Consider the following 72089-nt stretch of genomic DNA (forward strand, 5'->3'; position numbering starts at 1 on the left):
ATGTTGTCCATATGCAAGCTTGTTCCATTTTGTTAGGTCGCCCATGGGAATTTGATAATGATGCTTTACACCATGGTAGAACTAATATATACACTATCATACATAAGGACAAGAAAATTACATTGCTGCCTTTGTCTCCTACGGATATTATTAAACATGCTAATGAGATCAAAAATAAACCTCCAACAGACATTGCTAAAAATAATGGGATTAAGTTAAAAGGAGGTGCTTTTCTTGCTACAACTCCTGCTACTGCTGAGTTATGTGATAATCCTGATGCACCATGTTATACTATGTTTTGTCAACCTTTTATGTCTGGTGCATTGCCTGCTGTCACTAACCTTTTGCAGGAGTTCGCTGATGATGGGATGGAGTCGAGGACGACTCCAATTCTACAAGGAGGGGATGATGAGGACATCGCCAAGATGGAGTCGAGGACGACTCCAATTCGAGAATGGGAGGATGATAAGGACATCGCCACGCTGGACACACCGACGCCATGGTCGTCCCCAAGTTCCAATTCATTCCCAACTCAGCTGCCATGTCGCCCTCGGATTCAGCAGACACGTCGTCACTGTTTCGGTCATAACTTCCTCATACGACATCAAAACGGGCCATTCTTGGATGTGTTGGAAAGGGGACGACGACGCCGTCGTTTTGGATCTAGTCCCAGCTCCAGAAGGTCCGTGGATCATTCTGTGTGACCACGGCAAGGTGCTGCGTCACCTATTTGCGCCAACTTGGCCATGTATCGTGTCGGGCCTTAAGCCCAAGTTGTGGGCGCCCAACCCCTGGCTGTCCCCAACCCTAGGTCAAGTCTTAGACTATAAACACTGCCACCACTGCTGCTACACAATTGGGTTTTGTTTAGAGTTTAGTTTTCCATCGAGAAACTGAATCGTTCATTGTAACTATGGTGACAAATCCTTTTATAGTGATCCAGGGCCCCCGTTGTTGATCTCCTCCACTGTGTCGATTAGTCCTTTGGAACCGAGTTCTTGAATCCTCTATTGATATCCGCGTCATTCATATTTGCAATTTTAGATTGCGTGTTTTACCTTCTTGCTTGTGCTCTTCGATTCGCTTGCAGGAAAAGCCTTCTTGGCGAGGTCAATCAAGTTGTGCTTGGTTGATAACCAACGGAGCAGTAGTGTAATGGTTGTAGGGTTTGAATCGTGTCTGATTTGCAGCCGGATCGCCAACGTCGAGATCTCCACAAATCGAACTTACCGGCTACCTCTCGGAAGATCGGGCCTGTACTCATCAGTTGGGCTAGGTTAATTCATCAGCGTCGGTGTCACCGTGACCAAACCACGCCATGGTGCGTGGCCACGCCTCTATGCGGCACCAATAGTGGTGTTTATTACCTCTATCAAATGTGCTTGTGATGAGGAATGTCGCGGTGGTGAGTATTGCTGCCGAGGGGGTTCGTGCTCGCCGGCGTTTGGCCAGAGATGCCACGGCCTCTGTTAAGTTCTGGCTAGGGACCTTGTAATGAGAATTCATAGTGAGCCAGGGGGTTAAGTGCGAGCATCAGAGAGAGAGTGAAATAGTGGAAAGGACTGTGGGTTCATTTAGTTGAAATCTGGGGTCTCTTTTGCATAATCATCGGCGCGCGCGTGGGTCTCCCGACGTTGGGCCACTATCGCGCGTGGGCCATGTCGGTGTGCTACGCATGCACGCGCGGGGCGCTGGAGTGGGCTGAGCCGCTCGCTCGTGGGCCACGCTGAGGAAATTGGTTTTCCATTTTCCAGTGACTTAACAAATATTTATTCAATTTAGTTTATGCTGAACTTTGAAAAATGATAGTAAATGTTGTAGGTATCCAAAAATAGTGAAACAAAATTTGTTAGGTTCAAAAAAATGCTATCTATCTGTTGGTGTAGTTAGTTTATAGTTAGCTATGGTAATGATAGATTCACAGATTCAATTTAGAAAGCTTAGTATTATCTAGCTTAATATTTGTTGGAATTTTTGTGGCAAATTGATGATAGCTTTAGCCATGAAATTCTTATAGTAGGTTCATTAGATTATGATGTACTCACTGTATATTTTGTAGCCCTAGAATAGGTTGATAAATGGAGTAGCTAGTATTCCTCGTTTTATCATATATAGAGTAAATCGGTATTAAGAGTAAGAATACCTTTAGTTGCTAAGAGTTGTTGTTGACGTATTACTAAGTATTGTATCATCAGTTCATGCATGTAGACCATGAGTTGGTAGAGTTTGTGCCTACGAACAAACAGGACTATGAGGAGGTCATTGAGGAGTACAAGGAGGAGATCCTCGTGTAGGAGGGAGCCCCGGAGCCTTTTGGTGCTGACTTTGTTGACCCACCGCCTACCCAAGGCAAGCCTCGGTGCATAACCCGTATTTTAAATGATTACTAAATATATATGATGTGCATTTATGTTACAGGCATTTTATGAAAACTATATGCATAAATATATCTACCTATGAGTCCTACTAGTATAGGTCGAGTAGCTGCTATGCTTAGGATTTCGGTAACATGAGTAACCTGTCATTACTCACACTAGGTGATAATTATGATCACTCATGATAAAATGGTGGAAAGGAAAAGTGGTGACCGGGTAGGGATATGGTTTGGGTACTGGTGGGTGTAAGAGGTTGTGTCCTATAGCCAACAGGGCAAAACTTGGTTACACTTTTCCCTATCTATATCGGTTAAGGACCGAGCATTGCATTGGGCACTAGGCAAGTCACAGACTTATTATCCCAAGCACATACTTGGGTATGGGTGCAGGGAAGACTTGTTGCTCTCTTGTCATGGGTTCCGGCTCTTTCCAGACTGACTGATTGGAGGTGGGGATGGTGGAGGTCCTTGCACCGCACTGAGTCTAGGACTTAGGAGCAGGGGCTTGGAGTCCAAGTTTGGATGGAGACCTAGACCCTAGGATAGGAGGGTGATGGGTTGGTCCTGCTTGTGCCTAGGGTATAAGTGGAGCGTGTATTTTCGGGGTACCCAACTGGGGGCATTGATTCGTGAATCGCCAGGAAATCCGGTACGGCTTGTCTAAACTCTAGCACCGTAGTAAGAACTGAAAGATAAAAGGTGATGAAATGGAATTGATTGCTCAACTCTTGCTTGAAAGTAGAATAAGTACTTACATAGAATGGCTAGATAATAAATTAATCATGACTATTAATAATAACATAAAAAATAACTCACTATTAGTATTGCTTTCTGCAAAAAGGAAACCAGCAAACCATAAAGCTTGTCATATTCCTTGGAGTCGGAAAATTATTCCCACTAGTCGGATAAGTCTTGCGAGTACATTGTGTACTCAGGGTTTATTTACCACTATTGCGGGTAACGCTTGAGGAGTACCATTGTGTGAATGATTCTTCTAGTGGGCACAAATGGATCTTTGTAATAATGAATTTCTAAGAAGTCTGGATGTATGAAATGTACTAAGTATTGTAACTCGTTCTCAATATTGGATCCTTAGGAAAAAAATGTGGATCTTTCGGGCTCTCCCTTGGGGTGTGCCCGATAGAACCGCCCTTTGTAGCTTGCTTACAGGGTGCTTAGTGTCGGTGGAAAACAAGCGCCTCTGTAAGTGCCTTATTTTGGGCGGTTCTACCACAAGGGGGTGGGCTCAAAACAGCCCCGCCCTAACAAGGCAAAGCAGGGGTCTAGGGGTTCGCCCCCAAATGTATCCGCCGCCCAACAACGCCGATGTAAGTCATCAATTCCTCTATTTTCATTGTGACTCACGCGTTTCTTTCTCGTAGTGTCTTGAGGCGGTGCAATCTTTTGGGGCTGGCGCCAAAAAAGAGTGTTGCCCTTCAAGTGAGGCGGCAGCCATCGGCTGAAGTCATACCTATTTTGGGTAGGAGCGACGCTGGTGCGACTATGTCGCTGGCCGGTGAGGCGCCGCTCATGGTGGCACCCGTGCCCTCGACATGACAAGCAGGATCTAGGGCTCAAGGGATGCCCTCAGGAGTCGTTGAGTAGCCGGCGATGGAGGTGATACCGCTGTCGACGATGGGGCGAATGAAGCTATCGACCGTGCTTGTGGTGCTGACTGCGGTGGGCGTGACACCACCGGTCGAGGCCCCTCCGATGCACACGGAGGTGGCAGCGGCTATGACAGGCGTGACACAGTTGGATGTAATCATGGTGGTGCATGAGGCAGCGGCATGATCCACACCATCGGCAGTCCAAGTGAGGGCACTCAATATGGGCTAGACATAGGGGGACGCGGCCGAGGGGTCCCCAAACATCATGGCGGTGGCAGAGAGGACCGGCGGGGGATCGTCCCTGGCCCTGACATCAGGGGGGCAATCATTCACCCATGCAGGACATGCCCCTACTCCGATGCACGAATTTGCAAGACCTGACGTCGACACTCTTCACCCTCAACAAAGCCACTGAGAGCAAGGAGTGGGAGAGTCTCAACAAGGGGGTTGTGGCCGTGCTAAAAGCCTTGGATCATGCTAGGGGCGCCCTATGTGAAGTCATTGTTCCCACTGGCTGGGTATTCACTTGACCTTGCCTCTCACCTTCTTCTTTCTTCATGTATTTTTGTGTTCTGACATTTATCTTTTTTCAGTCCCTTATCGCTCGCAGCCAGGAGAAATCTCAATTCCTTCGTGAGCAGAAGGAGAACTAGGACTACCTCATCGAAGAGGCATGGCTGCATGGGGATGTGATCGCCCAGCTTGTTGCCGCCCAATAGAGGGTGGCCGAGCTGACTCCCCTTGCCGAGGAGGCGAACAGTCTTCGACTGTGGGAGGACAAGGCCCATCGGAAGAGGAGGAGACCAAAAGGGCATTTGAGGCCCTATCGGCGAGGGTGCGACAAGATAAGGAGGAGGCCGCTAGAGTCAGGAGGGAGTGAGATGAGCTACTGCAGAGGGATGCTGAAGCCTACCAGTGGATCCTTGACCTTATGGCTGAGGCTGAGAAGGAGCGGGAGCTTAAGCTAGTCACCGAGGAGAAGCTTGTAGCCCTAGAGTGGAGGGGGAGTTAGGATGCTGAGGCAGTCACCCGGCTATGCAAGGAGCAAGATTAGCCACTCCAAACCATGGGGAGGCTCTACTAGAGAGTGGCATGGCCCATAGGGAGTGTGACTAGGCCATCCGAGAGTGTGGCAAGACGCAGCAGAGGATCGGCTCCCTCTAGGCCGAGCTCGAAACCACAACAACCTAGAGGCTAGAGGCCAAGGGCATCTCCGCCGGGCTAGCTATGGAGCTTGTCGAGGTGACGAGGAACCTGTAGGCGGAGAGCGATGAGCTCGGTACCTTGAGCGCTACCCTTAGAGTGGTCTATGATGACCTGAAGGTGGTGTGGTCAGAGGGGGCCAGTTCACTTGAGGCCCGTGTCGTAGAGATCACGGTGTGGGTGCACCAACTTGAAAGGAATGCCCTTCGCGTTGGGATCAACCAAGTCTTTGCAATTGCCCGCTCTTGTTACATGGACAGCATTGACTTGGAGACGATGAGCCTTGGCTTTGCTCCAGGCTACGAAGCCCATGAGCTGGATGAGATAGAGATGGTGGTGGCTTCTCTCTCGTAGGACCTGGCAGGCAGAATTGAAGACATAGCTCTCCCCCGGAGGGGCTAGTTAGTCGAATAGGTTGGATGATCATTTATTGTAATCAAAGGACAAGTGCCGACCCTTATGTGTCGTAAAAACAATTTCATCATTTCGTTTTGTTTGATTGAACTTGTTTTCCTTCCTTTTTGTATGTGAAAAATGGGGTCTCGTATTTTGACCCTTCTATTTGTTAAGATCATAGGGCCTGAGGTGTAAGAGAGAAACTTTGATCATGCTGGTGAGCAAAGACACCATAGCCACCGAGGCATAGGTTTTTTGTTGTCCAGCCAGGGATGCTTAGTTGTTCGTTTCCACAAACCTTGCCACTAGGCTTAACGCGAGGAAGAGGTCTGACACGGTGACTATTTTAGAAAAGGCGTATTTATACCTTTATTAGCGCCCGAGTGAGATCCGGCCCCTTGCCGTTGCTGGGGTTAGATGTCACTAAAGATCGAGGAGAGGATAGCGACGCTTGTGGGAGAAAGCATCTTTTGTATTCGCGTGTACCCCCTCCTAGGATCTCAGCTAGTGTTCTATGATTGCGTGTTCAGTCTCCTTGTGAGTCCAACCTTCCTCAAGCCCCGATGTGTAGCAAGCGTTTAGTCAAGGGTCAGCTTGTCTTCATGATTGTCGCCCCATCTGTGGTTTCCACAATCAGAGGGGTTGAGCAAATGGTCCCTTACTTCGATGGCTCTAGTGATCCATTCGGTGAGCTCATTAACGGGCATGTTCGAGTAGAATCTGGTTTCGTTGTTCATGACAGGGTCAACAAAGCCCTCATGTGGTATTCCGCTGCTTCTTAACCCGCCTTCCAACAGATGCTGCCTCAATGGGGATTCTATGGGCTCGGCTAGAGGCTAGGATTGAACAAGAAGGTCAAGATGAGGCCATAGGGGCTCATCTGTGTTTTCTCCCTTGGCTCTTTGCTCATCGCAAGGTGGCCTCGAGCCCTCTGTGGGCTGGCCTTTGAACCCCATTCTCCTGATTTAGGGTCGAGCGGCCCTAGCCCTCAAGCCCCATGGGGTTCAGTAGGGGTCGGCCAAGTTTTATGCATCACCCCATCCTCGGTTTCTATAACTAGAGGGGTTGAGCTAACGATACTTGCCACAATGGCTCAAGTACCATGCTTGGTGAGCTCGCTAATGGGTACGTTCGAGTAGAATCTGGGTCCATCATCCGCTGACGGGGTCGGTAGAGCCCTCATGTGGCATTCCACTACTTCTTAACCCACCTCCCGGCAGATGCCCGAGCCATTTGATAGGCTCGGGTGACCCATTGGCCTCTCCTCGATGGAGATTCTATGGGCTTGACTCAAGGTTAAAATTGAACAAGTAAGGTCGAGATGTCCCTATCCATTTCTAAGCAGGGTCGGGCAAGGCTGCTGTGGCTCATCTCGGTTTTTCTTCCCTGGCTCTATTTGACACGAGGTGGCCTCTAGCCCTTCACGGGCTAGCCTTTGAACCTTGGTCGATCACCGCTCATATCAATGAGACGACTACCACTTTAGGATGTGACATGAAGCATTGTGATGCTGCAATTGCATATGCAATGCTTGTGTGTATAGGATGAATGAATGAATGAGAACGGATGAATGGATAAATGAATGAATGATCATATAATGGAAAAGAAAAAGCGAGGGTCAGTAAAGTTACCTCGATGGCTCTAGAGATGAATTCGGAGAGCTCTTTCCGAATATGTCTGTTCAAAGTCTGGATCCAACGTTCATGATGGAGCCAGCGTAACCTGCATGGTGTATCCCACTACCCCCTATCTGTCTCTCATTAGCGACCTGAGCTATTCGATCGACTTTGGGCGACCTAATGGCCTCTCCTCGATGGAGATTCCGTAGGTAGGCTCCTCCAAACCCTTCCCAGGAAGGTGGAGGCTAGAGCTTGAGGTACGGAGACAAAGACTCTGATGACGCTGGTGAGCAAAAACACCGTAGCCGCTGGGGCGTAGGGTCCTGGTGGCCCGACTAGGTTAACTCAAAGTTTGTGTCTGCACACCTTGACTCCACTTTTAAATGTAAGGAGGGGTCGGTCATAGAGAATGTCTACTAGGTAGACACTCTCGCTAGCCCATGAGCGATGTTTGACACCTTGACGTTGCTGGGGATGGTGGCTTGGTAGCGAAATTATTGCGTAAAGTAAAGGTGCTTGTCTCTCGGCAGCGGCTTTGAGCCATTCGATCGAGCTGGGCACCAATTTTACCTTGATGGTAAGAGTGATGGGTCTAGGAAGCCTCCACCAGATATAAGCGGATCCTGTCTACTCCCTACCCATTTCTCAGTGGTGGCTAAGTCATCGAGGTGACTTGTGCTACCTACTGAGACAAGATTTTCCTACGGAGGTAAAGGATCAGAACATCCCACGCGAGAATTTTGTTAGGTAGATAAGCCAAGCGGAGAAACTTGTAACACATAGACAGGCTTTCTAATTTCATTATAGCAAATAGTCTTTTAGCTCTTCTCGCCTTTTTGTATAAAAAGATTAACGCACTCCAACCCTTTTCATCGTTAAGGTCGTAAAAGCTTAGAGTGCGGGTGAGCCAATTCTGATCACACTAGTGGGCAAAGACACTACAGCCGCTGGGGCGTAGGTCTCCCATAATCCGACCAGTTATACTCAGAGCTTGTTCCCTCAAACCTAGCTTTTAGGTCTTAACATAAAAAGGGGGGCAGGTACAAAGACTGCTTGCTGGTTAAATGTGCTCATATTAGCCCTCGAGTGAGGCCTGACCCTTTATCATTGCTGGGGTTGGATGTCCCAAAAGATCGAGGAGTTCGATAATAAAACTGATAAGAGAAAGTGTGTGTTTATTAAGGGTAAAAGCGACGTAACAGCTCGATGTTCCAGGCATTGGTGAAGACCTCGCCGTCGATGGTCTTCTCCAACCTTGAAGGCCAGACCCCCACACTCGATGGTTGTGGTATCGTTGTAATGCCTATTGGTACTTGGCCGAGCAGATGAGGGTAACGTCATGTGCTTCATCTAGCTGGTCTATGGCATCCTCGAGGGATGCCTCGGCTCCTTGTTCATCATACGCCTTGACCCTTGGTGCTGCATAGTCGATGTCGGTTGAGAAGATGGCTTTGGAACCATAGACCATGAAGAATGGTGTGTAGCCAGTGGCCAGGCTAGGAGTCATCCTCAGACTCCAAAGCACCATGGGAAGCTTAGAGACCCATCTTGCGCCAAACTTGATCAACCAGTTGAAGATCCTAGGGTTGAGGCCCTGTAGGACCATGCCATTTGCATGTTCTACCTGCCCATTCGTTTAGGGGTGCGCGATGGAAGCCTAGTCGATGCGGATGTGATATTCACCGCAAAATCAGAGGAACTTCTTCCCAGTGAACTATGTGTCGTTGTCCGTGATGATGGAGTTTGGGACTCCGAAGTGATGGACGATGTCGAGGAAGAACAGCATGCCCTGCTCAGACCGGCCGAGCTTTTAGCCACTTTTTAAACTTGTCTACGGTGACAAGCAAGTGAGTGTAGCCCCTAGGCGCTTTTTGAGAGGTCCAACTAGATCGTGTCCCCAGACCGCAAATAGCTAGGTAATGGGGATTGTTTGGAGCTCTTGGGCTGGTAGGTGAGTCTGTCGAGCATAGTACTGGCACCCTTCGTAGGTGCGTACGATCTGCTCGACGTTGACCACCACGGTAGGCCAGTAGAAGCCCTATCGAAACACATTTTTGACCAAGGTTCTAGGCACGGCATGGTGACCATAGACCCCATCGTGGATATCGCTCAAGAAATGCTTCCCCCATTCGATAGGGATGCAACGCTACAGGATTCCGATGTGACTTCGCTTGTAGAGTTCACTCTCCATAAGAACAAAGGACTTAGCGCGACGTGCAAGCCATCATGCCTCTGTCTTGTCCATCGACAGCGTATCATGGAGGAGGTAGTTAAGGTAGGGCGTCCTCTAGTCGACCAGAGGGTCAAGCTCTGTCACTGGGTCCTCTTGAAGCTCCATGACTTCGAGGCCGGATGGAGCCGACAGTTGGTCAGCCCCTGAGCCTAGAATGGGTGGACCATAACCGGCTTGTTCTGACCCTTATAGTGAACCAAGGACTTGTGTTAGTCGCAGGCAAAGACACCCATTGGCACTAGCTCTTGGCCAAATGCCGCCTTTGCCAGCATGTCGGTCGCCTCATTAAGGAGCCTCGGGATGTGGTTGAGCTCAACGCCGTTGAACATGTCCTCCAACTGGTGGACTTCTCGGCAGTATGTAGCCATCTTGGCATCATGGCAGCTTGATTCCTTCATGACTTGGTTGACGACCAGCTGGGAGTCCCTCGAACATTGAGGTGTCGGATGCCTAACTCGATGGCGATGCGTAGGCCATTGATGAGCACTTCAAATTCAGCCACATTGTAGGAGGAGGGAAAATGGAGGCAAACTATGTACCTCATGCGTACCCCAAGGGGTGACACAAAGACTAGCCCCACGTCGGTGCCTTTCTTCATCAATGATTCATCAAAGTTCATCGTCTAGTACTCTTGGTCAATGACCGCTGGTGGCATTTGGTCCTTGGTCCACTCTACCATGAAATCAGCCAATAACTAGGATTTAATGGCCGTCCGGGAGGCATACGAAATGCCCTAACCACTTCATGATTCTTCTCATGGCATCCTGGTTTTGGACGACCTCTCTAAGGGGGAAGGATGTCACGACTGTCACCCGATGTGACTCGAAGTCATGACATAGCTTCCTCTTGGTGATGAGGACGGCATATAGGAGCTTCTGGATTTGGTGATAGCGGTCTTAGAGTTGGATAGGACCTCGCTAATGAAGTACACTAGGTGCTATACTTTGAGGGTGTGCTCCTCTTCCTCTCGGTCCACTACTAGGGCGGCACTGACCACCTACGTGGTGGCCATGGCGTAGAGGAGAAGGGGTTCTCTATCGGTAGGAGGAACCAAGATCAGAGCCTTCATCAGAAGCTGCTTGAGCGTGTCAAGTGCCTCCTAGGCCTCAGACGTTCATTTGAAGTGGTTGGCCTTCTTTAGAAGTCGATAAAGGGGAAGACCTCATTTGCCAAGGCATGAGATGAAGCGGTTGAGTGTGGCAAGGCACCCTATAACTCGCTGTACCCCCTTCATATTCTGAATTGGGCCCATCCTTATAAAGGCTGAGATCTTCTCTGAGTTGGCTTTGATGCCACGCTCGAAGATAATGAAACGAAGTAGCATGTCCCTTGGGACCCCAAAAACATACTTCTCGAGATTGAGTTTGATGTCGTTTGCTCGAAGTTTTGCAAAGGTCTGCTCAAGATTGGCTATGAGGTGGTTTATAACACCCTAGGTGTTTGGCTCCCATAAAATTGCATTTCATTTCATAAACATGTGCATCATCTATCTCATCATGCCATTGTTACTGAAATATGTATATGCAACATTCTCAATTATGTTTGTTTCATACTTGATTGCCTATGAATGGTAGTTAGTGCAACATGTGAATGCAACATGAGTTTCTCATACCTTAAAACATGGCAACATGGTAGTGTAATATGACAAGTTTAAAATTACAACAAAGTCATGAAACATGTGAAATATGGATTTGCAACATTAGGGTAATTTGAGTGTTTTGTTGTTTTATCACATGTGATACTTAGAAGTTGGTGTAGCACTTGTGTAGAGTGGTTAATTATGGTCTAATACACCTTAACTATACTTAGGGTAATTGATGGGACATTGTTCACGTGGACCAAAATGACTAAATTGCCCTCTAGGTGGAGGTTTGACTTTAGGATGACCTATAGAGTGACTCTGTTTGACTGATTCAAAAGTCCAACCTAGAGACCTTGCATGGATGTGCACCCTTTACCAAAGTTGTAGCCAATTTACCAAGGAACAAAAGTCTCAATATGACCATCTCATGTAAATGGTTAGAACATGCTCAAATAGGGCCCACAAGTCAAGTTTCCCTACTAATTTCAGACTTAGAAAAAAATTTCAGTCAAGTCCTGACTTACAGTTTCATGAGCCCCTCTTTGAGACCTTGTATCTCCCAATCCAGACTGAATTAGTCCAAGCCCCAATTGATAATGTTGTAGTACTACTGTAGCTATACAAATTTGTTGTTACTACCTACCACTGACTCAGGCTAGATTACGAGCTATGAGGCGATGAAATGGCACTGTCAGTCATGCCACTGAACCCTGATTCAGTTCATTTTAGAAAACATTCAGTGAACATCATGGCCAACCAGTTTAGAGACTAGCCACCACGTGGTGTGCATGCCTAGCTAGCACCTCCACATCATGCACCTGTGCTCCCAGGTGAAAGCCAAGCCAACACCTTGCTCACTCCCTCTTCCTCTCGCCATTTCCCTCTCTGTCGTCCTCCTCCACACGAGCGCGGTGACCGGGAAGACCGTGACCATCGCCAAGCCAAATCACCCTAACTAAGCACCATTGTCTGATTCCCCTGAACCACAACACCACTGTGAGCCTCTCCATGTCCTCGACCTCACCAAAACCTCGTCCTCGCCTCAGGTAGGGCTCACCGTGAAGGCGGCTCCACCGGGTCACCATGTCCGTTATCGGCCGAGCTCGCACGTGGCTGTGCCGCTTGAGCCTCTTACTGCCCCCTCTTTCCCTTGCTTTAGGTCTAGTTAGTGATGCTAATGCTCGTAGGATAGACCATTAGGGTCGTGATGTCGTCGGCTCACCGGAGCTGGCCAACTCACGGCCGTGTGCCGCCATGGCCGCTGCCATTCCCCCTAGCCACCGCAATTGCTACAATTAATGGTACCCCTAGGTGCACATGAGTGAGGTGAACATGCTAATACCCATGGCCTCACCAGAGCTGCCACTGGCGATGAGCTACCGTCGTCGCTCTTCTTCCCTCCCCTGTTTTCTCTCTGACTAGCGGGGCCCGCTTGTCAGCAGCCGCGCACGGGCGGGAGCCGACCACGGGCCGCGCGCATGAGTGGGCCGTGCCATGTTTCTAGGCCGTGCTGGCATGTGCGGGCGCGTGCGTCGTGGGCCGCAGTGGCTTTCCGGGCCAGCCCAGTAGTTGGTTAGGGTTTCCAAATTTGTTTTGTTTTATTCTTTTGCACAGATTTGGGTACAGATTCAAAAATGCATATCTCTTGGTTGGTAGATCCAAATGATGTGGTTCCAATTTTGTTGAGTTCTTGGTAATGTCTAGTTTATATTAAAAATATAATTTCTGCCATGTTCTGTTATGAAAAATGGAGTTGCTAATTACTCTTTTAATCATGTGGGAAATAGGGGTAATTATATCTTTTTCTGTGTAGCTCCAAATGGCATGGAATTTTTATGGTGTACTGCTCATATCATGAATAGCTTGTCATTAAATTTTCATACACTTTGGACACTGTATGTAGGAGTTATGTAATTCTCTTTTTTGCATGGATGGATCTTTTGTGTTTTTTTATAATTTTTCTATAGATCCAGTAAAGGTAAAATTTAGTGAGTGCTATTCTTATACTAGAATGATACTAGGAAAAATGTGAAATTTATTGTTTGATACTTTTCAATAGGGTTTCATAATTATGCTAGAAATAGATCTGCCATCTGTTATTTTTGATACAGCAAGTTCTGCTTGTCCAATTGCTTTGAAATTTTTATGGTAGTCTATGTGAAGCATGAGGTAGCTACTATAATTTTTGTAGATTCTTCTATATAGTTTTACTATATGTTGGTTTAATCACCTAATTAACTAAATAAATTAGAAAAGGACATTAAATAATTTATTTAGAAGTTGGCACTATACTTTCTGATGTTCCTTTGGTATGCACAACAAGTTGGTAAACTTGGTTTGGTACAATTATGCTTTTGCATCATCACTAAATATTTAATTTAGTAAACCTGCCATTTCTGGATAGATTCTATGTTTACTTGAATTCGATTTGGTTAACGTAAGAATCATGCTTTGATGTTTATAAATGATTTGTAGAGAATTTCATAAGCTTTCTAAAATGTCTTCTTGCAAGTCATTTGAATTTGTAGAACTCTTGTTGTGATTGAATTAAGGAACTGCTCGTTTGCATATGAAACCTTAACTATTGATTTAAGTATGCCTTTACTATTCCTAAGCTTGTGGTAATGTTTCTAGGTGTTAGGCCTTCAACTGAAGATGAGCATCTTTATCTTAGGTTATGCAAGTTAGGTAAGTTGATCTTGTTCTTCGAGTTAAGTTAAATACATGTTTTAAAGTGATTTGAATAGAGCTATTCTTAATCGGTAAACGAGTGTCCAGTGATGTTTTCGTTAAATACTTAATGTTATCCATTCATCATGAGCATCATGTCATTCCTTATGCATCTATGGTATTTATCTTATGCATCTGCATGCAATAGGTGTACCAGAAGGAGTGACACTGCTGGAATTCGAGGAACCGAGAGGGGAGCAGCAGCAGCCAACACCGGAGGTTCAGGAGGTGCAGCCCTCACGAGAAGTGCCAGACAAGGTCGCCTTTGAGTGTCCGGATCACCGTTCGTGCAACTTTGTGAAAGGCAAGCCCCGAAGCATATTAAGCCTCTTAATTTCTGAAATGCAATTAAAGTATTATTGTTACATATATATTATTGCATTAAGTTTAGGTATTGGATGTAAACACTTGCTGCATTTGTTATCCAATCCTTGTCTAGATATTGATACCCTGAATCCTATGTAGCTCAGGCTCGTGTAGTGCTTAGCCCTGCTTAAATGCGGTAGAAGTCAGGTGATTTCTTGTCACCTGCGAGCTATAGGGATATACATATGGCACGGTTGGCTATATTTGCTATCATGGAAAAGAACATGTCTTAATTTGAATTGAAGACCGGGCAGAGGCTTGCCGGTTTGCAGTGACTCCGTCTGTGTCGCTTAAGGACCGAATCTTAGAGCCTTTCCTGTTCATGTTGAACGCATGCCTCTCTCTTAGTTGGCCGGGTCTAGAGACCGACCACGAAGCTAAGTAGCTCAACTCAGGCCGGGAGTCGATAAGTATAAAGTACACCTTGGAAGGGAGCCGTAGGCGTGAGTCTAAGGGCAGGTGATTTAAAAGTCCTGATCATCCTAGCAGAAGGGTAATCCCTGAGAGTGCTGGCACTGATCAAACCCGTGCATTTGGTTCCTGAGTTGTACCAAAGGTGACCCACAGCTACCCTTGCAAAGTATGCCAGGGCGAGAGTTAGGAATACCCCCTCAGCTGAGTTGTAATTTGATTCGAGTCGCCATCTCTCACCGGTTAGTGAGAACTTGACGGGCTTATCTCCAAAGTAGATACACTAAATAACATAATGGTTCAGGAATGATGGTATGATGATGACAGCCTTATTATACCTGCTATGGTTAATATTGGTTGCTCCTAATAAGTGAGTGCTCTAGTACAAGTGCTAATCTAGTGGACAGGTAAATGATGATAAACTTGATGCTAAGTTTAAATTGGTCACTATATTCATAAGCTCTTTTATGCAACTGTGTAAAGCTAGCCCACCTCATAAGCCTTGTATGACCCTTGGTGTCCTTTATTTCTAGTTTTGACAGGTAAGTCTAGCTGAGTACCTTCTCGTACTCAGGGTTTATTTCCCACCTATTGCAGATGACTAGTTCTACTTTGGTTGCTGCAAATATTGCCTTCTCCTGGCTGGGGATGAAGAGTAGACCGTTGGGCGTGGTCTCTCCTAGTTCTCGTACCTGAAGATGCTTTTAGTGGGACATGACTAAGATCTGGCAATGTATTTGAAACTATGAAGTTATGTACTAAACTATGTTGCTTCCGCGAATTTGAACTTGGTTTGTAATATTTTATTTGAACTCCGATGGATGTAATTCGGATGCCACTTGTGAAATATTGTAATGAATGATGTGTTGTGTTGAATCACTACGGTCTTGGTTTGTATGTCGGGAGTTGTTTGAAATCCTTCGTGATTTTTGGACTACCAGGATTATGGGAGCTTAAGTACAGGAATTTGATCACTTCGGTGATTGTTTTTGTACTTACGTTCTTATAATTTGGTCGATTCTGTTACAGCTGGCATCAGAGCAAGATTCGACACTAAACATGTCATTTGTGTATTTAAAACAAAAGTATTTGTGAAAATTCTAAATTAAATACTAAGTGTTGCCAGTGGTCATATCTTTTATGCCCAAATAAGGACTCTTAGGTGGCTTATTAAAGTACTAACTTGGGGGGTTTCTACTTGTTTCTATTTTGTTGTCCATACGATGTGCTATTGTATGGATGCCATCCGCTTGGGTGGTAATGTATGGATCAAAATACCTTTACACTCTGGTAAGTGGGAGTTGTGAGAGCATGACCGTCCAACCGTCGGTCTAGGGGAGAGTAGTTGTGGTTGCTCGCATACTTACAGGTTCGATCATGTATCTATGAGAGTACTTAAGTGTGGGTATCTCTGTCGGGTAGCTGTGATACTAGAGTATATACATTGGGGGATGTATGTATGAAAGTATTTAGTTTACTGCTTACTTTACATGCCTTTTTGGGAAATTATTGGGCTAAAATGGAATTTGCTGCAGGTACACTAGCACTGTATCGTTGTAGATCGACTAGCTACCGTATACGAGAGAACGTATGTATGCCACCATATATTTCGCTAGCCTTTAAATTTTTCTAGGTTTGTGAGAACATACGGATCGTGCATGCATCAGGTTCAAGCATACATGGCATTTCTTGCATTACTCCCTCCTTTAAAATTTGATGATCTCGACTAATTAAATTTTGTATCCCTTAAATGATTCTCCCCTTAAGTTGCAACTTTTTGCTACAGATGGCGCGCACAAAATGCACTACTCGCAAGTCCACTGAAGGCAGGGCGCCTTGTCACCAGTTAGCTCCTCGTGAACCCCGTCCTGAGCCTACTAAGGAGGAAAGGCTAAGGGCGGAGCTGGCCTGGGTGACTACTGAGAGGAGTGCGGCTCAGCAGCGTTTAGAGCAAGTAATGCAGGAACAGGATCAAGAGACCCTGGAGGTTCAGAAGTTGATAGTTGCTAACCACAACTGTGAACGTATATTGATTCACGTGCTGAACCAGCGGAATGAAGCCTAGAACAAAGAGAATGCGTTGAGAGCACGATAGGTTGAGCTGGAGCAGCAGTTGGCAGCTGCAGAAGAGTACAATGACCATCTCCATGAGGAGGTTCACCTGTTACACAATTAGCTTCACCCTCTTTTGCCCCCTGATGATGAGAATGACAATGAGGATGAGATGGGCTCTGGTGTCATCATGGCTGAAGATGATGATGACATTGAGGTTAATGGACCTGAGGACGTTCCACCTGAAGAGGAGGAAGATGGGGAGCTAGAACCTGCTAGTGATGAAGATGGAGGAGAGATCTTTAACACTGACTCTGAGGACAATGCATAGTTTAGCTTACTACTTAGCTAATGCGCTAGAGCTAGTCTTTTGTTGATACTCATGCATGAATGACTAGCTTTGTAATAAGTTAATCTTTGGGATGTAATATCAAACCCTATGTTATCTTTGATGTAAGTTTGGAACCTCTATGGCTTGGATGTAACCTATCAAACGTGTTATGCTGCATGTATGTGAGCCTTTGATAAATTCTGTCTATGCGGTCTATAGATCTCGTTGTTGGTTAAGTTCATCACATTAATATGTCAATTGATCCGCTTGATGAGTTGTGTGATTGTGATGGATGATTGTGCCTCTATTGATTGTATAAATTCATTCTCTCCAATGGAATCAGTTTGGCATAATTATATAATTCATCTACAAAATTTTCCACATCATTAGTGCTCATTAGCTATACATTTTGCAGATGGCTTATAATCTTCATCATGGTCGTAGCCTTGGAGATGAGGAACAACCACCTCCTCCACTGCGCACACTAGCTGAGCTAATGCAGACAGTCGTCGAAAGTCAACGCATGCTAGCTAAGGCTATGCGCCAACTGGCTAAACGCGATGATCGACATGTCCGCTAGGGACCTGAGCCAAACCAGTATAGCAGCTTTAAGGACTTCATAGACACCAAGCCTCCTATCTTTAGAGAGGTAGAAGAACCATTACAAGCTGATAAATGGTTGAGTACGATAGAGCAAAGGTTTCGATTGCTCAGATTGACAGAAGGTAAGAAGGCCTTGTATGTAGGACACCAGCTCCAAGGCCCTGCAGGCATCTGGTGGAACCATCACACGACCACCTTCCTTGCAAACGTCGAGGTGGTTTGGGACTAGTTCCAGGAAGCTTTCAGGGGACATTTTATCCCTTCTGGTCTCATGGCAATCAAGCACACCAAGTTCATAAAGCTAACTCAAGGCACCAAGAGTCTTAATTAATACCTCCGGGCATTTAACAACCTGGCGAGGTATGCTCCTGAGTTTGTTGATACTGATGCCAAAAAGATAGCTAGTTTCAAGAGGGGACTTTCCCCTAAACTGATGAGGTCTATGGGCAACTGTAAGTGTGTCACCTTCAATGAGTTTATCAGTGACGCCCTGACTCAGGAGAATAACGATAAGGTATATGCTGCTTCTAAGACCCGTAAAAGAAACTTTGAGGTAGGTGCTTCTCAGTCTAAGGCACCAGTGGTATCCAAAACCCAATATCATCCACCTAATGCTAATGTCCGGTACCACCCACCTCAGAAGAAGAATCAAGCTAAAACTGGTTTCCGCAAGGGGTACATAGTTTCCTTACCAAAGAATACCTCTGGGCAGGGCAGCTCCAATGTCCCACCATCTAACAGGCCATGCTGGAACTGTAACAAGCCTGGTCACTAGGCTAATAATTGTCCCTATCCTCCCAAGTAGAATGCTCAGGGAAACATCCATTGGGGGCATGTTCACTACACTACTGTGGAGGAAATTTCTGCTGGTGAAGTGGTCACCGCTGGTAAGTTTCTTGTTAATGATCACCCTGCAGTTGTGCTCTTTGATTCGGGTGCTTCACATTCCTTTGTGAGTTCTACTTTTGCATCTGAGCATAAGATGAATGTGATTACAATTGTCAAGGGTGGTTATTGTATTAGTGCTACTAGAAATAATATCATGACTAACCAAATAGTTAAAGATGTAAAGATTGAGATTGGGGATCGAGAGTTCCTTGCGGATCTTGTAGTTCTGCCGAGGGTAGGAATCGATGTAATCCTAGGGATGAAGTGGATGAGCGGGAATGGAGTGTTGATCGATACATCAACCTGTGTGGTAATGTTGAGAGATCCTGTGGATAAGAAGGGTTTTCTAGTGCAGTTGCCTCGTGATATCACTATCCACAATACAGCCAATGCTACCCTTGCCAAAGCCATTGAGGATATACCGGTTGTCTGTGAGTTTCCAGATGTCTTCCCTGATGACTTGCCTGGATTACCTCCGGACCGTGAAGTAGAATTCAAGATAGAACTCATTTCGGGTATGGCTCCTATTTCTCGAAGGCCCTATAGAATGCCGCCCAATGAGTTAGCTGAGCTGAAGATTTGGTTGAATGAGCTATTAAAGAAAGGTTTGATTTGGCCTAGTTCTTCTCCTTGGGGTTGTCCAGCTATCTTTATGAAGAAGAAGAACGAGTCTCTGTGCATGTGCATGGATTATCGCCCCCTTAATGCTGTTACTATCAAGAACAAATACCCTCTTCCTCACATCAATATTCTGTTTGATCAACTCTCTAAAGCTAAGGTATTCTCTAAGATTTATTTGAGGTCTGGCTACCATCAGATCAAAATTTGTCATGAAGATATACCTAAGATAGCTTTCTCTACTCGTTATGCCTTGTTCGAATATCTTGTCATGTCCTTTGGGTTTACAAATGCTCTGGCACACTTTATGTACCTGATGAATTTGGTATTCATGTTGAAATTGGACAAGTTCATCGTCGTGTTCATTGATGATATCCTTGTATATTCTTAGAATGAAGAAGAGCATGCTGAACATCTGAGAATTATTTTAACTCGAGTACGTGACAACTAGCTTTATGCTAAGTTCAGCAAGTGCGAATTCTGGTTGAACAAGGTACCTTTTCTAGGTCATGTGTTATCTGGAGATGGAATTTTGGTTGACCCTACTAAGGTGCAAGAAGTCCTAGATTGGAAGGCACCTACTACGGTCACAGAAGTCCGAAGTTTCCTAGGTTTGGTTGGCTATTATCGTCGCTTCATCCTGGATTTCTCTAAAATCGCCAAGCCCATGACTCGACTACTTCAAAAGGATGAGAAGTTTGTGTGGAATCCGAAGTATGAGGAGGCTTTCCACACTTTGCGGACCTTACTAACTTCTGCTCCTGTATTAGCACAACCTGACATCGAGAAGCCTTTTGTTGTCTATTGTGATGCATATGGCACCGGTTTGGGGTGTGTTCTTATGCAGGAGGGCCGAGTCATTGCTTATGCTTCATGCCAGCTTCAAAAGCATGAAGTCAATTATCCTACCCATGACTTAGAGCTAGCCGCGATTGTTCATGCCCTGAAGATTTGGAGACATTACTTGCTAGGTAATATGTGCAACATCTATACTGACCATAAAAGTCTCAAGTACATCTTTACTCAACCCGAGTTGAACATGCGTCAACGACGATGGTTAGAATTAATCAAAGACTATAACCTTCAAGTGCACTACCATCCTAGCAAGGCAAATGTGGTTGCTGATGGCTTAAGTAGAAAGGCCCATTGCAATTCCTTAGTTAGTGAAGACTTTCATCTGGCACACCTCCTTCATCCTATAGTACTCAACAATATCACTGTGGATTGCTCTCTTAGAAGTCGAATTATCGAACTCCAGAAGACTGATGTGGGTGTGTTTCACATTAAGCGGAAGATGAAAGAGCAGGAGACCAAGCACTTTAGGGTCGATGACAAAGGAATTCTCTGGTTTAATGATAGGCTTGTAGTACCCAAAGACAAAAAACTTAGAAATCAAATTATGGCTGAAGCCCATTCTTCTAGATTGTCCATCCATCCTGGTAGCAGTAAAATGTATCAAGATCTCAAGCCGTATTATTGGTGGACCAAGATGAAGAAAGAAATCGTAGCCTATGTGGCAAGGTGTGATAACTGTTGCAGAGTCAAGGCTATTCACATGAAGCTCGGGTTATTGCAGCCACTCTCTATTCCTGGCTGAAAGTGGGAAGAAATTGTTATGGATTTCATTGTTGGGTTACCCACGACCAAAAAGGGTTTTGATTCCATCTGGGTTATCATAGATCGTCTAACCAAATCCGCTCACTTTATTCCGGTCAAGTCTACCTATCACCCTCACAATTATGCTGATATTTATTTTCAACAAGTGGTATGTCTCCATGGTGTACCCAAATCCATTGTTTCAGATAGAGGACCACAATTCACGGCTTGCTTTTGGGAATGCTTACATCAGAATCTTGGCACTCATCTAATCCATAGTTCTGCCTATCATTCGCAAACATCGAGACAGACTGAGCATGTTAATCAAATTCTTGAAGACATGCTTAGAGCTTGTCTTATCTCTTGCAAGGGCTCTTGGGAGAAATGGTTGCCTCTCGCTGAATTCTCTTATAATAATAGTTATCAAGAGAGTATCAAGATGGCTTCTTTTGAAGCTCTATATGGCCGCAAGTGTAGGACTCCTTTAAACTAGGTGGAACCCAGAGAAAGAAGATTCTATGGTATTAATTTTGTAAAAGAAGCCGAAGAGCAAGTCCAACCTATACAGAAGAATATGACTGCCGCTCAGGCTAGACAAAAGAGCTATGCTGATAAGAGAAGAAAACCTATTGAGTTTGAAGTAGGTGACCATGTTTATCTGAAGGTATCCCCTATGAGAGGAGTAAAATGTTTTGGAATCAAAAGGAAGCTTGAGCCTCGATATGTTGGACCTTACCAAATTATTGAGAAAAGTGGAAGAGTAGCCTATAAACTCAATCTACCACGTGAAATGGGAGCTATATTTCTGGTATTCCATGTGTCTCAGCTGAAGAAGTGTCTCTGTATTCCCGAGGAAAGAGTAGCAACGAGGAGAATCAAATTGAAATCTGATCTTTCTTATGAGGAGAAGCCCGTGCAGGTTTTGGATACTCAAGAAAGGGTGACTCGTAGGCGAGTAGTTAAGTTATACAAGGTAGTTTGGAGTAATCAAAGTGATCGGGATGCAACATGGGAGCGGGAAGATTATCTAAAGGAAAATCATCCGACTTTCTATACTAAATGGTACGCTTTCCAAATCTTGGGATGAGATTTTTCTAAGGGGGGAGGGCTGTAACACCCTAGGTGTTTAGCTCCCACAAAATTGCATTTCATTTCATAAACATGTGCATCATCTATCTCATCATGCCATTGTTACTAAAACATGTATATGCAACATTCTCAATTATGTTTGTTTCATACTTGATTGCTTGTGAATGGTAGTTAGTGCAATATGTGAATGCAACAAGAGTTTCTCATACCTTGAAACATGGAAACATGGTAGTGTAATATGACAAGTTTAAAATTACAACAAAGTCATGAAACATGTGAAACATGGATTTGCAACATTAGGGTAATTTGAGTGTTTTGTTGTTTTATCACATGTGATACTTAGAAGTTGGTGTAGCACTTGTGTAGAGTGGTTAATTATGGTCTAATACACCTTAACTACACTTAGGGTAATTGATGGGACATTGTTCATGTGGACCAAAATGACTAAATTGCCCTCTAGGTGGAGGTTTGACTTTAGGATGACCTATAGAGTGACTCTGTTTGACTAATTAAAAAGTATAACCTAGAGACCTTGCATGGATGTGCACCCTTGACCAAAGTTGTACCCAATTTATCAAGGAACAAAAGTCTCAATATGACCATCTCATGTAAATGGCTAGAACATGCTCAAACAGGGTCCACAAGTTAGGTTTCCCTGCTGATTTCAAACTTAGAAAAAATTTTCAGTCAAGTCCTGACTTATAGTTTCATGAGCCCCTCTTTGAGACCTTGTATCTCCCAATCCATATCGAATTAGTCCAATCCCCAATTAACAATGTTGTAGTACTACTGTAGCTATACAAATTTGCTGTTACTACCTACCGCTAACTCGGGCTAGATTACGAGCTATGAGGAGATGAAATGGCGCTGTCAGTCATGCCACCGAACCCCGATTCAGTTCGTTTCAGAAAACGTTCAGTGAACGTCATGGCTGACCAGTTTAGAGACTGGCCACCACATGGCGTGCATGCCCAGTTAGCACCTCCACGTCGCACGCCCATGCTCCCAGGTGAAAGCCAAGACAATGCCTCGCTCACTCCCTCTTCCTCTAGCCATTTCCCTCTCTGTCGTCCTCCTCCAAGCGAGCGCGGTGATCGGGAAGACCGTGACCGCCGCTGAGCCAAATCACCCTAACCGAGCGCCATTGTCCGATTCCCCTAAACCACAGCACCACCGTGAGCCTCTCCATGTCCTTGACCTCACCGAAACCTCGTCCTCGCCTCAGGTAGGGCTCACCGTGAAGGCAGCTCCACCGTGTCGCCATGTCCGCCGCCGACCGAGCTCGCACGTGGCTGTGCCGCTCGAGCCTCTTACTACCCCCTCTTTCCCTTGCTTTAGGTCCAGTTAGTGATGCTGATGCTCGTAGGATAGACCATTAGGGCCGTGATGTCGTCGGCTCACCGGAGCTGGCCAACTCGCGGCCGTGTGCCGCCATGGCCGCCGCCATTCCCCCTAGCCACCGCAATTGCTGCAATTAATGGTACCCCTAGATGCGCACGGGTGAGGTGAACACGCCGATACCCGTGGCCTCGCTGGAGCTGCCACTAGCGGTGAGCTACCGCCATCGCTCTTCTTCCCTACCCTATTTTCTCTCTGACTAGCGGGGCCCGCTTGTCAGCAGCCGCGTGCGGGCCGGAGCCGACCACGGGCTGCGCGCATGAGTGGGCCGCACTGGCGTGTGCGGGCGCGCGCGTCGTGGGCCACAGTGGCTTTCCAGGCCAACCCAGGAGTTGGTTAGGGTTTCCAAATTTATTTTGTTTTATTCTTTTTCACAGATTTGGGTACAGATTCAAAAATGCATATCTCTTGGTTGGTAGATCCAAATGATATGGTTCTAATTTTGTTGAGTTCCTAGTAATGTCTAGTTTATATTAAAAATATAATTTATGCCATGTTCTTTTATGAAAAATGGAGTTGCTAATTATCTCTTTTAATCATGTGGGAAATAGGGGTAATTATATCTTTTTCTGTGTAGCTCCAAATGGCATGAAATGTTTATGGTGTACTGATCATATCATGAATAGCTTATAGTTAAATTTTCATATACTTTGGACATTGTATGTAGGAGTTATGTAATTCTCTTGTTTGCATGGATGGATCTTGTGTGAATTTTCATAATTTTTCTATAGATCCAGTAAAGGTAAAATTTGGTGAGTGCTATTCTTATGCTAGAATGATACTAGGAAAAATGTGAAATCTGTTGTTTCATACTTTTCAATAGGGTTTTCTAATTATGCTAGAAATAGACCTGCCATCTGTTATTTTTGATACATCAAGTTCTGCTTGTCCAATTGCTTTGAAATTTTTATGGTAGTCTATGTGAAGCATAAGGTAGCTAATGTAATTTTTGTTGATTCTTCTGTATAGTTTTACTATATGTTGCTTTAATCACCTAATTAACTAAATAAATTAGAAAAGAACATTAAATAATTTATTTAGAAGTTGGCACTATACTTTCTGATGTTTCTCTGGTATGCACAACAAGTTGGTAAACTTGATTTGGTCTAATTATGCTTTTGCATCATCACTAAATATATAATTTAGTAAACCTACCATTTCTAGATAGATTCTATGTTTACTTGAATTCAATTTGGTTAACGTAAGAATCATGCTTTGATGTTTATAAATGATTTGTAGAGAATTTCATAAGCTTTCTAGAATGTCTTCTTGCAAGTCATTTGAATTTGTAGAACTCTTGTTGTGATTGAATTAAGGAACTGCTCATTTGCATATGAAATCTTAACTTTTGATTTAAGTATGCCTTTACTATTCCTAAGCTTGTGGTAATGTTTCTAGGTGTTAGGCCTTCAACTGAAGATGAGCATCTTTATCTTAGGTTATGCAAGTTAGGTAAGTTGATCTTGTTCTTCGAGTTAAGTTAGATACATGTTTTAAAGTGATTTGAATAGAGCTATTCTTAATTGGTAAACGAGTGTCCAATGATGTTTTCATTAAATACTTATTGTTATCCATTCATCATGAGCATCATGTCATTCCTTACGCATCTATGATATTTATCTTGTGCATCTGCATGCAATAGGTGTACCGGAAGGAGTGACACTGCTAGAATTTGAGGAACCGAGCGAGGAGCAGCAGCAGCCAACACCAGAGGTTTAGGAGGTGCAGCCCTCAGGAGAAGTGCCAGATGAGGTCGTCGTTGAGTGCCCGGATCACCGTCCGTGCAACTTTATGAAAGGCAAGCCCTAGAGCATATTAAGCCTCTTAATTTCTGAAATGCAATTAAAGTATTATTGTTACATATATATTGTTGCAATAAGTTTAGGTGTTGGATGCAAACACTTGCTGCATTTGTTATCTAATCCTTGTCTAGATATTGATACCCTGAATCCTATGTAGCTCAGGCTCGTATAGTGCTTAGCCCTGCTTAAATGTGGTAGAAGTCAGGTGATTTCCTGTCACCTGCGAGCTATAGGGATATACATATGGCACGGTTGGCTATATTTGCTATCGTGGAAAAGAACCTGTCTTAATTTGAATTGAAGACTGGGCGGATGCTTGCCAATTTACAGTGACTCCGTCTGTGTCGCTTAAGGACCAAATCTTGGAGCCTTTCCTGTTCATGTTGAACGCATGCCTCTCTGTTAGTTGGCCGGGTCTGGAGACTGACCATGAAGCTGAGTAGCTCAACTCAGGCCAGGAGTCGATAAGTATAAAGTATGCCTCAGAAGGGAGCCATAGGCATGAGTCCAAAGGCAGGTGATTTAAAAGTCCTGATCATCCTGGTAGAAGGGTAATCCCTGAGAGTGCTGGCGCTGATCGAACCCATGGATTTTGTTCTTAAGTTGTATCAAAGGTGACCCACGGCTACCCTTGCAAAGTATGCCAGGGCGAGAGTTAGGAATACCCCCTCAGCTGAGTTGTAATTCGATTCGAGTCGCCGTCTCTCACCGGTTAGCGAGAACTTGACGGGCTTATCTCCAAAGTGGATACACTAAATAACATAATGGTTCAGGAATGATGATATGATGATGACAGCCTTATTATACATGCTATGGTTAATATTGGTTGCTCCTAATAAGTGAGTGTTCTAGTACAGGTGCTAATCTAGTGGACAGGTAAATGATGATAAACTTGATGCTAAGTTTAAATTGGTCACTATATTCATAAGCTCTTTTATGCAACTGTGTCAAGCTAGCCCACCTTATAAGCCTTGCATGACCCTTGGTGTCCTTTATTTCTAGTTTTGACAGGTAAGTCTAGCTGAGTACCTTCCTGTACTCAGGGTTTATTTCCCACCTGTTGCAGATGACTAGTTCTACTTTGGTTGCTGCAAGTATTGCCTTCTCCTGGCTAGGGATGAAGACTAGATCATTAGGCGCGGTCTCTCCTAGTTCTCATACCTGAAGATGCTTTTGGTGGGACATGACTAAGATCTGGCAATGTATTTAAAACTATGAAGTTATGTACTAAATTATGTTGCTTCCACGAATTTGAACTTGGTTTGTAATATTTTATTTGAACTTCAATGGATGTAATTCGGATGCCACTTGTGAAATGTTATAACGAATGATGTGTTGGGTTGAATTGCTATGGTCTTGGTTTGTATGTCGGGAGTTGTTTGAAATCCTTCGTGATTTCCAGACTACCAGGATTATGGGAGCTTAAGTACAGGAATTTGATCACTTCGATGATTGTTTTTGTACTTACGTTCTTATAATTTGGTTGGTTCTATTACATGGTTAGCTCATTTGGACTTGACAATGATGTCGTCAATGTAGGCCTCAATGGTTCGCCCAATGAGGTCCCAGAAACACTTGAGCATACAAAGCTAGTATGTAGCCCTAGCGTTCTATAGACCGAACGGCATTATGATGTAGCAAAATTATCTAGAGGGGGTGATTAAAGATGTTGCGAGCTGGTCGGACTCTTTCATTGTGATTTGATGGTACCCGGAGTACGCATCAAGGAAGCAGAGGGTTTCACACCTTGAGGTAGAGTCGACTATTTGGTCTATGCGTGGCAAAGGAAATAGATCCTTTGAGCACGCCTTGTTGAGACCCTTGCAGTCAACACACATCCTCTGTTTCTCACTTTTCTTTCATACAAGAACGGGATTGGCCAACAACTCTGGGTGGTATACTTCCTTGATGAATCCAGCTCTCAAAAGCTTTGAGATCTCCTCACCGATGGTCCTGCATTTCCCCTCGTCGGAGCGACACAGGCGCTGTTTCACCGGCTTGGAGCCTAGACAGATCTTCAAGGCATGCTCGGTGACTTCCCTTGGAATGCCTGGCATGTCTAAGGGTTTCCATACAAAGATGTCTTTGTTGGCATGGAGGAAGTCGAGGAGCGTGCTTTCCTATTTAGGGGAAAGTGTGGTGCCAATGTGCACCACCTTGCCCTCAGGGCTGCCAAGATATATGAGGACCTCCTTAGAGCCCTGCGTTGGCTCAAAAGACCTGGTCGACTTCTTGGGGTCGGGCGCTTCTTTGGTGACCTCTTTCCTGATAGTTGTGAGCTCTCTAGAGGCGATGATTGCTGTGACGTGATCGCAACACTCGACCTCACACTCGTATGCGTGCTGGAAGGAGGTGGCGATGGTGATGACCCCGCTGGGGCCTAGTATCTTAAGCTTGAGGTAGGTGTAGTTGGGAACGGCCATGAACTTCACATAGAATGGTCATCCTAGGATGGCGTGGTAAGTTCCATGGAACCCCACCACTTCGAAGGTGAGGGTCTCCGTCTTGTAGTTGGATGGACCCTCAAAGGTCGGTGTGGCAAGTTCGACCGTATAGACCTTGCAGCGCGCAATCTTTTGGCAGCGCTTGGAGTCATAGGCCACCGATCCTCTAAAGATCATGAGGCAGCCATACAACATTGGAAATCCATCATCCTTCTCCTTGGCATCATTCGTGGTAGGGTCGGGGTTCTTCTCATGCTCCACTTCATTGGAGCATCTGGACAAGAACCACCTTATGAGGCCACAATCCTTGTACAGATGCTTGACGGGGAGGGCATGGTTCAGGCATGGCCTCTCGAGTAGTTTTTTGAAGTGGTTCTAAGTGCCCTCCGCAGGCTTCCAACTACCCCTGCGGTCAGCGGTGGCCATGAGCAAGCCTTCGCACCATTGCTTATTCTTCTTTTTGGCAGGACGATTGGAGGCGCCTTCGCTGGCGTCCTCGTCCCGTCTTGCCTTGCCCTTGAGGTGGTTAAAGAATGCTCCGAATACTTCTTCACCCGAGGTGTGGCTAGTGGCGATGTCGAAGAGTTCCTTGATGGTTCGCGGGCCCTTGCATCCAAGCAGGTGGTCCTAGATAGGAAAACTTCTATAACGTCGGCGTCGATGACATTAGGTAGCTCATTACATTGCCGGGAGAAGCGCCAGATGTACCCATGGAGGGTTTCTCTGACCTTCTATTGGTAGTCCTTGAGGTCCTACGGGTTCCTAGGGCGCTTGTATGTGCCATGGAAGTTTCCTATAAAGACCTCCTTTAGGTTCGTCCAACTTTGGATTCTACCGGACGGGAGGTGTTCCAGCCATGTTCTTGCCGAATCAAGCAAGAATAATGGAAGGTTGCGGATAATGAAGTCGTTATTATCTGCACCACTGGCTTGGCAGGCAAGCCAATAGTCCTCGAGCAATAGTTCAGGGTTTGTTTCCCCAGGGTACTTCGAGATATTGGTTGGTGGTCGGCACCTTGGCGAGAAGGCAGTGCTGAGGATGTGTCGGCCGAAGGCCTATGGCCCTGGGAGGCTGATGCTCAGGCTTCGATCCTTGCCGCTGAAGTAGTATCCACCACAATGAGGGTGATAGCTGTGGCTAGCTCCCTCTCTTGGTCATCGTAGGCATGTCTACGAGTGTCAAGGATGTTGCGTGTGTCATGGTTGCGGCCGAGACGCTGACGTAGAATGTCCCTACGTCCAGTTCATGGCTGCTGCTGGTGTTATTAGCACTGAAAAGTTCATAGTAGGGGATACAAATGGGTGAGAGAGGGACATGTCCTAAGTCTCTGATGGAAAGGTCGAATGGGTGCAGAGAACTTGGTTGCTGCTCAGCTATATGTTCGAGGTTCGATGCTAGTGGTTCTACTGTGATGTGGTGAAATCGATCCCCCTAGCAGGGTGCCCTTCTTTCCCTTTTATAGGCTAAGACAGAGCAGAGATTATAGATGGGAGAAAAGAGGAAAACCAGAGGTAAAAGAAGTCCTTCAAGGATGCTGAGTCTTCCTTTTCCTCTTTGTGGGCCCCATAGACATGGCAGACGGTGATAGGGATAGCTCCACGCTAGGCACATGTTCGCTGGCCCTAATAGGGCCACGCTGGGTGTCTGTCCATTGACGATGCCATATCCTAGTATTGTCAGCGAGTTGTCATGTCCCATCCCGCCCCGACGGGCGACGTGGTAGACCAGGATGCTGATCAACGACCATACAGGGAGTAGGTAGCATAGTGACCGCATGTCTATTACTATAGAGTTTCCTTCTAGACCATAGTGGTTATCGTGAGCTCCGGTAAGGATCTGTGCCGGAGGGCAAATGACGGTGCCCACAACACTGTAAGGCAAATGTCGGCGCCTACAACACTATTTGGACTCTGACATGCCTGGAAGGTCGCAAAGCACCCTTCTGACATGGCCTGATTGTACTATCATATAGGTCTACAGGTATGGTCCACGGTATTGTGGTTGATTTTCGTGCCCTGCCTTATCTGTGCGTGTCCTTATAAAGGAGTCATGCATAGACATTGGGCGAGGCGAAGCCAGCCCTCGAGGGTCGGGTGAGGCGGAGCTAGCCCTCAGGGTCGGGCAACGTAGAGCCAGCCCTTGAGAGTCAGTCGAGGCAGAGCCAACCCTTAGGGGGTTGGGCAAGACGGGGCCCATGGCCACGATGGTCGGACGATGCGGGACCCGACAAGTGGTGTAGTCGCGCTCTTGATCGCGCGAACAAATCAACGTTGATGGTCGTTAGCTTCTCCTTTTCAGGTACCCTAGTATTAGTTCCCGACAAGTGGGGATTGAGGGGGTTCCCTAACCACCTAACAAAACTCATTCCACCTCCACCTACCACTAGCTCATCTCCGTCCATAACTAACACTCCAAGGGATCTTGATCTTATGAGGTTTTAGTGTTTCATCGAACATTAACCATCATCGGTGCTTTGTTGTTGCTTCGCATGTCTTTTTTATAAACATGGGCATGGGATCCGTGTTGTTGACATTGGAGTTTTTCTACAGAGTAGAAGGTAAGTTTTTGCTACGTCAATCATTTTATTCCCACAGTTCAACTTGTCCGTTTGAGTTGACGTGAGAAATCTTTCTGTTTTGTGACTAGTGTATAATTCCAACCAAATTTTGTATTGCTTCTATTTCTTTGCGTCTGTTTGACATGGCTTCTCTCTCCGATGCTCCAAAGCAGAATAGGCCCAGTTAAAAAATGGCTAACTCCGCTTGAATATAAAAACATTTCTTCTTTTCTTTCTAAGGTGTTTGGTACAGTTTCTTCGGCTCGCCTATGGAAACTGCTGTTGAGGTCGAAACCAAAACGTACCAGACAAACCCTATATATAATTTGGTTTTCATGCACACTAGTGTTGAGTTGTGATCCAAATTCAGTTATGTACAAGATAAAGGCTAACTTCTGACAGAGCAAAGTAAGGCCCGTCGCTAGGAGGCTAACTTCTGACAGAGCAAAGCGAAGTCCTTATATGGTTTGAAATAGTCTCCTCATCAGTGGTACAAAAGGTTTGATTCTTTTATGATGTCACTTGGTTTTAAGAGATCTAAATTTGATAGCTGTGTGTACATTAAATTTATTGATGGATCACCTATATACTTGCTGTTATATGTTGATCATATGTTGATTGCTGCCAAGAGCAAGAAAGAAAACACTATATTGAAGAAACTATTGAGTAGTGAGTTTGAGATAAAGAATCTTGGTGCTGCTAAGAAAATTCTAAGTATGAAGATTACAAGAGACAAAAATTCTAGTTTGCTATTTCTTAGTCAGCAAAGTTATATTAAGAAAGTTCTTCATTGTTTCAACATGCATGATGCAAAGTCTGTTAGTACTCCTATTGCTCCTCATCTTAAATTATCACCTTTACAATATGCTAGTATGGATGAGGATTTTGAGTACATGTCAAGAGTTCCATATTCTAGTGTGTTGGTTCTTTGATGTATGCTATGGTTTGCTCTCGTCCTGATTTATCATATGCTATGAGTTTGGTTAGTAGATACATGGCTAATCCTGGTAAAGAACATTGGAATGTTGTTTAATGGATTTTCAGGTACCATCATGGCACAACAAATATATATTTGAAGTTTGGCAAGACTGATAAGGGATTCACTAGCTACGTGGATTTAGATTTTGCTATCGATTTGGATAAGAGGATATCTCTCATAGGTTATATGTTCACTATTGGTGATTGTGCTATGAGTTGGAGGGCAACATTGTAGTCCGTTGTTGCCCTGTCTACCACTGAAGCAGAATACATAGCTGTTGCTGAAGCATGTAAAGAATCGGTTTGGTTGAAAATATTTGTTTGCTGAGTTTTGTGGAGATGATTCTTACATTAATTTATTTTGTGACAGTCAAAGTGCTATATGTCTCACTAAAGATCAGATGTTTCATCAGAGAACGAAGTACATTGATGTCAAATACCATTATGTTCGCGATGTTGTCGCGCAAGGTAAGCTGAAGGTATGCAAGATAAGCACATATGATAATCCTACTGATATGTTGACAAAGCCAGTTCTTATTGCTAAGTTTGAGCTTTGCTTAAGCTTATAGTTGGTATAACTGTTTAGCCCAAGAGGTTGTTTGTCCTCGGAAGTATTATTTTATTGTTTTAGGGTGAAGGTTCGTTTTATGCTACAAGAAGAAATTTATGTCAAGGTGGAGTTTGTTGAATTATGATCTAAATTCAGTTATGAACAAGATAAAGACTAACTTTTGACGGAGCGAAGCGTGGCCCGTCGTCGGTAGGCTTGGGCTAGCCTATTAGGGTTTTTTTCATCTCTATATATACTTCCCGTAAGCCGTCGTATTGGGATAAGAAAAGTTATAGATCCTCGACGTTTGAAACCTCACCTGATATAGTGAAGATTTACTGGCCGGTGTCTGTGATTTTTCCCTTCTTCTTTAGAAGGGGTTTTTCATATTAAAATCACATGTCCCCTGTGTTTACCTGTTTTTCGTCGTTTATGTTGCGTATCGATTCTAACAACTAGAGCTGCTCTACGGGAGTGTTTGATCCGGTGACTAAAATTTAGAAGGTATGTCGGAAGGATGTTGCAAGTGGTATTCGAATACTAATAAAAAAATAAATTACATAATCCGTCAGTACTCCACGAGATGAATTTTTAAGCCTAATTAACCCGTCATTAGCATATGTTTACTGTAGCAAACATTATCAAATTATAGACTAATTAGGCTTAAAAGATTCGTCTCGTAAATTAGTCACAACCTATATAATTAGTTTTATAATTAATCTATATTTAATACTCTATGAATGTGTCTAGATATTCGACACCCCTGCCAGCGTGCGTCAAAACAAACCGGCCCCTACCTATACTGCCACGTGGCAACTGCTCTAACAACGTGCGTCAAAACAAACCGGCCCCTACCTATACATGCCACGTGGCAATTACGGTATCAAACAACACGGATAGAACAGTAATTACGTCTCCGACCAACATTGCTCCCCTTGTTCCTTCCTGCGTGTGGGTCAAATGCGAGACGAGACACAAGCTCATTCCTTTTGCACGCTTTAAAGCTATCCCCACACAACATTCTCGTCGCCTCGTCGATCACTCTTCTTCCTCCGCGCCCCTCCGCACACGCGCACATGCGACCAGAGCTTAGCTCAGCTTAGCTTACACTACTGTCGCCCCCCTCCTCGCACGGAGGTTGTGCACACACACACAAACCGAAGCCCTCCCATCCCCCTTCAAACGCGCGCAGCCTGTTCAGCCATGGAGAGTGGCGGCATCATTGCGGCATGTACTCGCCAATGATTGATCTCTCATCGTCTCTTCTTCCAACCACCTCCGCGTCCTCGTCCTCGCCCTCCTCCCTTTCCTGCCCGGCTGCCCGCCTTGTCTCCCCAAAATGACCAGCAACAGCAGCCAGAACATCAGCAGCTGCAGCACCGGCGGAAGCGACGCGGCGGTCGGCGGCGGCGGCGGCAACTGGCTCGGCTTCTCGCTGTTGCCTCACATGGCGGCGACCATGGACGGCGCCAGCGGCGTTCCGGTGCAGCAGCACCACGGAGACCTCTGCTACCCTCCCGTCGTCTGCTCCTCGCCCGCGCCCTTCGGCTACGCTCTCGGCGGCGGCCAAGATGGTCCCGCCAATGCTAGCGGGGGATTCTACCCCGGGCTCTCCTCTATGCCGCTCAACTCCGACGGCTCCCTGTGCATCGTGGAGGCCCTCCGTAGGAGCGAGCAAGAACGTCACGGTAATAAGCTAGCTCCTGGCATTGTTTCTAGGTCGGCAATGAGATCTTCCGACCACTGGCTCGATCGTACTTGCTACAGTCGAGTTCTTGGCTCGTTGGTTCCTAAGCTAGTACGTACGTTTGTTTTTCTATGTTTCTTGGATGGCTCTGACGAGTTCTTGTTTCGTGATCGATCAGGGGTGGTGGTGTCCTCGACATCGCCCAAGCTGGAGGATTTCTTGGGCGCGAGCACCGCGATGGCGCTGAGCTTGGACAGTTCCAGCTTCTACTACGGCGGCGGTCACGGCCACCACGCGCATGGCCACGGCCACGACCAAGGCGGCTACCTGCAGCCGCTGCAGTGCGCGGTGATCCCCGGTTCGGGCGGGCACGAAGTGTACGGCCCGCACGCCCAGCTGGTGGACGAACAGTCCGCTGCGGCAATGGCGGCGGCGAGCTGGTACTCAGCCCGCGGCAGCGGCGGCGGCTACGACGTCAACGGCGGCGGCGCCATCGTGCCGTTGCAGGGCCACCCGCACCCGCTGGCCCTCTCCATGAGCTCCGGGACGGGGTCCCAGTCCAGCAGCATCACCATGCAAGTCGGCGCCCACGCCGCCGCCGTCACCGAGTACGTCGTCATGGACGGGAGCAAGAAGCGCGGCGGCGGCAGCGCGGGACAGAAGCAGGCCGTCGTCCACCGCAAGTCCATCGACACATTCGGGCAGCGCACGTCCAAGTACCGCGGCGTCACCAGGTATCCCCAGTCCCCCTCTCCCTACCGTCCATACGCCGTGGCCGATGTCGTCGCTGTCGCACCCGCACCATCCGGCGGCGCCCGTCCCGCACGAGTCGCTCACTGGCCGCGTGGTTTCCACCGTGTAAAAGCAGGCATAGGTGGACGGGGAGGTATGAGGCGCACCTCTGGGACAACAGCTGCAGGAAGGAAGGCCAGTCCCGGAAAGGCCGGCAAGGTACGCGCCACTGCCGCCATGGCAGCCTAGCTACGCCTTTCATCTCTCCGTCACGTAGTAGTAGTAGTAAATTCCCTGTGCTAGAGCCTGATGAACTGCACTCCCGTGTCTCCCTGCTGAATCTTCGCCCATGGGGACTGGTTAACTTCTGGGACGACGTACTACTGCCACTGCCTCCCTGCAGTTTATCTCGGTAAGTACGTCGTTTCGTATTTAATCACTGCTCACTAGGATCAGTAATCCTGTGTGTAGGCAGGTCACATGTTTCAGGTGTCTTTGTGAACGAGAGAGGTCTGAGATTTTGTCTCCTTGTGTTTTCTGGTTGGCTTAGGCGGGTATGACATGGAGGAGAAGGCCGCGAGGGCTTATGACCTGGCGGCGCTCAAGTACTGGGGGAAGTCCACACACGTAAATTTCCCGGTAATGAACTGAATATACAACGATAATCTGAATATAGTGTCTTCACAATGTGTGCTGATTTGTCTTGTTGTTTCCACCGTTTGTCGCGGATTCAGATCGAGGACTACAGGGAGGAGCTTGAGGAGATGGAGAACATGACCAGGCAGGAGTATGTGGCTCACCTAAGAAGGTACTAATCCTGTTCTGAATTCTGATGGATGTTTGAGTTGTTCGAACAGATTGTGACGGAGCGAATCGATCTCTATTTGTTGCAGGAAAAGCAGCGGGTTCTCGCGTGGTGCTTCGATCTACCGTGGAGTGACCAGGTTTGTGCACGGCCATTCATCACGTGTGGATCATTGCGAAATACTACACGGTCTATTTGCTCGTTGTATGTGCTAGAAGGTTTGCTGAAACGAACGCTAGTTGTGTTTCCCGCAGGCATCACCAGCACGGGCGGTGGCAGGCGCGCATCGGCCGCGTCTCCGGCAACAAGGACCTCTACCTGGGAACATTCAGTATGTGTTCTTTCATCTTCTCACGCTTCCAAGTCGTTATCAGTGTTGGCTCATCCATCCATCTAGAGAAGCCTGCAATGCAATCTCAACTCCTATCTACTATCACGCATCATGATCACCAGTGCGACTGCTCGCTGCCGGGCTATCCGTTGCCGTCGCAGAGGTGTGTCACGGTTTAAGGACGCAGGGTGTCCAGTCACAATGATCGAAAACCGAGCGAGCATCGCCAATGATGCCCCTGCTCTCTGCGATGCCCTGGCCCACCTCCCCCAAAGAATGTTTTGCCCTCTGCGTGCTTATGGCTCTCTCGCTCGCGCATGCATAGCCTCGCCGGCCCCAGTGGTCTCGCCCTCGCGAATGCATCCGGCCTCCTTTTCCTAAGGCTGGCGCCGCCGCAGTCGGGGGTCGGGCTCGGGGGGCTGCCCGCGCTCGGCTTTGCGTTCGCACGCTCGATCGCGTCGCTTTCGCGCTTTGCCCGTTTGACCGCTGGTTCGGCCAAAAGCGCATTTCCGATGGCTGTCACTCCTGGCACGTCTCTCGTGTTGGTGTTTAAGCGGCTGTTAAGGTGGAGCCGTTTTTGTGCAGGCACGCAGGAGGAGGCGGCGGAGGCGTACGACGTGGCGGCCATCAAGTTCCGGGGCCTCAACGCCGTCACCAACTTCGACATCACGCGGTACGACGTCGAGAAGATCATGGAGAGCAGCACGCTGCTCCCGGGCGAGCAGGTCCGGCGCAAGAAGGACGGCGGCGCCGCCGCGTCGCTGGTGCAGGCCGGCGGCAGCTGCGTGGCGGACACCTCGAAGATCCAGGCAGTGGCGCTGCCGGCTGCTGCCGTCGCGCGGGGCAGCGGCGGCGGCCAGCAGCAGCAACAGCACCAGGACCTGCTGTCGAGCGAGGCGTTCTCTCTGCTGCACGACATCGTGTCCGTGGACGCTGCTGGGACGGGTGGCGGCAGCGCCAGCGCGCACATGTCGAACGCGTCGTCGCTGGCCCCCAGCGTGAGCAACTCCCGGGAGCAGAGCCCGCACCGGGGCGATGGCGGCCTCGCTATGTTCTTCGCCAAGCCCGCGGCGGCGGTGCCCAGGCTGGCCTGCCCGCTGCCGCTGGGATCCTGGGTCTCGCCGTCGGCCGTGTCGTCCGCCAGGCCCGGCGTGTCCATCGCGCACCTGCCAATGTTCACCGCGTGGACCGACGCATGAACAAACATCCATGGCTTTTAGAAGGGTACGGTGGAGCCGTGGAGGTGGATAGGCAAAAACTGTGGTTCTTTTGGTTTGATTAGGGCATGCTTATTAGCTGGGTAAGGTTTACTACTTGCGTAGTGCAGCGGTAGTCTAATCAGCATATGTCAGGAACTAGAACTCGCCATGCATGGCTGCTCGGTCTCTTGCGATTCCTCCATTTGCGTTGGAGGAGGTTTCTTTTTGTAATGTTGGGGCTAGCAGAAGCTTGGTTCCTCCTATAGCCACACTGATTTGGAGTAGGATGGTTAGTGTTGATCTCCTAACCTAAACTACGAAAATATGCCAAGTTTAAACTTCATCAGTGTGCTGGAATTCACTTGGATGAACTAGGCTAGGGTCGTGGTAGCAGTGCTTCTACCTTCCCTCTCCGGCGGCGACGGTGGTAGCAGTGCTTCTACCTTCCCTCTCCGGCGGCGACGGCTTTTGATCTGATCTCCAGGTTCAATTTTCATACAGTGCTCGTGCTATTCGGCTAGAAAGAGTGAAAGACTGGGCTCGCGGGAAGAGAAAGATGACCGATCGCACTGTTCCCGTGCGTGCAGCGTACCCCCTTCTGAGTCCCTGTCGTCTTGCAACACCTGAACGACAGAGGAGAGCGGGCGGCGCCATGGCCCACTGTCTTTTCCACTGTCTCGGTGACGCAGCGCGTGTTGGCCGGGTTGCCGGGAAATCAGGAAGCGCGGCCGGCGTCGCACAGCCCGAAAGCCCGGGTCCGCTGCGCCGCCTCGTCCCTACTCCCGCCTCCCGGTCCCGGGCCCGGACCGCCCCGCGTCCGCGTTCCGTCCGGTCATATCTCAGCGAGCGCGCGACCCCCCCGCCAAACACGCGGACGCGGCCTAGCTCACAGCGACGCGCGGTCGGCGCTGCTGGTGGTGGGTGGGGTGGGCGCCTGGGCGGCATGCCGGATGCCGCATGCCGCATGCCGCGCTGCCCTGCGCCGGCGGCACCGCGGCAGCCGCATGTCTCCTGTAGTCCTGTTCCTGTTCTTCCGTCTCCTTCGCCCAAAGACTCCTCGCAACACGCTCCATGGGCACCGTGACGGTTACCAAACTACCGTACGGAGTTTCGTGCCCGTGCGCCACACGACGGGCACAATAGGCCCATAAAGGTTCAGCCTGTTTCGTGGAGGGCCTGCTAGGCTTGATTTTCATCTACTAGCGCCAGAACAGGCTAACCACGAGGCCCAGCCCGTGTGGCATTTATTGGTGCCGGGCGATTTTATATTTTATGTTCAGTTCTGACTCGTGACTTGGGTCATTTGGTGGGTGCCACCGACAGCGTACTATACTGTCGTATATGCATTGCTGGACTGGGCTGCCACCTGCCAGCCATTTTATTATAGCTTGGAATCCTTTGGATCGTGCAGTGAAATATTTATACGGGTTTGTACTAAGTGTTGCCCGCTGTCAACTGCGCGTCTTTTACAGTAGCAAGTTATTGCTTTCGCTCACGCTACCCGTGCGTTTTTACTGTCCTGCGTGCCAGCCTGCGTGCTGTTATTTCCTTTTATTTACAAAAGAACTGCACGCTGTCGGTGGCGTAAATACAATACAATCCACGCGCCATGATATTTGTAGCACGTACGAGTACATACGTCGTCAGGAGAAAAAAATCCCCAGTCCATACGAAATTTCATTACAAGTCACGAACCGAGTCCGAGAAACGCCCCCAGCCCCAGGCGAGGTCCAGGGCCTCCCTGCAATAATGCATGACGTCACCATCATCCGAGCAAATTGTGCTACCCGGCAAAGACAAAACCATCATTAAGCTTAGCAGCGGCCACTTCTACCAGATCGCTGGGCTGCGGCCATCATGGCTCGCGTCCGGTCCGCCATGATCTCGAGACTGCAAGAGGTCAAGCCCACGTAGCACTGACCGATCAGGCCAATCGCCAGTCCCTTGGCTTGTACTGCACGACGAGGGCGTCCGATTTCCTAACGCCGAGCAGCGTCACTGCGTCAGACAAAGGGAGATGCACTTGATCGCCCATTATTATTCTCTGCGGGCGGCGGAGGGGCCTCAACCACCACCACACACCACCGCACGCGTCCAGCGTCCACGACCGCACCAAACCGTCATGTGAAACGCGCTTGCTTTGCTTTGCTTTGCTTGCTCACTGTGCTCGTCCTCGACCCAGGAGAAAATGCCTCGGCACGGCAGACGGCACCAGCTGTCCCGCAGTCGCGGCGACGTGCGGTGCATGGGCATGACGAAGGTAGGGCGACTTGGCAAGGGTCAAGCGTTGCCACCTGACTCTCGGCTACTCACAGCTCAGCTCCAGAGGAGCCCACCTGACCTAAGGATGAGTGTGCCTTTCTTAAAAAAAAAATGGACTACTACTACCGTATAGAGTTTTAAATAGCTTCACACTTGATGCCTGGCAGCTGAAGACAAACGTTCCATTTTTCCTAGTCCAGACTTCGCCCACACATTTCTTGACCATGAGATCAGTTGGCCAGGTGTAGCAAGCACATTGTTGTCTTCTAGAAGTATTCGGTAAAACGTCAGTGTTACAGAAGCTTCTCTTTGCTTGACATTTGCTTCGAGGCTAAGGGAAAAAAACGCCCAGCAAATTTTACATGTCCAGTCAGAGAAAAAGTATGTTCTGCCCGACAGAAAGAACCAGTTCGACCAGCTGCTGGAACCTTGATCCACAATGATTATGGGCATATGGAGGAGACACAGATCTTCCACTCATGTGACTGCGCTCGACAACTCCCAACTTTCCCCAGCGTCAAGCGGGGGGACAGGTACAACAAACACACATGGACAAGCTATCTGGATCTACTCTCAATTTCACAAGTAGAGCAAGAGATCAGCAGCGTCCAGCAGCATTTACCAGGACGTCTTCTAATCCAGTGGCACTTCTGTTTGCCTTCAACAATCGTACAGGCGAACAAGTGTGTGCTGTTACATCCTTGAGACAGATCCACACATGTGCACTAAAAATTTGTTACAAAAGAATGGAGGGGAGCCTCGAAGAGCCCCGACGCAAATTTTACAGGCCGAGGAAACTGTATCTACACCTCCGAGGCGGAGGAGGGTTCCTCTTCACGTGTGGATATCATCATATGCCGTGCAGCCAGGACAGATCAGGGAAGGCACAGCTGCACAATGCATATCTTTCGAATCTCAGCCAAGGGCTGCTGCCACGTCCATGGCAGTGAGCCAGTAACACATCCCCCGCCCCCCCACAGCACTTCCATGGTGACTCACCGTTTTCCACACCTATCAATTTCTGTTTTACACATTTTACTGGACCTGCTCGCCTATGAGGTCAAGGCCTACTAACAAGAAGGAGATGCCCTGGAACAGGAGGAAGTAGAAGTGTATACCCTGCTTCGAGAGCAAGCTTCGGGCGGCTGCGGTTAGGAGCAGCATCGAGAGCGCGAGCTCCTTCTTGTATATCCGGTTGTGCTTCTTTTTCGCGTCCTTCTTCGATGCCAGCTGCTCCTTTGCGATCGCGTCGAGGTTCGGTGCAGAGCCTGTCTTTAGGTGCTTCAGCTCCTTGGGGGCCAGGGAAATGAGATCGCCCTCTGATGAGCGGCCTGATTTCTTGGTCACCACCCACTCGTATGCGCTTCCGAGCTGGAACAGACCGGAGATCATGGCGTTGAACTTTGTCACGGACATGGTGTTCTCGAAGAGCAGGTATGGGATGATGAAAGGGAATGACTTCGGAGAAGGTAGGATGTTGAGCAAGGACATCAGGGCAGGAATGTAGCACACGACCCAGTCAGGAAGCTCGGCTTCAGGCACAAACATCGTCATCGGGAGGATGATGCAGAAGAGCGTGAAGGAGTAGAAAGGTAATATGAGCTTTCGAAGCAGGAAAAAAAGGAAAATCAGGTTGGCTTTCTTCCAAAATGCAATCTGCAGCAAAGTGAAAGAAAGTGAACAGTAAATTAGAAGTCTGGAAGGTAAATTATGATCATAACAATAACTAAAAGATAACTGAGGAGCAAGCTAATAGAGTATCATATTATAGTCTACAAATAGAGGTAACCAAATGATGACAGCATCTTAAAAGTGCATCAACCTAAGTAGCACTGTGGAAAGGTACATAATGTAGAGTACAGGTTCTAAGCAATGAATTGGATGGATCCAGACACTCAGATCAAAAGCATCACACAAAACATCTAGCTTTTCATGCTTTTATTAGCATGTACATCATTGGAGCACAATCTGGGCACGGACAGACGTGTCCCATAGCCAAAGTAAATAAACCATTGCAAGGATGTATTTTATTAGCATAATGCGATCTTACTAAACATTATGTTAATTGAACAGGATACGCTGACGGCCAAGCATGCTAGTGGAGTTGCGGTTAAGCGAAGTTGTTAAAGAAGCAACAATAACACCTTAAAATTCAAGATATACACCAAAGAAACATGTAAACCGGGATTGCAGTGACTGATAATTCGTTGTAATCATTACTGCTACAGATATTAATCGAATAGTCGCAAATAGAATCCAATGTTACATCATAGCACCAAAACATAAACCATATTTGTGCTGACAACTACAGTTCCTTTAAATCATAATAACTACTATAGATATCGTAAATTCCTTGCCAAAAAGGACATCATTAAATTTCCTCTTTAACGGCACAACTTGAATTATTAAGTAGTGGCTAAGGGATAAGGTAGATTCAAAGAGCATTGCAATACCTTGCATTTGATGATGTCTGGTAAACAAAGCCTGAATAGCTGCATTGGACCGGAATGCCACCGATGCTGCTGCTTCCTGTAAGCCTCATAAGACTCGGGCAATTCGCACTGGCACTGTCCACAATACGACAAAAACTAGGTCAACTGAGGAAAACATAAACATGAGCAAACACCAATTGGAAGATTTTCATATCAGAGTAGTACCTCAACATCATTCAGGAATATAAACTTCCAGCCATGGAGATGTGCCCTAACAGCAATGTCCATATCCTCCACGGTTGTCCGTTCCATCCATCCACCCGAGTCCTCCAATGCCTTGATCCTCCACACCCCAGCAGTGCCATTGAACCCAAAGAAGTTTAAGAACACTCCATTCACCTGCTGTTCCACCTCAAAGTGGAAGCAAAGATTAATATACTGCAACCGAGTCAGCAGGTTCTCATCCTTATTCACAAAGGACCATCTTGCTTGCACTAGCCCAAGTTCATCATTGTCCTGCAATGGTCCATTTGAAGAATCAGACTTAGAATCCTAAAAAGGAAGACAAACAATCAAAAGTAAATTCCCCTCAATTCACCTTGAAATGTGGCACAGTGCGCTTCAGAAAGTCAGGATGAGGCTGAAAGTCTGCGTCAAAGATTGCGACAAATTCGTAATCCTTCACATAGCTGCAGCTCATGGCTGACTTGAGGTTTCCAGCCTTGTAACCATCCCTCAACACACGGTGCCTATACACAATCCGGGCACCTTGCTGTTGCCATTTGGCCACCTCTTCTCTAATCAGAGTCTGTGTCAGTGGGTCATCGGAGTCATCCAACACCTGAACCAAGAAGTTGGATTTCGGCCAGTCAAGGTTGCACACGGCCGCAATTGATTGTTGATACACCTGAACAAACCCAACAACAAACCAATTGTCAAAAGACTGAAAGGTTGGTGACCAGAATTGCGTAGTATTTAGAGCGAGAAAGACAACACCAACCTCCTTCTCGTTGCACATTGGTATCTGGACAAGTACCATGGGGTAGTACCCGGCATCCGGGTCCTCCACATCAGGCAATGCAAGGGGCTTGGGCTTGATGCGCTTGATGTGGATGTAGAAGCAGCCAAGGCACTGGATGAGGCGGTCGGCGCTCTGGATGAGGAACAGCACGACGCAGGCGTCGGTGAGGAACTGTATCCCCGGCGCAACGTAGGTGGCGCGGAAGCGCAACCAAGAGGCGTAGAGCGACTCGAGGCCGATGACGGGGAGGGCGAGAGCGGAGGCGGCGAGGTTCCAGCCGTTGAAGTATGCGGCGACCTCGACGGCCAGGAGGAGCAGGGAGACGACGAGGAAGGCCTTGATGAAGGCGTAGAACCTGGAGCGCACCACGGGGCTCTCGCCGGTGGCGGCCACCACGCCGGCCTCGGCGTCGGTCCTCCCCGCGGCCACCCTGCGCCTGGCCGCGCCGCCTAGCGCGACGGCAGCGGAGGCCAGCGAGGCGAGGCACCCGGCGGCGCGGTGCGCCTTGAGGAGCAGCACCCACCTGATCTGCTTGGCGTTCTTGGTGCGGCCCCCCTTGCGGCGGCCGCCGGCGGCCAAGATGTCCTCGTCGTCGTCCTCCGGCGAGGAGATCTCGGAGATGGACCAGTTGGGGTTCTCCATCTTGACCACCACCGGCGTGCCCCGGTAGGCGTCGCCGCCGGCCTTGCCGCCCCACAAGCCGCTCCACGGCGCCATCAATGGCCGGTCCAAGAAGCCCGCCGCTTCCCCCGGCCTAGGCCACGCCTGTCGTTCTCTCCCCTCCCAGAATTGCCGCTCAATCCGCCACACGCTAATCCTGGGCTTCCCTTCCTTTTGGCCCCGCCAGCTCCACTCCAATGCCAATCCCTCTTCTCACAGGAAAATCCCCAAAGTTTACTAGTACTAGTGCTACTCCGCAGAAGCTCCGCTCCACTTCCGTTTGAGAGTGAGCTTTATGAAGATGAGGCGAAGAGGAGGGCAGAGGTGGGAGCTGATGCTGCTGAGGCTGAGCGGAGGGAAGGCGACGAAGGACAACAGCTCAACACGTCTGGGGAGAGAGAAAGCCGAGAGAGGAAGCCCCCAATATTTTACGAGATGTTCGTTCTCTTGTCCTTCCGCATCTGTGGTCTTCCGCGGCGCGTTGTTTTGATTTGAGGGGCGCGTTTAGATGAAAAAAAAAGGTTGGCCTGCTGTAGAACTTTCGTTTGTATTTGACAGTTAATGTTTAATTATGAATTAATTAGGTTTAAAAGTTTCGTCTCACGATTTCTAATCCAACTATGTAATTAGTTTTTTTCGTCTACATTTAGTACTCCATACATATACCGCAAGATTCAATGTGATAGGAACTACGTAAAAATTTTTGGGAACTAAATCGGCCCTGAGTATTCCTACTTCTGGCCTTGGTTTGGTAAGGCTTTTAATTTGGGAGTTAATTACGCGTTTTCTGTTGGTTAAACATGGCAGGGGGAGAAGGGCAAAAGAGGAAACATCATTATAACCTTTCATCAGATATGTATTTTTTTTTTCACATTTCACACTTGCCTTGCCTACCTGTACCCGTTTGAATCAACTTCTTTTGTCGCCAGAATTCATGAGAAATTGCGAAATTAGGATCTCGCAGATTTCGTTGGTCTTCTTGGCCAATCTGTTTTTGGTATGGATATTCTCGTCTTAAGTTTTGTTCTGTATTTGGCTGTAGTTGTTGTCATTTTCCTTTTTCCCCCCTGACTATGTGGTGCAAGCTAGCTGGGCCCTCTTTTCTCTCTTTAGCACAAGAGAGGAACAATATGCAGGAGGCACCCTTTGGGCCATGCAATTGTGGAAAGCATTCCCTATTTAAAAAATGTAAGAAAGCTGCTGTATATAAGAACGCAAAAGTTTCTATGCGACCCGTCACGATAGAGCGCGACAACGCGGCCCCGCGTCTCCCTCTCCCACGCGCCCGTGCCTGTGCCAAAGAGAAAGAAGAAGTTGGCGGTGCTTAGGGTTCCGGTGACGACGAGGTTAGGGTTTCCATCTCCGACGACCTTAGAAGGAGGTTCAGGGGGAGACAGGCACGACACGGCAGTGGTGGTGGGTTAAGGGCAGCAAACAAGGCGATGGGAGGACAATCGGTTGGGCAGGGCCAGCGATGAGGGTGGCATGACGGAGCTCGCCGGCGCCCTGCCCTGGGATTAGGGTGGGCGGGGTCGAGGGACAGAGGCGGGTTGAGGGTGGCGCGGCGAGGCGGCTCGCTGTCGGCTACCAGTGGTGGGGGCGAGGGCGGGTGCGGGGGCAGGGGCGAGGCGAAGCTGCGGGGGAGATAGGGTGCGTCGAGAGGTTGAAGACGGGTCGCGTGCTCCCTGAACACGTGACCCGCCGCGCGTTAACTATGTCCATATACGAAGCCCCTTCCACACCCAATCGAATGGGAAATTCCACTATATTAGTAACTGACACGAATCGAGCCCCCAAAAAGACACGTTTTATCTAAAAATGTATGCTTAATTAGAATCCTATACGTTTCCTCTAAGAGTGCAATTAAAGGGGTTCCTTCCATTTCTAGTAAAAAATATCGAACTACTGTTGGTTTCGGTTGGGGCTGAACTGTGAGTTTCAGAGCTCTCATGCTCCAAAACACTACACTCGGCGGAGGATTCAACGGTGGGGCGGGGCTCGAGCCCTCCGCCGATACCGGAGCCCTCGAGCCCCCATGAATTTTTAGGCAAAGTTATATCGTGTAGGTAGGGCTAGGACTTAAGATCGAGCGGCAATCAGGTATGTTGCTGTCGCACTTTTGTTTAGCCCCCTAAAATTTTTCCTAGATCCGTCAATGACTCTACATTGATTACGTGTTTGGTTTAACTTCGTCTTGAGAGGATGTCAAGTAATTAACTACTTGGGTACGACCAAAAAAAAACTACTTGGGCGAGGTCCTTGCTGGAAAAAGCGAGCCAAGGAGCCGTAACTCTTGACCGGCCTCCCCGTGAATAGATAGAGGCCAACAGCTAAAACGGAGCTTGCCGAACCAACGGCGGAGATGGCCACCGACGCGGCTCTTTCAAACTGAGCCGTCCGATGTCTCTGCCCTTTTCCTCCTGCCGGCGTCACTCCCTGGCTGGCTAGCTCCCATCTCAGGCGAAGGAAAGCGACGCGGAGGAGCGCAGAAAAGGGGAGGAAAGCGAGGGCCGAGGGCGGAGGAGGTGTCGGACGCGGGCCCCGCCTCGGGACACAGAGACGGGCGTGCGGGGCCCGTTTGAGCGGGGCACGGTCCGTGGTCCCACGCGGGGTCGCGGGTGCGTTCCCGTGCTGCCGTGCCGTGCTCTGCGTCACCTGGCTCGCCCGCCGCAGCGCTGCTATTCAATTCCGCTGCTCCTGAGAACTGCGCGTAGCGCAGATGGCAGAAGCCGGTGGTTGGCTTGCTGCCCGCCACCGTTCGAACCATGGGTTCGACGTTGGCGTCTCACCGGCGTTTCCCAGCACTGCCTAGGCTGTGTCCGGGCTTTCCAGCAGCCTCACACGACTTCGAATATTTCTCAGTCATGTGCAGCCTCTTTGTACAGTTGTAGGTTTAGCTTGCGCACTAGATATGTGTGCGTGTGTGTGGTGCTGCGTGAGTTCAGTTTCTTGGAGTGTCGAGGCATAAAAGTCCACCCGATCGGCTCCGCTGTGTTCCAGTCCAGGTCGCCCCGAACCGTGCTCGTGCCGTGCGAGCCAGTCCCCTGTCCCGACCCCGAGCTTTGCTTGCTTGGCTAGTTCCAGCTAGCTAGTCCGCACAGGCAGGGGCGGTGAATTGCACAATCTGCACACTGCAAAGCACTGCATCGCGTCGCGGGCGAAAGCAGATCAGCTCGGCCGGGTTGGCATTCTGCTGGCACGCGTACTACTATTACGTGCAGCGACCGCGCGCCGCCTGCTTGATGCGGTGGTGCCTGGCTGCCTGCCACTGGCGAGAGGAGGAGTACGTGGCCGCGTGAACGTAAACACGTGCAGTAGCGGTAATAATATATTAATACCGCCTGTATGTATGCTGCTACAGGCTGCAGCAATAAGCCAGTAATGAGACAGGTATAAATTGCTGGAGCAACGAAAGCACAGATGCACGTACGCTCTCTCGCTCTAACCAGGGTAAGCACGCGTGGTCCACCGGTGTACCGCTGGTTAGTGAAGGTGCCGCAATGGCGCGCGGACGGCAGCTGTCGGTCGGTCAATAACCATAAGCGTTGCCACTCTTCTTCGGAGATGCATGGACGACCAGCCTTGCAGGCTGCTGGCTGAGTATAGTCGTACTCTCTCCATCACAAATTACAAGACATTTGACTTTTTTTACATTAAATTTGATTACTTATTTTATTAAAAAAATTATGTAAAATATCATTTTTTATATCGTGGCTTGCTGTATTAATAAAAGTTTTTTAAGAATGACTTAAATTTAACTATGTTTGTATAAATTTTTTTAATAAGACGAGTGATCAAATTTGAGGTCAAAAAAAAATTAAACATCTTTGTAATTTGGGATGGAGATAATATATCATGTTTTCACGCATAAAACTATTGTTTTTTTTACAAGAGCATAAGACTATTGTTTGACTGCGCGCAACAAATGCCAAGAACGTGAGCCCTGAAAGGAGGACCAGGTGGCTTCGGCGACGAATATTCGGTTGTTTTATAGTACGCGTACCGTCCAAACGTCAACGGCAGAGATTTCCTGCTCATCGAGAAGGCCACCCAATATTTCAATTTTTTTGGTCGACTTTTGATGCTACGTACTCCTAGTGCCGTTCGATTCCCCAGAAAGATTCCTTGCTTATCCTTCTCGATCCACATGCTTTAATAGTTATTTCAAACTTCTAAAAAGTGCACTATACAAAAAGAAGATTTTTCATCACATCAAATTTATGGTATATGCATGGAGTACTAAATGTAGACGAAATCAAAAACTAATTGCACAGTTTGCTTTAACTTTGCGAGACGAATCTTTTGAGTCTAATTAGTCAATGTTTGGACAATAATTCACAAATACAAACGAAATGCTACAATAGAGAATCTTCACTATGCAAAGTTTGTCTGCGCAAACTTTGCCCAACTAAACACGGTAGACTTGCTTCTGATCTTCCAGAAACCTTAACAAAGCCTTGCCCTCCCGTGCTCTGCCGTGCATCTGTTGATACTTGATCCTTATGGGGGGAAACAAGCAACCAGCAGGGGGTTTATAGCCAACCAACAATTCAAGAATTCGTCGCGACTTTTTTTTTTAAAAAAAAAGGAGAACATGACTCATGCAACGCAGCAACAAAAACCAAAAGATATTCTAAAAGACACCAGAACATTAAATTATTGCCTATCTTTAGCTCGTGCTTCAAGTCATCCATACAGGTTCCCCTCCTACTCTGGAATTTTCCTTCTCATCTACTTCTGTTCTTCCTCCTCCTCTAGATCTTCATACTCCACTTGCTACTCTTCATATCCCCTGACTCTCTTCTACTGCGAATTTTTTTAATTTAAACCTTTTTTCAAAACTAATTTTAAATCTAACATGTCCGATTTTTTTTAAACTAACACTTTTGGCCGCGCCTATTGCTCTGGCGTGGTCAAATGCCTGTGCCACGTCATGCATGGTGGCGCGGCACAGGGCTGACGTGGCGGCGACCAGGAGCGATGACCGCTGATGGGGCAGGGTCTGCCGCGCCACCCATCTCGGCGCGGCAGTGCCGCGCCAGGGGTCATGGCACGGCTGGGCCAAATAAAACCCCGCAGCCAGTCATGCCAGCCTGAGCAGCAAGCCTGCCCGCCACGCCCGCCGCCAACCCGGCGGTACCTGGACGGTTTAATCGGAATGCGTCGCGCCGATGGTGGGAGTTGTTGTAAGTATTGTTTGACGTAAAATGAATAGTGAATTTGTTTCTATATTTTGTTAAATTTTTTCAAGGCCGAATAGAGAAATTGATAAGGCAATTGATATTTTTTCCGTCTTTCATAATACGGTTAAACACCATGTTAACTAATCGATTACGAAAAATTGGATCGGATTGAAACGAATATTTTTTGAAAGCCGTTTTTTGAACTAGTTGCTACTTAATCTCGCAAGCAGTGATGTCGCGACGCATTGAAACGAATATGAAGCAAATAACATAAGTTGACAAGCTGCCACATAAGTTTGACTTAAGTTCGATATAACATAACCAAATAAGCCTACAAGTTTCGGACCCCAATAATAGTTCGACCTAACAAACTAAGACCCAGGAGTGTAAGGATTCCTCGGACGCTTATGTCTCTTCGGATTTGTTGGCAACACATTGGGAGTGTAGCCAACGTCGGTGTGGTCGCGTCACCGGTGCGTACGGCTCGTACCCTGCAAGTATGTGATATGCACGATTACTTAGAATTCTTTGTGATCGTTAGTTCATGTAGCCTACGTATTTAAAGAAACTATCTTTGTTAGTACCTGTGATGTTCCTTGGGTGCCAAGCGGGGCACCACCTAGCTGAGACATGTTGATCTTGTCCTGCGGCCAATCTTCCCACTCGTCATCGTCGTCGTCGTCGTCCTCGTCGTCCTCGATTGCAGGGTCCTTCCTAGCGCTATAATGTGGTGGTGTACGCACTGCAGAAGTGGCACCTATCACCGGCTGAGAAGAGCCGGCTGGCGTCCTCAAAGAGGCTGAAGACGTACCACCCGACTGCGCTAGGAGTGGCGGTTCCTCATAAGGAGTGTCCATGCAGCTCAACTTTTGAGCTAGCTTCCTGCAGCTCGTCTTCACCTTCTGCATAAATAGACGTTAAAGTTAGCGCATTTTACAAACGCATATACACTAAAGAAATAATTTTGGAACAGACTAGTTTATGTTTACCTCCACAAAAGCCTCAAGAACGCCTAGCCCCTGCCCTCTAGACTCGTGAAGCCGGTACGCTGCTTCGTTGGACAGTCTCGACAATTGTGTCGCCTGGGTTTAGAAACGCGGTTGAACATTTTTAGTATACATAATTAATACCAAATGGATAACAAATTGTACCATTCAAGTATCTTAACACGTATCTTTGTAGCAGGGCTCTCTGTAGCTGTGTGTCCTCTCTAGTGGCAACGTCGTACACATCTTCGATCATATCTTCCTCCGAGTTCTCGTCAATCGCCTCCTCAGTGTACGGGGGCTTGATATGTTTCCTCGTAGACCTGTGAAGCCAGCGCAGGTACTCGTCGAAGGTGTGCTGGTTGTGTGGAGGACCTGCATGGACCAGCTGCCGTTCCCTAGTCTCCTACAAGTGGATGTACGCGCTGTGTGTCACGCGCCAATCCTTGGTCTTGTACCACTTCCTGCGGTCAAACCTACAACAAAACGATGTTAGTTCTACCACACACACCTCTGGATTGTAGCTCTGTAATTAATAAGTAATGCACCCGTGCAATACTTGGTTGGTGGAGTAAAGCGGTGGTGGGCAGCCTGTCATTCTTCTAAACTGTCAGCAGACCCTGACGGGGTAGTGAATCTTGACCACGTGGAAGAAAATAAGAGGAACGTTGCAGTGATACTCCTCTGACTCGTTCCTAGTGACAGGACTGAGATAGTTCTGGAACTCTAGAGCATCCCAAGGACACCAATGCACCTGAACATTTCGTAATTGAGTTAGGCTATGATATAGTGTAGATCGAACAAGACATAGGTATGATAGTAAAAAGAGTGTAACCTAGTGCTGTGTCAGGATGTCGAGACCGTCTGTGTACTCCCTGTACTTGCGCCTCGCATTCCCTCTAACTAACTCTGATTTTGTCCAGATAAACAGAGCTGTAGGGAGTGTATCCTGCCCATTCCATTGCTGCATTGAGCACGATAATGAATTAGCCATTAATAAACTCATCATATGTAACCATATCGAAGAATATAATGAACCTAAGTACTTACCGATAAACCCATATTAAGGGACCTCCCAACGGGCCATCGTTCCCAACACCAAACCTGGAGTAGGTACGAGCAACCCCCAAGGTTCGCATACCCTGAGGTGCGACGGCATGCAACGCATAGCTATCGATACGTCCATGCCAGGATAGCGCTACCCCAGCTGTACGCCGCTATGTTCTCCCACGGCTGGCGTAGTATGTCAAGGAAGATCCAACTGATGGTGTTGCCCGAGGCGTCTGGAAAGAGGAAAGCACCAAGAGAGTGCCTGAGCCACACTCGAGCGAACCTGTCGATCTGAGCCTCCTCAGCCTGTGGGTCCAAGTAATCAAAGCGCTCCGTGATCCAGGACGACAAAACACCAGAAGTTTTCCTGAAATTTACCAAAGAAAATGAGACCCGATGGCTACAGGAAAGCGATGCAAATATTAAATAGGCTTGAATTTCTCACTTATTTTTCTTGGAAGCCTCATCGTCTGGTGGATCAAAGCCAGTAAACTGAGCCACCAGCTCCCTCTAGTGATCGTTGTCAACTATCCCTATCACTGCAACGTCAAGGTCATCTCGCCACAAGGTAGGTGGAACGTGTGGGTCTTAGGCCTCCACTCGTTATAATAATAGAACGACTGTTAGTTGCCTCAAATTTGTTATAAGAAAGTTTACGTACAAAGAATGCACTCGCACCTGTCTATAGCTGCGGTAAGTAGTGCTGGGTCAAGGGGCGGAAGACCGTGGTTGACAACATGGACAAGCTCGAGGAAGCGGCATGCCGTATGTACGGCGCGTAACGCTCGTCCCACTGATGCGCCTTGGTGTGCGTGCGAGGCCTCAAAGGAGGCAAGGCCACCTCTGCATCGTTGTCACTCAAGATGTGTGCTCGGTGCTGGTCGTTGTAACAGAACCGACCAATTATACGAAATTAAGTAAGAAAATCATCCGCCAGAGCAGACGATTTAGCAAACTTAAGCCCGTATAACCCGGTAGTTTGTGAAATCATGAAGGATTTCAAACCAACTCACATACCAGCCAAGATCGTAATAAGTTTAGCAGTCACCATCACATATTACATAAAAGTTCGCATCATAGATACATCAGAGTTTAAACATAGTTATTACAAAACGAGTTCAAATAGAAGTAGCGGAAGCCATTTGTTCAAAACCACACACTCACACGGAGTTCAAATACAGTGCCAGCTAATGATCATCTCCAACAAAAGCATCAGACGAGACATAAGGAATGACCATGCCCATGGTCCTAAGCATCACCCATCGTAGGATAAAGGCAGTTGATACAGTAGCCGTAATACATCTGCCCATCTACAACAAGTGGGAATAAAACCCTGAGTACGAGAAGGTACTCACCTAGACTTACCCGACATAACCAAAAATAAAGTGACACCAAGGATTATGAAGGGCTTTATAGTATGGTAGCTGACTCAATTGCAAAAAGAGGCATTTTTAGCATTTCAAGAACCTTTCCAAAAGCATTATTGTCAAGTTAATTATTATTAACCTGTCGACTAGATTTGCACCTATACTAAAGCAAGCATGTGATTAAGCAAATAAAGATAACAAATGATCATTAACAACTTCCATAATGTCATATTCATTATAACTGTCCAAATGTTCCATCAACATTACTACGATGAAGTCACTCAAGTCAAGTACTCACTATCCATGAGCGATGGTGATTTGAATCGATTCCTAACCAGCTGGTGATTTATTCCTTACACAAACCTCACTCACCCGCTAAAGTGAGGTATCGGTCACCGAGTCAACTATCCAGGAATCTCGAGTTTGCTAGGAACCACATGTACCCGGGGGTCGACCGACTGCTCTTTGGTCTTATCATCGCGCCTCCGTGTCCTACCACACCTGCTCTGGCACAGTGCGCTGTGGGCAATCTACTCGGCCCGAATAATCTCCTAGCTTCGTGGTCGAAAGGTACTTTATTCAGACAGCTAAATGTAAGGCATACGTTCAACATGACATGAGGCCCAACAACGGTCGGTCCTTAATCGACACAGACGAAAAGCACTACAGTTCAAAACTCTATAAGTCTTCGTCCGGTCTCAACTTCAAATTAACACTTAGTTATACCATGACTACATAGTTATCCAAGCAGATCCAGGTAACCACCTATAGCTCGTAGGTGACAGGAAATCACCTGACTTCTACCGGTCTAAGCTAGCTAAGCGTTGACTCGACTGCGGATACCAGGGTAACAAGGATATAGTATAACAAAGGTAGACAAGGTATAATGCAGCAACGGTTGCAAACAACTCCTGAACGTAATGCATCAATTAAAGTAAAGCATTTAATTAATAATTGCAAACCGAGGAGAATAATGCTCTGGGGCTTGCCTCTCTCGAAGGAGCTCGGGCGGTGATCGAGGCACTCTGGAAGTTCCTCAACGTCCTCCTCGTCTGCTTCGGTCACTTCCTGTGGCTACACCTCGAGCTGCTCCTCGGGCTCCTCGGGTATGTCGACTGGGTTCTCAGTTTGTGATCCTGTAGGATGCATGTGCGTAAGTGCTTATGCAAAAGGTACATCGAATGAAATAAACACAATGGATATGCTTGAATGCAAGGTAGTCAACATCATCCAAGAACATGTACTACAAGCACATGTCATCTACTGCATTCTCTTCTACTACTAATATGCTAAGTCAACACATCTCATTAAATGCTTCAAAGATACACCAAAGCTTCACTAATTTCTTAATCATACATAAAGCAACATTTGATTAAACCCTAATTAATAATAGGTTTGAATAGCAATATCTATTTTTATAGCTTAGAAAAATCTTAGAAAATTACCATAGCACAGTACTACCCTAAGTAGTCTACCATTAAATTTTGGGACAATTGGCCACAGGACATGCCAAATGAGCACCGACGGCTGGTAGACACCGCAAATGCGCCAATTTGCTGCCGGCCACTGTGTTTCCACTTTGAGTTGCCAGAAGACACCCTTACTACAATTTGCTGCTGGATATTGGAGGATTTTGTGCACCCTTACTACTCTGTGCAGAAGTTCATAGCAGCATATGCATTGGAGGCACAGCAGATGCACAAAATCCTCCAATAGCCAGCAGCAAATTGTAGTAAGGGTGTCTTCTGGCAACTCAAAGTGGAAACACAGTGGCCAGCAGCAAATTGGCGCATTTGCGGTGTCCACCAGCCATCGGTACTCATTTGGCATATCCTGTGGCCAATTGTTCCTTAAATTTTTATGGCATTTGGATAAGTGGAATAGCCTACACAAAAATAACAAGCTTGAACCTAATTATGAGCATGAAAATACTTTGTATTATGAAAAGTATCAAACAACAGATGTAATATTTTTCCTATGTTCTATACAGTAAATAATCATTGCACAAAAATTATCACATGCATGTTTTATACAAGTTTTGCTCTCTAGCAAAAATAACAAAAATCAGCCATTAAAGGCACTTGAACTACACCTCACAATTTTTCTACAGGACATGCATGGAATATATTTTTCCTAGGAAGTACATTACACAAGAAGAGTAACAAACTTGGAAGCATATTTTTCTGATACATATAGGTTTTACTACACATTTTACAAGATATCAGCAATATCAAGAATTAAATAAAGCTCTACAGAAAAGTATCTCAAAAATGACATGCAATATTTTTATCATGTAGATCTGGTGATAAGGAACACAACAAAATTTGTTTCAACAAATTTAGAGCCAAAATGAGTACACAAACATTTTCCAAGGTATTTAAATAGAAATCTAAAAAATCATTTCTTAAACCCTTTCCAAAAATCAGCCGACGAAAATGCTGGGTGCACCCAGAGCTGAACACGCGTGAATACACGCAGGGACAGACAAACGGGCCTGGGGTTCAGTGGGACACCACCTGTCAGCCGAACCAAAACAGAGGAGATCACCGGCGGCGAGAGCTCGCCGACGGTGAGGTCTTTGGTCCGGTGAAGGTGACCGGCGTGCTCCCCACACCCGCGTGAACCCCGTGGTGCTCGTGGCATGGGCCAAAGAGCACGGGAAGCCGGCCGCTGCCGTGCATGGCGGAGCGGCAGCGCGGGTCGTCACTGGTGAGGCGTCCCCGGCCATGGCACGGTGAGAGGAGGTGCTCGGCATACTCGGCGATGTAGTGCGGTGCTCGTGCGCGAGGAAGGAAGGCAGGAGAGGAAACAGAGCGAGGCTGTCCGCGCGGAGCCAAGCTCCGGCGAGGAGGAGCTCACTCCTATGAGGAATTCCCGGCCGGAGAAGACCTACCACAGTGAACTGGCGCGAGCACTGGTTGCGCGAGGTGGAGGCGAAGGCGTGGCGAAGATGTAGCGGGCTCCGGTGGTCAGGCGTGGCCGGAACGGCTACGCCGACGATGGCACGCGGCGGAGCGAGCGCTGCTGCAGCTGTTGCTGCTGCTGAGCGAGCGAGAGAGTGAAGTGGGGAGTGAGAAGGAGCACAGCATGGTCGGGCAGGTGAAGGCGTGATAGGAGGGCGCGGGGCAGGCCAGGGCTGCCGCACGGCGTGCGTCGCCGGCGCATGGCGGACACGCGGTGAGCGCGCTCTGACGCGGTCGGGCGCGGCGCGCGGGAACAGGCGTGGCACGGTGCTAAGGTAGGCCGAGTGAGCAGGCCAGTGCAGAGGCAGGCCGGGCCGGCACGAGCGGCTGGGCCGAAAGCGAGGCTGCGGCCCATTCAAGTGAAATGTGATTTTTTTAATTCATTTTCTATCCCCATTTCCTTCAATGCAAATTTTGAGCAATTTCAAAGCAGTTTCAAAAGTTGGTGGAAAAATGAAAGTTGTTCCATTTTTCAAGATCTACAACTTTGCTTTTATGACTACAATCCAATTCCAAATAGATTTTGAATTACAAAATAAACATCAATATTAATTCAAAACCCTAATTTTGAAGAATTGTTTAAAAGCAAAATTTGGCAAAACTTTGAATATGAACTTTGCTCCAAATTGCATCCTAAATATTTCCAAGTTAATTTAGTGATAAAAATAAGTAATCATGGCATCCAAACATGAGCATGGCATTTCACATTGTTTGAACCATAAATGAATTTCAATCACTTAAGCATCACAGAAATGATACTTCATTTCTTTCGAAATGAAATGCATGAATGATGCTTATGCATGAGGTGATGACGATTATGCTCATGGGATGAAATAGTAATGCACACTGAACACCGAGGTGTTACAGCCCTTCCCCCTTATAAAAATCTCATCCCGAGATTTGGGTTACAAACCATTTGTTATAAAAATCTTCATAAGCTTTTTGTAAATATTCTCTCGTTTTCCCAAGTTGCATCTCCCTCATCATGATGATCCCACTATATCTTGTATGTTTTCACCACACTATTCTAAGTAGCATGTTCTTTAGTGTCTAACACATGGACCGGTTGCTCACGATACACCAAATCTGATTTGAGTTTGATGCCTCGGGGTTCTATTCTTTTCTCCGGAACACGCAAACACTTCTTGAGATGTGATACATGGAAAACTGGGAAGATGGTACTCATTGTCTTAGGTAACTCTAACTTATAAGCTACTAGACCTCTTCTTTCCAAGATCTTGTATGGTCCTACGAATCTAGCGGCAAGCTTTCTCCGGACTCCAAACCGTTTCTTCTTCATTGGCGTGACCTTCAGATAAACATAGTCACCAACTTCAAACATAAGGGGTCTCCTTCTTCTGTCTGCATAACTTTTCTGATACGATTGGGCTGCCTTCATATTTTGTTGAATAATATGAACTTTCTTCTCGGCCTCTTCTACAAAGTCAATGCCATAATACCTTCTATCTCCTAGCTCGACCCAATTTAGTGGTGTTCTACATTTTCTGCCATACAAAGCTTCGAATGGAGCCATCTTGATGCTTTCTTGATAACTATTATTGTAAGCAAACTCAGCTAATGGTAACCATGACTCCCATGATCCCCTAGAAGACAACACACAGGCTCTTAACATATCCTCTAGAACAGCATTCACTCGTTCAGTCTGACCATCTGTCTGAGGATGATAAGCAGTACTATGAATCAAACTAGTTCCCAAGCCTTTATGTAAATGTTCCCAAAAGTGAGCCGTGAACTATGGCCCTCTATCAGATACTATAGTCTTTGGTATACCATGCAATCTCACAATTTCTACAATATACTTCTCAACATATTGAGGTGGTCGACAAGTTGTCGTGATAGGTAGGAAATGAGCGGTCTTGGTAAGACGGTCCACAATCACCCAAATCAAATCATGTCCCTTTTGAGTAGTGGGTAAACCCGAGATAAAATCCATACTTATATCATTACACTTCCAACTTGGGACGGATAAAGGTTGCAACAAACCGGCAGGATTCATATGAATAGCTTTCACTCTACAACACGTGTCATATCTGGCAACATATGCTGTAACTTCTTTCTTCATTTTGGTCCACCAATAATGAGGCCTTAGTTCTTGATACATCTTACTACATCCCGGATGGATGGATAGCTTAGAAAGGTGAGCTTTATCTATAAGTTTATTCCTAAGCTCTCGATCCTTGGGAACCACAAGACGGTCGTCAAACCACAACACGCCCTGTTCATCCACTTTAAAGTGCTTAGACGGCTTTTCTTTTATTTTCTCTTTGACGTGGAATATTCCCTTGTCTATTTTCTGGCCTTCTATTATCTTACTCTCCAAAGAGCAACTAATCTGAATACTATGTAACACAGCAGGATGCATCAGATCAAACCCATCTTCAAATAATGGCTGCACATTCAAGTAATGTGACTTTCTCCTCAAAGCATCTGCCACTACATTAGCCTTTCTAGGATGGTACTGCACATTCAAGTTGTAATCTTTGCTCAATTCCAACCATCTTCGCTATCTCATGTTCAGCTTTGGTTGGGTAAAGATTTACTTGAGACTCTTGTGATCTATGAAAATATTGCACACATTACCAAGTAGATAATGTCTCCAAATTTTTAGGGCATGCACAACTGCAGCAAGTTCAAGATCATGTGTTGGATAGTTGCCCTTATGCTTTCTCAATTGACGTGAGGCATAAGCAATGACTCTCCCTTCTTGCATAAGAACACAGCCCAATCTAGTTTTCGATGCATCGCAAAACACATCAAATGGTTTCTTAATGTCTGATTGTGTGAGAATAGGAGTAGTGGTCAACAGTTTCCGCAAGGTGTGAAAAGCTGCTTCACACTCCTCTGTCCACACGAACTTGTGATCTTTTTGTAGCAGACTTGTCATTGGCTTGGCAATCTTCAAGAAGTCTGGTATGAAACGACGGTAGTAACCGGCTAATCCTAAGAAACTTCTAATCTCAGGAACTGTGGTCGGTGCCTTCCAATCCATAACCTCTTGCACCTTACTTGGATCGGCTAAAACTCCATTTTCTGATAGAATGTGACCAAGGAAAGGAACTTTCTTCAACTAGAATTCGCATTTGCTAAACTTAGCATATAGCTTATGATCTCTAAGTCTGGTCAAGACAATTCTTAGATGCTCTTCATGATCTTTCTTATTCTCGGAGTACACCAGAATGTCATCAATGAACACAACCACAAACTTATCCAATTCTAGCATGAAAACTATATTAATCAAAAACATAAAGTATGCAGGAGCATTTGTCAAGCCAAAGGACATGACAAGATACTCATACAACCCGTATCTGGTGGAAAATGCGGTTTTTGGTATATCTTGTGGCCTAATCTTGATCTGATGATAATCGGATCTCAAATCTATTTTTGAGAACACCTTAGCCTTGGCTAACTGGTCAAATAGAACATCAATATGAGGCAAGGGATACTTATTCTTGATGATTACGGTGTTAAGTGGCATGTAATCCACACACATTCTCAATGTGCCCTCTTTCTTCTTCTTCACAAACAAGGCGGGACATCCCCATTCAGACTTGCTTGGCCGGATAAACCCATTTTTCGATAACTCTTCTAGTTGCTTCTTCAGCTCAACTAATTCATCCGGAGGCATCCGATAGGGTCTCCTTGAAATCGGAGCTATTCCAGGGATTAACTCAATTCTAAACTCAATATCTCTATCTGGCGGAAGACCAGGTAGCTCATCCGAGAATACATCTGGAAACTCACACACTACTGGAATCTGATGAATAGGAATAACTTCAGTAGCACATGTCACACTTATAAGGTCTGTTCTCTGAGGCAATGGTACTTGGAAAGTACCCTCACCTAGGGGATCCTTAAGGGTAAGTACCTGACTTCCTATATCTATAACTGCTCCCCAATCCTTCATCCAATTCATCCCTATAATGACATCCAGTACTAGTCCAGGCATAACTATCAAGTTCACTCAAAACTTTCTGCTACCTAATTCAAGGGTTGCCCCTCGAACCATCCGATTGGTCAAAACATCAGCCCCTGCTGAACTTATATGGTAACCATAACCTAGTTCTGTGCATAGTTATTCATGTTTCTGTGCAAATGCTTGACTCATAAAAGAATACGATGATCCATAATCAAATAGAACAACTGCAGGGTTTTGGTTGACAGGAAACTTACCAGCAGTTACGGGCTCTCCCTCAGGAATCTCATCCACAGTCGTACTATGCACCCAAGCATTATAGGTCTGCTTCTTCTTGGGTGGATAAGGACAGAACCTAGAGAAGTGGCCGGGTTGGTCACAATTGTAGTAGGGTCCTCTTACTGTACCAGCAGATCCCACAGCTCCTTTAGAACTGCCTTGTACCGCAGTTACGACTGCCTTGTTAGACTGCACTGCCATCTTGTAAGGCTTCTAGGGTCCCTGGAAATTCTGACCTCTCTGCTGTGGTGGCCTGAACCTAGCGCCAGGTGCAGATGGACAATAGGGAGGATGACCTCCCGCAGGTGCTCTTGCTTGGGATGGACCACCTTCTAGGGCTCTCTTACGAGTCTTAGCTGCGGTGCTGGCGTTGTTGTTCTTTTCCTGCTTTAGACAATCACTGATAAAGTCATTGAATCTAGCGCGGGTTTTGGTACCCACATGCTTCATCATCTTTGGATTGAGTCCTCTCTTGAAACTGGTGATTCTCTTAGCATCAGTGTCTACCATGTCGGGAGCATAACGACACAAGTTATTGAAAGCATGCAAATATTGCGTCACAGTCTTAGTACCCTGATTCAACGCCAAGAACTCTTCCAACTTCATCTTGGTCAGCCCAGGTGGAATATAAACTCCACGGAAGGCCTCAGCGAACTCTCTCCACGAAATCTGAGCATTTGGAGGGAAGGTTGTGCGATGGTGCTTCCACCACATTCCCGCTGGTCCTTGCAACTGATGTGCAGCATACTCAGTTTTCAATACCTCAGTCATCCTCAACACACGTAATTTATCTTCCATAGTGTTGATCCATTCTTCAGCATCAAGTGGTTCTGTTGCTTCCTTGAATATTGGTGGCCTGGTGTCCATAAAATCTTTGAAGCTGCTATACTGATTCACCCCAATGCCACCACCCTAATTGTTACCGTGCTGAACATTGTTGGCGATGGTACGTAGAAAATTCTCTATGTTCTTCTGGGATTGTTCCGTGTTGCGCTGACTCCCGAGCAACTATGCGAGGAACACCTCTGGGGTAAACGGGGGAGGAGGTGGCAAATGCGGCTCATGGGGAGGCTCATTGTTGTTGACGTGGTTTCCACCACCACCATCGGTCCCCGCACCGTTAGCACCGGTCTCAGCGGCCTCATATGTGGTACAGCGAATATTTGTCATCTGCATATTTTAGCAACAAGTAATGCTTGAGTGAAGCTATAATAATTGTGAGTGAATGAAAAATTATGCTAAACTAAATTTACTGGATAGAATAAATTCATACAATAAAACAGAGGCACAATAATCGCATCCCAATTGAAACAACATCACTAATTAAATTACTTCAAAAGCAAACATCGCGTCCATACAACCAAATTGCCAGTATACATACACTAGACTTTTATGCATTCAGATATCGCATTACTAGCCAAGTTCCAATCACATGCCAAGTCTCATAAGTTCAAAGCAAGATACATTAGGTTACATGCCAACAAAAGAAAGGTCATCGCGACAGGACCTAAACACTAGCGCAAGGCAACTAGCCTACTCCTCGGGGCCATCGTCGGGGTTGGAGACATCACCATCGCCCCCAGGTGAAACTATAGGCTCGTCCTCGTCGTCGTCGTCGATGTCCATACCAGCGGCGTCTGGAGGAGCATATGGGCCAACCCCATTGTAGAGCGTGTGAAACTCCTCATGCAGGTTGATGTTGTACTCCTCTAGCTCGTCGACCCTCTACAGCAGAAGGTCCCTCTCGTCCTAGGCTTCATTCCTTTCCTGAACCAACTGTCCAATCATGCGGTCTGCATTATTGTTGGCTTGAGTCAATGTATGCACCCGCTGCATAACTCTATCACCTCTCTCTACTGCCTGGTTTCACTGTAAGCTCATATCAGCCAATTGCTCCTGCAAACTAGCTATAGCACGTGCCTGCTTCTTCTTTTGCTTTCTCACCTTGAGCTTATCATGACTACGTAAGCCAGTCAAAGTCCAGTAGGTACTCTCAAGACCCTCATATGCTCTGATGGTGGTGAACATAGCACTCATAGCATGGTTATCGCTAGCCTATCCCTCAGCTGGACCTCTGACCAAGGCACTTCCCTGAGGCTGAATCCAAATAGCATCACGAGGATCATCCCTAGGAAAGGTGCCAGCTAGAGCTACTGCAAGCTCATTAGGAAATCTGCTCATGATATCCCTGATGACACGAAAAGCTGCTCCCTTTGCACCCTCAATAGGAGTGCAACCCTCAAACTCCAAGTGCCAACCATCCCACTCTGGAGCATCACCAAGAGCAGGAATCATGATCTCTACCACTACAAGTCCATCCTCTGCTAACTGGCTCTCATTCCAAGAGTACACCGGCTCTTGACCCTCTGGGTACCCCACATCATGGAGCACTCTCCAAAGCAAGGTCGTCATGCCAAACTCGCTCAAGAAGGTGTCCATGGTGCGATGCTCCCTCAGGGCCAACGGACATCGAGGTGCTCTTCCTCCGATGGACTTACGGGCGGTCTGCTTCGTGCGGGCCATCTATAGCAAAAGTTCTTTTATTACCCCATGGGAACATATTTTAGGTGATACAACTTTTATCAAATGAGATAATTAATTTATAAGGGAAGGAATGCATGACATGAATGAAATGCACAAGTAATATGATGTATGTACGTGCCGTACGTTCTCACAAACTTATGAAATAAATAATTTCTAGCGATGAATTCGGTGGCATACAAATGATCTCTCAATTACGTATCTAATATGTTCTACACGATAACGTTGTTATGTACCTGCAGAAGATTCATTTTAGTCCAATTCCTAATGAATGCATAAAAGTAGTAAATTTTATCTACACGCTCTACACGAATCCCTAGATACGTGTACAACGGTAGTAACTACCCGAACCATCGTTCTATTGACGACATCGCCTCAACAGATGGAATATCCACACATGAGATACCTTTGTAAAACATATGTAGAACATGTAATTACTCCAGCATCATATAAGCATTCACCCTAGATCGGTGGTGTATCCGATCATGCTCTCACAACTCTCACTTACCGAGGCATAGAGGCAAATGATCCATACATTACCACTCAAACAAGTGGCACTCATACAATAACACGCCGTATGAGTGACGAAAAAGAAATATGATGTAAGAACTCTAAGTCAGTACTTAATTAAGCCACCTAGAGTCCTTAACTGGGCATAAAGAATATGACCACTATCACACTTTTTAGTTTGGAAATCATGTTTTTCAAATGCCTTTTTGTTTTAAATACACTTGTGAACAGTAACATGCTAAATCATGCTCTGATGCCAGCTGTAACAGAACCGACCAATTATACGAAATTAAGTAAGAAAATCATCCGCCAGAACAGACGATTTAGCAAACTTAAGCCCGTATAACCCGGTAGTCCATGAAATCACGAAGGATTTCAAACCAACTCACATACCAGCCAAGATCGTAATAAGTTTAGCGGTCACCATCACATATTACATAAAAGTTCGCATCACAGATACATCAGAGTTTAAATATAGTTATTACAAAATGAGTTCAAATAGAAGTAGCAGAAGCCATTTGTTCAAAACCACACACACTCACACGGAGTTCAAATACAGTGCCAGCTAATGATCATCTCCAATAAAAGCATCAGACGAGACGTAAGGAATGACCATACCCATGGTCCTAAGCATCACCCATCGTAGGATAAAGGCAGTTGATACAGTAGCCGTAATACATCTGCCCATCTGCAACAAGTGGGAATAAAACCCTGAGTACGAGAAGGTACTCAGCTAGACTTACGTGACATAACCGAAAATAAAGTGACACCAAGGATTATGAAGGGCTTTATAGTAGGGTAGCTGACTCAATTACAAAAAGAGGCATTTTTAGCATTTCAAGAACCTTTCCAAAAGTATTATTGTCAAGTTAATTATTATTAACCTATCGACTAGATTTGCACCTATACTAGAGGAAGCATGTGATTAAGCAAATAATGATAACCAATGATCATTAACAACTTCCATAATGTCATATTCATTATAACTGTCCAAGTGTTCCATCAACATTACTACGATGAAGTCACTCAAGTCAAGTGCTCACTATCCAGGAGCGATGGTGATTCGAATTGATTCCTAACCAGCTGGTGATTTATTCCTTACACAAACCTCACTCACCCGCTAAAGTGAGGTATCGGTCACCGAGTCAACTATCCATGAATCTCGAGTTTGCTAGGAACCACATGTACCTAGGGGCCGACCGACTGCTCTTTGGTCTTATCATCGCGCCCCCATGTCCTACCACACCTGCTCTGGTACAGTGCGCTGCGGGCAATCTACTCGGCCCAAATAATCTCCTAGCTTCATGGTCGAAAGGTACTTTATTCGGTCAGCTAAATGTAAGGCATGCGTTCAACATGACCTGAGGCCCAACAACGATCGGTCCTTAATCGACACAGACAGAAAAGCACTACAATCCAAAACTCTATAAGTCTCCGTCCGGTCTCAACTTCAAATTAACACTTAGTTATACCATGACTACATAGTTATCTTAGCAGATCCAGGTAACCACCTATAGCTCGCAGGTGATAGGAAATCACCTGACTTCTACCGGTCTAAGCCAGCTAAGCATTGACTCGACTACGGATACCAGGATAACAAGGATATAGTATAACAAAGGTAGACAAGGTATAATGCAGCAACGGTTGCAAACAACTCCTGAATGTAATGCATCAATTAAAGTAAAGCATTTAATTAATAATTGCAAACCGAGGAGAAAAATGCTCCGGGGCTTACCTCTCTCGAAGGAGTTCGGACGGTGATCGGGGCACTCCGGAAGTTCCTCAACGTCCTCCTCGTCTGCTTCGGTCACTTCCTGTGGCTGCACCTCGAGCTGCTCCTCGGGCTCCTCGGGTATGACGACTGGGTTCTCGGTTTGCGATCCTATAGGATGCATGTGCGTAAGTGCTTATACAAAAGGTGCATCGGATGAAATAAACACAATGGATATGCTTGAATGCAAGGTAGTCAACATCATCCAAGAACATGTACTACAAGCACATGTCATCTACTGCATTCTCTTCTACTACTAATATGCTAAGTCAACACATCTCATTAAATGCTTCATAGATACACCAAAGCTTCACTAATTTCTTAATCATACATAAAGCAACATTTGATTAAACCCTAATTAATAATAGGTTTGAATAGCAATATCTATTTTTATAGCTTAGAAAAATCTTAGAAAATTACCATAGCACAGTACTACCCTAAGTAGTCTACCATTAAATTTTTATGGCATTTGGATAAGTGGAATAGCCTACACAAACATGACAAGCTTGGACCTAATTATGAGCATGAAAATACTTTGTATTATGAAAAGTGTCAAACAACAGATGTAATATTTTTCCTATGTTCTATACAGTAAATAATCATTGCACAAAAATTATCACATGCATGTTTTATAGAAGTTTTGCTCTCTAGCAAAAATAACAAAAATCAGCCATTAAAGGCACTTGAACTACACCTCACAATTTTTCTATAGGACATGCATGGAATATATTTTTCCTAGGAAGTACATTACACAAGAAGAGTAACAAACTTGGAAGCATATTTTTCTGATACATATAGGTTTTACTACACATTTTACAAGATATCAGCAATATCAAGAATTAAATAAAGCTCTACAGAAAAGTATCTCAAAAATGACATGCAATATTTTTATCATGTAGATCTGGTGACAAGGAACACAACAAAATTTGTTTCAACAAATTTGGAGCCAAAATGAGTACACAAACATTTTCCAAATTATTTAAATAGAAATCTGAAAAATCATTTCTTAAACCCTTTCCAAAAATCAGCCGACGAAAATGCTGGGTGCACCCGGAGCTGAACACGCGTGAATACACGCAGGGACAGACAAACGGGCCCAGGGTTCAGCGGGACCCCACCTGTCAGCCGAACCAAAACAGAGGAGATCACCGGCGGCGAGAGCTCGCCGATGGTGAGGTCTTTGGTCCGGTGAAGGTGACCGGCGTGCTCCCCACACCCGCGCGAACCCCGCGGTGCTTGTGGCATGGGCCAAAGAGCACGGGAAGCCGGCCGCTGCCGTGCATGGTGGAGTGGCGGCGCGGGTTGTCGCCGGTGAGGCGTCCCCGGCCATGTCACGGTGAGAGGAGGTGCTCGGGATACTCGGCGGCGCAGTGCGGTGCTCGTGCGCGAGGAAGGAAGGCGGGAGAGGAAACGGAGCGAGGCTGTCCGCGTGGAGCCAAGCTCCGACGAGGAGGAGCTCACTCCGACGAGGAATTCCCGGCCGGAGAAGACCTACCACAGCGAACTGGCACTGGTTGCGCGAGGTGGAGGCGAAGGCGTGGCGAAGATGTAGCGGGCTCCGGTGGTCAGGCGTGGCCGAAACGGCTACGCCGGCGATGGCGCGCGGCGGAGCGAGCGCTGCTGCGACTGTTGCTGCTGCTGAGCAAGCGAGAGAGTGAAGTGGGGAGTGAGAAGGAGCGTAGCGCGGTCGGGCAGGTGAAGGCGCGACAGGAGGGCGCGGGGCAGGCCGGGGCTGCCGCGCGGCGTGCGTCGCCGGCGCATGGCGGCCACGCGGCGAGCGCGCTCTGACATGGTCGGGCGCGGCGCGCGGGAACAGGTGCGGCGCGGCGCTAAGGCAGGCCAGGTGAGCGGGCCAGCGCGGAGGCAGGCCGGGCCGGCGCGAGCGACTGGGCCGAAAGCGAGGCTGCGGCCCATTCAAGTGAAATGTGATTTTTTAATTTATTTTCTATCCCCATTTCCTTCAATGCAAATTTTGAGCAAATTCAAAGCAGTTTCAAAAGTTGGTGTAAAAATGAAAGTTGTTCCATTTTTCAAGATCTACAACTTTGCTTTTATGACCACAGTCCAATTCCAAATAGATTTTGAATTACAAAATAAACATCAATATTAATTCAAAACCCTAATTTTGAAGAATTGTTTAAAAGCAAAATTTGGCAAAACTTTGAATATGAACTTTGCTCCAAATTGCATCCTAAATATTTCCAAGTTAATTTAGTGATTAAAATAAGTAATCATGGCATCCAAACATGAGCATGGCATTTCACATTGTTTGAACCGTAAATGAATTTCAATCACTTAAGCATCACATGAAATGATACTTCATTTCTTTCGAAATGAAATGCATGAATGATGCTTATGCATGAGGTGATGACGATTATGCTCATGGGATGAAATGGTAATGCACGCTGAACACCGAGGTGTTACAGTCGTCGTACTCCAACTCAAGAATGGGGTACAACGGGTGCTGCGTGGGATGGGCCATCCTGTTACAAATTGATAAACAAAGCGTTAGAGTACTCAAATTAACAAAATTCAAATTAACATTATATAGCATTGCAAAGTAAAATATTCACTCTAACCCAAAATAAATCGGCACAATGATAGGATAAACAAGCGCGCAAAAGAGGTAAAGCCCGATGGTCATGTGCTAGGGACGTGGATAGAGGCTAGAGATCGTAGTACGACAAAGCCAACCAAGAAGCGAGGGAGCCAGTTACGCTCAGCGTTACGGCCACGGCGGGATGAACCTACGATCGAAACGTTCGAATGGAATACGATCCCTCGACCGGCTCGCTACAATCCCTAACTAAATAACTAACTATAAACTAAATAATAACCGGATCTACCAGTGACAACCGCATCGCTACAATCCCTAACTAAATCAATAACTACAATTAAATAACAAATACATAATCAATCCCTAAACCCAAAATCCTAACCTAAAAACTAAAAACTACATACGTATATCACAAACTAATTATGCTAAAACAATAATAATCATAATAACATTAAACCGAGAGGGAGGTACCTTAGGAGCGACCGGCCTCGACGCGCCGAGGTTCGTGGCGCGGCCGGCGCGGGTGCTGCGAGGGCGAGGGCCGCCCGAGTGGCCGGGCGCGGCCGGCGAGGGCGCTGGAGGCGGGCGCGGCGTGGGCGCGGGCGCTGGAGGCGGGCGATGGCCGACGGCGGGGCGCGTCGGCTGGCTGGCGGCGCGGACGGGCGGGCAGGGGTGTGTGCGGCCGGGAGCTCGACCGCGGGGTTTTATTTGGCCCAGACGCGCCATGTCCCCTGGCGCGGCACTGCCGCGCCAAGATGGGTAGCGCGGCAGGCCCTGCCCCGTCAGCGGTCATCGCTCCTGGTCGCCGCCACGTCAGCCCTGTGCCGCGCCACCATGCATGGCGTGGCACAGGCATTTGGCCACGTCAGGGCAATATGCGCGGCCAAAAGTGTTAGTTTTAAAAAAACGGACGTGTTAAATTTAAAATTAGTTTCGAAAATAGGTTAAAATTTTAAAAAAAGCTATCCTGTTGTTAATATACAACCCCCCTCTCCCTCCCCACTATATCTCTTTTATCATTTGGCCCTTCTCCTCCCTTCCTGGTAGTCCTATGTTGGTATTTTCTCTAGTCAGAGTCAAGCAATTCTCTAAAGGATCGAGAGAAATGTTAAGTTGTCAATCAGTGGCCCAACAAAAATTATCAATTATTCATCCATTCGAAAGCTCAAGTTTAATAATCTAAACGATTAATTTCATTCGACATCTGCCAGTCTATCGTGCATGTATGTGTGTTTCTATCCCTCCTTGTCGTCCCTGACTATTAGCGAGGAAGCAACGAGCTGAACCTAGTCGCTGCCCACCAGGCGGAGCAGTTGGTAGGAGCCGAGGAAAGAAGCTACAACCTAGTCAATGTGCATCACCGGGGGTCAAGCAAGCAGAGACGCAGCTACATAAGACGGGTAGGACAACACTTATTGCAAGGGAGCATTGGTGTCGATGCCGTTAACAACGAGGTTATGTAACGACTAAGGTTAAGTGGGAACTGGTATGCGTCAATTTCAACCTGCTCTGTTCGCTTGGCTGATAAACCATGACTTAAAAGTATTGGTGGCTAATTTGTTGTAAGAGAAAAATATTATTCGTTGACTAAAAAAATACAGCTTATAAACCAAGCGAACATGACGTAAAACTTTAACAAGACCTACACTAGCAACTTTTCAAAACATCCGTCAAAAAAAAAAAAATTAGGCACACACAAGTTTCCCAAAAACTCATGTACTCTCGGCGTGTGTCCAGGTTCGTTCGGATTGTGTTTTTTTTTTTTTATGGAGGGAGTACGTGCCTAATTTTACCGGGCACCCAACATTTGTGTGTGCTCCCTGCTCCGGCCTCCAGAGGTGACAGGCAACCCGATCCACGTGCCCTGCTTCCGTTCCGCCGGCTGCCTGCGGCGGCCTACTCCGCTGCGCCCATGGCTCGGCGGAAACGTCGGGACCAGCGCAGCGACTCGGGACGCGAACGCGGAAACGGAAAATGCCCGTGTTTCGACATGACGACATGCCTCCGGCCTTTAACCAAAGTCGGATGAGTCTTGTCGCGTCAAAGCACAAGAAATCAAGGGGGGCAGCGGAGGAAAAGTGGGGAAAAGGTGCCTTCCACCCCGCGATCAACGTGACGGATCACCGGAGCACGAGATGCATGCAACTGCGCGTTCTCAGGGGCTCAGGGCTCATCTGAGTCATCTCATCTAGTTGTATCATCTATGGCCGGCCGTATGGGCGATGGACAAGTTGATCAGAGCAGGTAGGACCCTTCATGCCACTTTAAACATGTGCTAACTTTGGTAACCAAATGTTAAGTTATTTACCGTACGTATGTTTGATCGCGTTTATAATCTGTGTGATGTGGCGCTCTCTTCTCCGTTCAGTAGCATGCATGATGTGTAGTACATCATACATCCGACAAGTTCCTGCGAGACGGACAAGGAGAAGAAAACGAGAAGGACTAAAGACGTGTCGATGGCAATCTAAAGCGGACCTTCCGGCATCAGAGCGCAAACAAACGCCTCGGTATCAATCGGAGTATCGGGCTATCGGAGGCCGTATACCGAGCTATCTGGCCTTATACTACCACGGCAGCATGCAATCGAGACGTACGTGCGAGCAGAATCGGTCACTGCACCACTGCCCCGCTAGAGAACAGAGGAGCGGACAGGTTCTTCGGTTGCACACTCGCTGTCTCGGCCGAGAGCAGAGCTCCTCCTCGCACTCGCAGAGCTGAAGCTAACGACCAAATCCAAACGTCGCATTTCCACCGGCAGTGGACCTTCACCTTCCGGTCAGCATGCGTGCATGCATGCATGAACTTGCCGCGACCGGAGTACGAGAACGAGAGCACCGCGATTTTTCTCGAGCGAATCCGGCGCGGAATCAGGCAAAAGCGGCGTCGCGGCCATGCATGGGGAATCAGCTCGGTAGACGACGCGGCCAGTGACGGGGACAGCGAGAGTGGAACGGAATGGAAAATGGAAACGCCACCGTGCGCGCACGCACGAGAGAATGAGAGATGCATGCTCCTGCGGCGTCGAGGCTGGCTGATGAGCTGAGCAGCGAGGCGTCACGCGACACGCAGCGCTCGATTATTACCAGCAATCAATCCGAGATCCGTGGCACTGTTCACCGGATCACCGGCTGCGCTGCGCAGCTCGATCAGCCGTGTCCATGGCAGCATTGATCAGAGGTGCCCGGAGACAGGGCCAGGGCCAGCCATGGAGGGATGGCTTCACTTCATGGCGGGGCTGCTGTATCCGTGCGATGGAAATATATCTACTTCTGCTCCGTGCAATGTACTGTACTGTACATGCAGTGGTCCATCATTGCCTTGAGGGGGCCTCCTCTTCCATTTCCATGCCGGGCTCGGGCGCTTGGCGACGCTGTCGTCCTCTGTGTCGAGGGACCAGCAAGCCTGGTAGCGGTTTTCGGATTGGTTGGGCGGCGACGCGCCAGTAACGCTCTCCTCGTGACGACACCCTGGTTGAAAAATCTTACTATTACTAAACTGGAGGCTCAAAGGAAACTACACGTTAATTCTCACCCGATGCGATAGAAAAAAAATAAATACTAGAAATTTTCACGTTAATCATAATCATCCAGTCATCAAATCTAAAGTGTGTAGTCACTCCTAACCGTTGGATCTATTTTGTTATCTAAAAAAATTACCCACCTCATTATAGATTAAAAAATAGACAAATATATCATTTTTTAGGAGAAAAACAGATTCCGTCATTCTGGGAAAATCCATCCAAATACCGACGTCATATAGTATAGTTAATAAGATACGGTGGTAGTACGCCCATGGTTGGCCTCTGCCATTATTATAGATTAAAATATAGACAAATATCTCTATGGTCCTACGTCCATGGTTGGTTATTACATCCACGCCAACAAATCCATCCAACCGAGAACTAAATGTATTAACAAAAATTCTGGATAAAAGATATCGAAGGCAATATATCGACACCAACAAAATAGATACACATCTACTGGACTCCTAAATATAGGAACCCATCTAGCCAATCTAGACCGCCTTTACATATTTTGTCAACGAGAGAATTCCTTATTTGACACTGAAGAAATGACCCGTTCCTTTCTTGGTCCTCAAAAAATTTTCGTTCCCTATTTGACACCGAGTTCAACTTTCGTTCCTTCCGTGACACTCCGTCGTGTTTTTCATCCGGCCACCGTTAACTGCGCTGTAAAAAGGCGATTTTGCCCCTGTGGGCCCCACCACCCTTCTCCTCTCCTCCTCCAGGCAGTCGCCTCGCTCCCTCCGTCTCCCCGCAGTCGCGCAGACACGCCCGTCCCTCCCGATGGCGCCCTCCACTCTCTCCCTCTCTCCACTCTCTCTCCCTCCCTCCCTCCAACTCTCCATTCCGAGCCCCTCTCCCTCCCGAGCACGGCGGTGGTCCTCCCTTCCCATGGCGCGACAGCGCTCCTCCCTTCCCTAGGCGCGGCGGCGCCCCTCCCTTCCCTAGGCGCGGTGGCGCCCCTCCCTTCCGCGCTCCTCCCTCTCCTCGATGGCGACCGGCGGTAGACTAGAGCGGCGACGACGGTGGCGTGGTGGAGCAAGCGGCCGCGACGACGGCGGTGGAGTCCGGCGAGATCCGGCCTCGGGGCGCGCGGATCCGGCCTCGGGCGACCGGCGGTGGACTAGAAGCGGCGACGACGGTGGCGCGGTGGAGCAGGCGGCCGCGACGATGACGGTGGAGTCCGGCGAGATCTGGCCTCGGGGCTCGCGGATCTGACCTCGGGGCGCGCGGATCCGGCCTCGGGGCGCGCGAATCCACCCACGGATCTGGCGAGCTCGCCGGCGGCAAATCGAGGGCGGGCACGGGCGCGGCAGCGGCTGGATCTGTTGGTGAGGAAGTTGGATTCGGCTCGACGGTGGAGGATGCACCCCGGCGACGGATCCAGCGAGCGTCGACGACTGCCCGTGGATGGGCTCGGTGGGCCCATGGGTGGCGGGGACGGCCGGCGGCCTTCTCAGGTGGCGCGGCCGCGGACTGGGGGAGGACACGGCGGCCTGGAGGAGAGGAGGGAGAAGGGTGGTGGGGCCCATAGGGGCAAAATCGTCTTTTCACAGCGCCGTTAACGGTGGCCGGATGGAAAACGCGACGGAGTTGAACGAAAGTTGAACTCGGTGTCAAATAGGGAACGAAAATTTTTTGAGGGCCAAGAAAGGAACGGGTCATTTCTTCAGTGTCAAATAGGAATTCTCTCTTTGTCAACCACCAGCAAACAAGAGTGCATCTATTCACCGCTGGAATCCATCCATTCACATTGTTCCCCTGGTTGTTTCCATCATCACCATCGATCTATTCACCGCAGGAATCCATTTATTCACTGTTCATTAGGTTGTTTCTATCATCACCAACCAAAGGTCTATTGTTTTCATCATTCATCCATTTGCAATCTAATCTGTCTCCTGCAATCTACATGAATCATTATTATTTTTAGTTTACAAGTTGCAATGATTAGCAAAACCTTAAGTGAGATTAGGCCAGGAAAGGAATTGTGGAAAACCAAAAGCACGGGTCACTAGAATGTCGGATGCAATCTTGCTAGGTAGTGGCGATCAAATCAGTCTCAATATGATTCTTATTGACCATCAGGTATAATTTTCCAGTTTACATGCTAATGATAATAATAAAAAAACTAGGGGACCAAGATGCATGGAGTTATCAATAAGGCATGTATGGAAAAATTCAAAACACTGATCGCTGCAAATGTCAGTCACAACAGCTGCACACAAAATATCGACCAATGTGGAGAATGATAAGGTACTAAACTTCTTTCCGACAACTAATATAAAGAAGATCAAAGATACACAAGACATTCCAAAGTATAGTTTCCAGTTCTTTGGTACAGACATGCTTTCTAATAGAGTACAAATAACAACATGTACCTCTCAGGTAAACTACTGCTAATGTTATATTTTTTTTATGCTTTTCCTCATTTGATCACTATTTAATAATAAGAACTCATATTTATTATAGATATCATAGGAGTTGCAGCACACATTGGACCGATAGAAGAAACCAGGACATACTTTGGAGCAAGTGACGAAAATCTGTGATATTGTGCTCCTGATCAAGTAGGATTTTTTTCCTTCCCAAATGCTACTGCAGCAACCCTGATGAACTAAAGATATTTCCTTATTGTTTTTCACACGTTAAATTAGATTATTTTCCCTAATGTTTCAGTAATCTTAAATTACATTATTTTTTACTTCAAAATTTACAGTGGACAAGAAGTTAAGGTTCAATTTTAGGGGTCCAAAGTTGAGCAAACTGATGAGAGCGCAGAATCTCATGTCATTGCAATAACATCTACAACCATGAAAAAAACTGACAATAAGTCTTCATTTAATATCAATAATTCAATAATATT

The 72089-nt window shown here is 47.1% G+C and overlaps 2 protein-coding genes across 2 annotated transcripts; one reads left to right on the forward strand and one right to left on the reverse strand.

The window, feature by feature from the left end:
• The first annotated feature begins 32486 nt into the window (after positions 1–32486).
• Positions 32487–36507, forward strand: LOC136477090 (AP2-like ethylene-responsive transcription factor CRL5). The gene is made up of 9 exons (XM_066475114.1): positions 32487–33118; positions 33296–33851; positions 33986–34068; positions 34253–34261; positions 34400–34488; positions 34584–34657; positions 34743–34793; positions 34909–34985; positions 35571–36507. The coding sequence occupies exons 1-9, from the start codon at positions 32770–32772 to the stop codon at positions 36182–36184; spliced, it is 1902 nt and encodes a 633-aa protein (XP_066331211.1). The 5' UTR covers positions 32487–32769; the 3' UTR covers positions 36185–36507.
• Positions 36508–38821: 2314 nt separating this feature from the next.
• On the reverse strand, positions 38822–42984 carry LOC136470627 (probable xyloglucan glycosyltransferase 9). The gene is made up of 5 exons (XM_066468420.1): positions 41879–42984; positions 41477–41785; positions 41104–41394; positions 40900–41013; positions 38822–40102 (listed from the first exon to the last, which is right to left on the reverse strand). Exons 1-5 carry the CDS (start codon positions 42614–42616, stop codon positions 39482–39484), a joined length of 2073 nt encoding a protein of 690 aa, XP_066324517.1. The 5' UTR covers positions 42617–42984; the 3' UTR covers positions 38822–39481.
• Between the last annotated feature and the right edge of the window lie 29105 nt (positions 42985–72089).

This window comes from Miscanthus floridulus, chromosome 1, assembly GCF_019320115.1.
Source record: "Miscanthus floridulus cultivar M001 chromosome 1, ASM1932011v1, whole genome shotgun sequence".
In the NCBI taxonomy this organism is placed as follows: domain Eukaryota; kingdom Viridiplantae; phylum Streptophyta; class Magnoliopsida; order Poales; family Poaceae; genus Miscanthus; species Miscanthus floridulus.

Coding starts and splice junctions, on each gene's coding strand:
- LOC136477090 (XM_066475114.1), top strand. CDS start 32,770: ATGACCAGCAACAGCAGCCAGAACATCAGCAGCTGCAGCACCGGCGGA. Junction 34,489..34,583: donor CCACACACGTAAATTTCCCG/GTAATGAACTGA, acceptor TCGCGGATTCAG/ATCGAGGACTACAGGGAGGA. Junction 34,658..34,742: donor TATGTGGCTCACCTAAGAAG/GTACTAATCCTG, acceptor TATTTGTTGCAG/GAAAAGCAGCGGGTTCTCGC.
- LOC136470627 (XM_066468420.1), bottom strand. CDS start 42,616: ATGGCGCCGTGGAGCGGCTTGTGGGGCGGCAAGGCCGGCGGCGACGCC. Junction 41,786..41,878: donor CAATGTGCAACGAGAAGGAG/GTTGGTGTTGTC, acceptor GGGTTTGTTCAG/GTGTATCAACAATCAATTGC. Junction 41,014..41,103: donor TATTCCTGAATGATGTTGAG/GTACTACTCTGA, acceptor TATTGTGGACAG/TGCCAGTGCGAATTGCCCGA.